The 62,497-nt window shown below is 42.3% G+C and overlaps 2 protein-coding genes, 2 long non-coding RNA genes and 1 other non-coding gene across 17 annotated transcripts; 3 read left to right on the top strand and 2 right to left on the bottom strand.

Annotated features, from left to right (window-relative positions):
* Positions 1–6,373: 6,373 nt before the first annotated feature.
* Positions 6,374–7,896, top strand: LOC145860033 (uncharacterized). Its single transcript, XR_014380025.1, has 2 exons — positions 6,374–7,420; positions 7,508–7,896. It is a non-coding gene; the product is annotated as an uncharacterized LOC145860033 (long non-coding RNA).
* LOC145860032 (uncharacterized) lies at positions 7,370–37,401 on the bottom strand. The gene is made up of 3 exons (XR_014380024.1): positions 37,174–37,401; positions 27,964–28,202; positions 7,370–7,655 (listed from the first exon to the last, which is right to left on the bottom strand). It is a non-coding gene; the product is annotated as an uncharacterized LOC145860032 (long non-coding RNA).
* trnat-ugu (transfer RNA threonine (anticodon UGU)) lies at positions 7,581–7,657 on the top strand. Its single transcript has one exon. It is a non-coding gene; the product is annotated as a tRNA-Thr (tRNA).
* LOC106566849 (cold shock domain-containing protein E1) lies at positions 23,275–56,734 on the top strand. Of its 13 annotated transcripts, none has more exons than XM_014135336.3 (22): positions 23,275–23,383; positions 38,883–39,560; positions 40,418–40,664; positions 42,532–42,690; positions 44,148–44,343; positions 44,751–44,860; positions 45,622–45,708; positions 45,799–45,896; positions 46,007–46,088; positions 46,185–46,313; positions 46,634–46,759; positions 46,882–47,097; positions 47,388–47,528; positions 48,800–48,970; positions 51,810–51,917; positions 52,066–52,241; positions 52,356–52,468; positions 52,584–52,703; positions 52,834–53,012; positions 53,220–53,383; positions 55,019–55,151; positions 55,255–56,734. In XM_014135336.3, exons 3-22 carry the CDS (start codon positions 40,539–40,541, stop codon positions 55,300–55,302), a joined length of 2,682 nt encoding a protein of 893 aa, XP_013990811.1. In that variant the 5' UTR covers positions 23,275–23,383; positions 38,883–39,560; positions 40,418–40,538; the 3' UTR covers positions 55,303–56,734. The 13 variants fall into 13 exon arrangements, with proteins under 13 accessions (XP_013990811.1, XP_082816108.1, XP_082816106.1 ...); XM_082959982.1 differs by having other exon boundaries at positions 46,882–47,121; positions 47,388–47,552; XM_082959980.1 differs by having other exon boundaries at positions 45,778–45,896; positions 46,882–47,121; positions 47,388–47,552.
* Positions 56,735–56,989: 255 nt separating this feature from the next.
* On the bottom strand, positions 56,990–59,582 carry rassf11 (Ras association domain family member 11). Its single transcript, XM_014135535.3, has 3 exons — positions 59,483–59,582; positions 58,876–58,985; positions 56,990–58,751 (listed from the first exon to the last, which is right to left on the bottom strand). Exons 2-3 carry the CDS (start codon positions 58,976–58,978, stop codon positions 57,361–57,363), a joined length of 1,494 nt encoding a protein of 497 aa, XP_013991010.2. The 5' UTR covers positions 58,979–58,985; positions 59,483–59,582; the 3' UTR covers positions 56,990–57,360.
* Positions 59,583–62,497: the final 2,915 nt, after the last annotated feature.

The raw sequence follows: 62,497 nt of genomic DNA, 5'->3' as shown, positions 1-62,497 counted from the left end.
ATGTGACGTTCAGAACTAGCATACCCACCAAAACTTCCGGTGAATTTACTAAATTACTCACGATAAACGTTCACAAAAAACATAATTATTTTAAGAATTATAGATACAGAACTGCTTTATGCAATCGTTATGTTAAAATAGCTTTTCGGTGAAAGCACATTTTGCAATATTCTGAGTAGATAGCCCAGCCATCATGGCTAGCTATTTTGACACCCACCAAGTTTGGCACTCACCAAACTCAGATTTACTATAAGAAAAATTGGATTACCTTTGCTGTTCTTCGTCAGAATGCACTCCCAGGACTTCTACAACAAATGTTGGTTTGGTTCCAAATAATCCATAGTTATATCCAAATAGATGCGCTTGTTCTTGCGTTCAAGACACTATCCGAAGGGTGATGCTCCGGCGCGTATCGTGACAAAAAATTTCAAAATATTCCATTACCGTACTTCGAAGCATGTCAAACGCTGTTTAAAACGCGATTTTTCTCGTAAAATAGCGATAATATTCCGACCGGGCGACGTTGTTTTCGTTCAAAGACTGAAAATGTAAAATGGACTCTTCATGTGCACCCGCGCGCCCGTTTCATTGTTCTCAGATCGACCACTATCCAAATGTGCTACTGTTTTTCAGCCAGGGACTGCAGAGTCATCATTCAACGTTCTGGCGCCTTCTGAGAGCCTATGGGAGTCTTAGAAAATGTCACGTTACAGCAGAGATCCTCTGTTTTCGATAAAGAGGGTATAGAAGGCCAAGAAATGGTCAGAGAGGGCACTTCCTGTACAGAATCTTCTCAGGTTTTGGCCTGCCATATGAGTTCTGTTATACTCACAGACACCATTCAAACAGTTTTAGAAACTTTAGGGTGTTTTCTATCCAAATCTACTAATTATATGCATATTCTAGTTTCTGGGCAGGAGTAATAACCAGATTTAAATCGGGTACGTTTTTTATCCGGTCGTGAAAATACTGCCCCCTATCCTAAACAGGTTAAAGGGGAGTTTACAACTAGATTTGATTTATTCTCTGGCGGCCTCATACGGTGTTGTTCGTAGTCCGATTTCAAAAAGGCTTTACAGCGAAAGCAAAACATTAGATTATGTTCAGAGAGTACAGACAAAAATAATCACAGCCATTTTCCAAGCAAGGACATGTGTCAATAAAACCCAAAACACAGCGAAATGAAGCACTAACCTTTGACGATCTTCATCAGATGACTCTCCTAGGACATTATGTTACACAATACATGTATGTTTTGTTCGATAAAGTTCATATTTATATCAAAAAACAGCATTTTACATTGGCGCGTGACGTTCAGAATATTTTGCCTCCAATACCTCCGGTGAATCAGCACAACAATTTACAAAAATACTCATCATAAACGTTGATAAAATATTAAACTGTTATTCAAAGAATTATAGAACATAGAACATCTCCTTTATGCAACCGCTGTGACAGATTTTTAAAAAAGCTTCACGGGGAAAGCACACTTTGCAATAATCTGAGTACTGCGCTCAGAAAAATACACCAGGCAATACAGATACCCGCCATTTTGGAGTCATCTAAAATCATAAATAGCATTAGAAATATTCACTTACCTTTGATGATCTTCATCAGAAGGCACTTCCAGGAATCCCAGGTCCACAATAAATGTTGTTTTGTTCGATAAAGTCCAGAATTTATGTCCAAATAACTCCTTGTAGTTTGAGCATTCAGTAAGCTACTCCAAATGTAGGAAGCGCGCCGAAAATTTCACGACAAAGTTATATTTACGTTCGTTGAAACATGTCAAACGTTGTAAAACATCAATCTTTAGGGCATTTTAAACATAAAACTTCAGTAATATTCCAACCGGACGATTCCAATGTCTTGAAAAACGTTATGAACACAGCTACCTCACGTGAACGCGCGTAATTGTGGCCTGTCATTCTCTCGGTCATTAGACTCCAGGAGGTCTCTGTTGACTGCAAAAGCCTGAAACACGTTCTAAAGACTGTTGACATCTAGTGGAAGCCTTAGGAAGTGCAAATTGAACCCTAAGACACTGTATACTGAATAGGCCCAGTCTTGAAAAACTACAATCCACTTCCTGGTTGGATTTTTTTCTCAGGTTTTTGCCTGCCATATGAGTTCTGTTATACACAGACATCATTCAAACAGTTTTAGAAACTTCAGAGTGTTTTCTATCCAAATCTACTAATAATATGAATATTCTAGTTTCTGGGCCAGAGTAGTAACCTGTTTAAATTGGGTACGTTTTTCATCCGGCCGTGAAAATACTGCCCCCTAGCCCAGACAGGTTAAGCAGTCCTCCAGGACTGTTTCCACGTATGGGCGTTTCGATTCGTGTTTAGTGGACATATTCCCCACGAAGTGGAGTGGTCGTTCACAACGACGTGATGTGTCATTTCTGTTCAAGGTGGAAGCAGATCGACTTTTCAGATTTTGAGTGGGCTTGGCTTTAACGAATCGTTTGACCTTTTTCTTCACAACCTCTGTATCAGAGTCTATAGACAAAGCCCATGGGCTTGTTTCTTGATCAAGCGGGCCTGGATAGGGTCTCGAGTGAGAGCGTGAGAGATTTCAATTTTAACGTCCTTGCTATGGGTGTTAATTCCTGCGGACCTGGTGTCCGGTAATTCCCCGTCTAGTCCTTGTGACTTATCTTTTACCCTTTTCTCAAATGTTTCTCGCTTTAGTTCTACACGTAGTGGAACTTCAGGAGAACATTGGTCTACGTTTTGATCGTCCTTCAACCCTTTTTTACCCTTGTGCTCTGACACTTTGTGTGGTTTGGGTGCAGGAACGTAGCAAACAGGTCGATTAGTCGTTAGTCGTAGTCATTTTGATGGCGACGTACTTTACAGTTATGTCGACCGCGGTGGTTATTGGATTCGTGGTTTCATGGTAGAAACCGTTGTGCGTCATCTCTCAACGCTTCATACCTGATAATGCACCCTCTAACTGGAGTGAGTGCTCCTGGTCAAACTTCAAAACAGAGTGGTCAGGGCTCTTAGCGTTGCGAGCTTTTGATGCCTCAAAAGCTGTGCTTGCAAGCTCTCTGATTTGTAAGATAGGCAAGCCAACGTGGGCTGCAGGGCCCAAGTAGGTAATGAAGGTGGGATACATGTTCGACAGAAACATTTGTTTGAATGGTAACAGCTCTTCCATTCCTGTTTCAGTGAGTAGGCCAAAGTAAGCTGAACGAAGCCTATCATAGTAAGCTTGTGGGTGTTCGTTCCGAGCTTGTTTGACGGTGTTAGCCAGTGAGCTATCGTGTTTGCGAGTCACAGAACCACTGAATTCTAATTTCAAAGCTGTGGCAAGTTTAGCGTAGTCATTTAGCACGTGTTGCTGTTGTAGACGAATGAACCTCGTCACGTGTCTATTCGACGTTCGCTTCAACAGGTAAACCCTGTCAAAACCCGGAACGTCTCAGTATCGTTTGGCTGACCTGGAACGGCGTCAAAGGTGGGGAAATTCTTGACGAGTTTGTCAAGGTATTCCGCGTTAAGCGGGCGGAGAGGGTTGGCTTCATCCTGTGGGGAAAGTGGGGCCGAAAGGCCAAGAGAAGCCAAGCTTTGGCTTTGTTGGCCAAGAGGCGCCTTATTACCTATAATAACTACAACCTAAAACTTACCTGGGAATATTGAAGACTCATGTTAAAAGGAACCACCAGCTTTCATATGTTCCCATGTTCTGAGCAAGGAACTTAAACCTTAGCTTTTTTACATGGCACATATTGCACTTTTACTTTCTTCTCCAACACTTTGTTTTGCATTATTTAAACCAAATTGAACATGTTTCATTATTTATTTGAGGCTAAATTGATTTTATTGATGTATTATATTAAGTTAAAGTAAGTGTTCATTCAGTATTGTTGTAATTATCATTATTATATAAAAATAAAAAAAAGAAATCGGCCGATTAATCGGTAGCGGCTTTTTTTTGGGTCCTCCAATAATCGGTATCGGCGTTGAAAAATCATAATCGGTCGACCTTTACTTTGGTCTGCAGAATTTGGAGTAGAACATTGTTACCTTGAGTAACGTTCAACAAAACTGCCTGCATGTTATCAAATTGCACGCTCCTATTTATAGATAACTCGACAGATTTATCTAGTTTGGAGTGGACTACATCGTATTTAGTTTTGGCTAAATCGAGTTGTTCCTGGAGACAACGATTTTGTTGAAGAGTTTGTGCTCATTCATCGTCATAAGAATTTGCAATTACTTTTAATTGTTCAGATTTCAAACGCAGTTCCTCGACTAGCAGAATGTTTTCATTTCCTGCTTTTGTCAATAGTTGCTCAGTTCTCTCCACCTGTGCCCTCATGTTAGCCATGTCTTGCACGTGCTTCAACTGTGCTGTGTGGTATTGGACCGATGCCAACCTTTGATGGCGATTTTTAAGTGCTAAAGTGGAGAGAAACGTCACAAAGCCTGTGTTTGATGGTTGATTTTGAAGAGTGTTGTTCGCAATTTCGGCTGTTTTTTCACTAATGGCATAATTAGGGTTGGTATTGCTGCTGAGGTCAGAGATCAATCCTTTTATGGGTGGAGGTTTACTAATTAGAAGAGGAGTGGTGACCACCTCCTTTGACAGCTTGCACATTATTAGAAAAATGTAGAGGAAAAATGTTCCTATTCTTTCAAAGTTTGGGTTTGGAATTCATAGTTTAATTAACCTGATAGGTTGCTTCATCCAGGTTGATATGAGAAGTTTAAAAGTGTCTCATTTGCTTGGAAAAACATGAAGGTATGTTCAACAATTTAACTTATTAAATTGAATGAGACGATAATCCATACAATCTCCATTGATTGGATATCATAAGTGTAAACAGTAGATCAAATGTTGGGGACATTCACCACTATGGTACACTTCTCCCTAAGGTCGAAGCCACATGGGATTCCCGCTGGGGCGGGACTTCTGTCAGTACTGGATTACTGAATGGGTTTTGCAAAAGCCAAATTTTATTGATTGATCAATTTAATGATAAATCACCTTTATAGGCTATTTGGAAATTAAACTTAATTAACCTGAGAAGCTGCTTCATGTAGGTTAGTGTGGAAAAGGTTTACAAAGTCTCATTTAGAAAACTCATAAATTTGGATATTCTTTAAAAATATCCATTTGAGAATGTAAGTTTGGCATTTTCACTTATTAGTTCTATTGAATAAGACATCGATATCTGTCTGGATATCATAAGTAATGGCTTGAGTGTGACCTGAATAATTCTTCTTGAAGGAATGTAATGGCACACTTCAGCGGTCACTGATTGCACACGCTGAAATCAAACGGAAGTACCCAGGCTTGATTTCCATTCCGCAAGGCGGAGGAATTACAATGTGGCACAAGACAAAATGGCTGTTTTCCCTTTGTTAGCTTAGCATCTCATGCAAGTTAATCCTACTTTATGCCTGAGAAATGCACAACATAGGATTCCCTTGGCAAGGGAAAGGTTTTACTCATAACATATTATGTTCAAACCCTTTTTGGCGTTATTTTGACGATGTTTTAACCGGAACGCGCGGCAAACAACGAAATGCACCATGGTCTACTCGAGTGGAAATGCGCGAGAGAGAGCTAATTATCACTGGTCAAGCTAATATCTCCTCAATTTCAATCGGCTGGCCCTTGGTGGCACCGCTGAGATTAATATGACCGAGCCAATCCACGTCTGAAACGCGCGAGGCAGAAATAGCCCTGCGTTTGGCCAAATGCTCCATTTCTCAGATTTCTATAATTAGCTTTATCAGCCCAAATACAGAAATGTATTCGCTTACGGTACCCACTGACTACGTCAGAGCACAACACGGAGGAATTTCTCCAGAGCACACGCGCACCAATAATTCCTGTCTCCAACTCCCATAATGTGTATAATGAACTTGGTATATTATGTAATCTGCTTTTCAATTTTATACAGGCTGAATCAAAATGAAAGCGTCATCCTATTTTAGATTCCTCGCACGGGGGTTCCAATAAATGTATATTATCAAACTGACCCAAACGTGCGTCCTAGTTTTAGAGTCCTCACAGGGGGCGTCATTAATGTTGTGTCTTTGGCTATGCCGGATTAAGGGATTTGACATGCTATTCTATAAAATCTTTTCTCTGTAATTAATATTACCTGGTTAATCTAATCATAATGTGTAGACTTTCCACGATACAGTTTATGTCATCCTATCATTAATAAGAATGTCTCAGATGACAACCGAACGTACCAATGCATATTTTCAACTGGTTGGATTACCGAAATATGGTTACTTTCCCCCCACCTTGATGTTTCCCGACTCTCTATGTTTAACAAAGGCTTTTCAAGAGTCCTTCAGTAGAGTCAAGAGAGGAAAGGGAGAAAGGTATTTATGGGGGGGTCATAAACCTTACCCACAGGCCAACGTCATGACAACGCTGTCTGTGTGGGTGGACCATTTCAGTTTGTCCGTGATGTGTACGCCGAGGAACTTAACACTTTCCACCTTCTCCACTACTGTCCCGTCGATGTGGATAGGGGGGTGCTCCCTCTGCTGTTTCCTGAAGTCCACGATCATCTCCTTTTTTTTGTTGACGTTGAGTGTGAGGTTATTTTCCTGACACCACACTCCGAGGGCCCTCAGCTCCTCCCTGTAAGCCGCGTCGTTGTTGGTAATCAAGCCTACCACTGTAGTGTCGTCTGCAAACTTTATGATTGAGTTGGAGGTGGTTGAGATAATGCCAAGCGTGTGCAAAGCTGTCATCAAGGCAAAATGTGTCTACTTTGAAGAATCTCAAATATAAAATATATTTTGATTTGTTTAACACTTTTTTTGGTTACTACATGATCCCATATGTGTTATTTTATAGTTTTGATGTCTTCACTATTATTCTACAATGTAGAAAATAGTAAAAATAAAGTAGGTGTGTCCAAACTTTTTACTGGTACTGTATGTTCTGGCCGATCACCTTACAGTGCCTTCAGAAAGTATTACAGCCTGAATTTAAAATTGATTACACCTTTTTTTAAATGTCACTGGCCTACACACAATAAAAGTGGAATTATGTTTTTCTAAATGTTTACAAATTTTATTAAAAAGGAAAAGCTGAATATCTTGAGTCAATAAGTATTCAACCCCTTTATGTCAAGCCTACTTAAGTTCAGGAGTAAAAAATTGCTTAACAAGTCACATAAGTTGCAGAGACTAACTCTGTGTCACATCTGCTCCTGCTACACCCCCTAGTGGACATCCGGTGTCTCCTTGACCTGCAGTCATTCCCCCAGTTCTCTCCCTCTCCCTCTTCTTCTCTCTCTGTGTGTGTGGTTGGAGACAGGTGTGCTGGAGTCAGAGCAGTTCCCCACCAGCTGCAACCCGTTCCATAATCAAGACCTCTACAAATACTCAGTCCTGCCACTTCCACTCTGCCAGATCGTAATCTCCGTTCAGTCAGTCATGCTTCTAGCTATTTGTTGTTATTTAAGATCCTGCTGTGCCTATTACCTTGCCTGACGCTGTTTCTCCTCTCACTGCAGTTTTGCCGCTCTGATGGTGGTTCCTGTCTCCTGTTCCACATCTCACCACCCTGCTATCCTGTTCTGGATTCAAGCCTTCCCTGTAGCTCAGTTGGTAGAGCATGGTGTTTGTAACGCCAGGGTTGTGGGTTCGATTTCCACGGGGGGGCTGTACGGGAAAGAAAGAAAAAAAGTATGAAATGTATGCATTCACTACTGTAAGTCGCTCTGGATAAGAGCGTCTGCTAAATGACGTAACTCATCACTCCCTTGGATTCCCCTCCAGACCTGTTTACCCTGTCCCAACCCAGCTCACCTCAGCCTCATCTGGTTTCCTACAACTCATCCAAGCTTCCCTGGATCTGCACTTCATCTCTCCCTGTGTTACAATAAATATCTTGGTTCATTCATCCCTGTTTCCTGGTCTGAGTCTGCTCTTGGGTTCCCCTGTGCTGTTCTGCTTAACACTGTGTGCAGTAATTGTTTTTAACATGATTTTTGAATGACTACCTCATCTCTGTACCCAACACATACAATTATCTGTAAGATCCCTCCGTCGATCAAACACACATTCAACCACAAAGATCAGGGAGGTTTTTCCAATACCTTGCAAAGAAGTGCACTTATTGGTAGATGAGGGAAAAAAGCAGACATTGAATATCACTTTGAGCTTGGTGAAGTTATCAATTACACTTTGGATGGTGTATCAATACATAGATACAGGTGTCCTTCCTAACTCAGTTGCCGGAGAGGAAGGAAACCACTCAGGGATTTCACCATGAGGCCAATGGTGACTTTAAAACAGTTAGAGTTTAATTGCTGTGATAGGAGAACAATGTTGTTGATCCGTCATCAGTTTAGTTACTTAACAATAATAACCTAATTAACAAAGTGAAAAGGAAGCCTGTATAGACAAAAGATATTCCAAAACATGCATCCTGTTTGCAACAAGGCACTAAAGTAACACTGCAAAAAATGTGACAAAGAAGTGAACTTTCTGTCCTGAATAAGTGTTATGTTTGGGGCAAATCCAATACAACATATTACTGAGTACCACTCTCCATATCTTCAAGCATAGTGGTGGATGCATTATGTTATGGGTATGGACTGGGTAATTTGTCAGGATAAAAAAGAAACAGAAGGGAGCTAGGCACAGGCAAAATCCTACTGGAAAACCTGGTTCTGTCTGCTTTCCACCAGACACTGGGAGATAAATTCACTTTTCAGCAGGACAATAACCTAAAACACAAAGCCAAATCTACATTGGAGTTGCTTACCAAGAAGACCGTGACAGCTTCCTGAGTGGCCGAGTTACAGTCTTGACTTAAATCTACTTAAACATCTATGGCAAGACCTGAAAATGATTTTCTAGCAATGATCAACAACCAATTTGACAGAGCTTTAAGAATTTTGAAAAGAATAATGGACAAATGTTGCACAATCCAGAAAGTTCTTATAGACTTACCCAGAAAGACGCACAGCTTTAATCACTGCCAAAAGGTGATTCTACAAAATATTGGCTCAGGGGTGTGAATTCATATGTAAATTTGATATTTTTGTATTTCATTTTCAATAAAGTTGTACAAAAATAAATAAATTACTTTGTCATTATGGGGTATTATGTGTAGATGGCTGATCAAAATAATATATTTAATCCATTTTTAATTCAGGCTGTAACACAACAAAATGTGGATTAAGTCAAGGGGTATGAACGCTTTGTATTACTTTTCCCAAGTGGCAATAAGTGACATCTCAATAAAGCTAACTATAGGCCTACAACACATAAATGGCTCCTATCCTCCCATCCATAGGCTACTTTCTGTCCCGAACACTAAAACTAAATAAAATAATAATTCTTTTTTTTATTTTTTATTAAACTGAAACTAAATCAAAACTAGTAAATCAAGGCTGAAAATGAACTGAAACTAAACTGAATTTCAAATAAAATATAAAAACAAATAAAAATAAATACTAATTAAATCACAAATAATATAATAACCTTGCCTCAAATCTAGCAGTAAAAATACCATGCCATAGAGTTATATAGAGGGCACACCGGTGACGAGTGCCCTCCGGCCTCACATGACCATAGAGATGGGTAGAGGGCACATCTGCCACATCACCGAGGATTGAATTCTGTACAAAGATTCTAAACCAACTGACAGTTCCTTTTGGCTTTACCAGTATGAATTAACAATCATCAGAAAACAAATAATACAGTCGTGGCCAAAAGTTTTGAGAATGACACAAATATAAATATTCACAAAGTTTGCTGCTTCAGTGTCTTTAGATATATTTGTCAGATGTTACTATAGAATACTGAAGTATAATTCCAAGCATTTCATAAGTGTCAAAGGCTTTTATTGACAATTACATGAAGTTGATGCAAAGAGTCAATATTTGCAGTGTTGACCCTTCTTTTTCAAGACCTCTGCAATCCGCCCTGGCATGCTGTCAATTAACTTCTGGGCCACATCCTGACTGATGGCAGCCCATTCTTGCATAATCAATGCTTGGAGTTTGTCAGAATTTGTGAGTTTTTGTTTGTTCACCCACCTCTTGAGGATTGACCACAAGTTCTCAATAGGATTAAAGTCTGGGGTGTTTCCTGGCCATGGACCCAAAATATCAATGTTTGTTCCCTGAGCCACTTGCCTTATGGCAAGGTGCTCCATCATGCTGGAAAAGGCATTGTTCGTCACATAACTGTTCCTGGATGGTTGAGAGAAGTTGCTCTCGGAGGATGTGTTGGTACCATTCTTTATTCATGGCTGTGTTCTTAGGCAAAATTGTGAGTGAGCCCACTCCCTTGGCTGAGAAGCAACCCCACACATGAATGGTCGCAGGATGCTTTACTGTTGGCATGACACAGGACTGATGGTAGTGCTCACCTTGTCTTCCCCGGATAAGCTTTTTTCCGGATGCCCCAAACAATCGGAAAGGGGATTCAGAGAAAATGACTTTACCCCAGTCCTCAGCAGTCCAATCCCTGTACCTTTTGCATAATATCAGTCTGGCCCTGATGTTTTTCCTGGAGAGAAGTGGCTTCTTTGCTGCCCTTCTTGACACCAGGCCATCCTCCAAAAGTCTTCGCCTCACTGTGTGTGCAGATGCACTCACACCTGCCGGCTGCCATTCCTGAGCATGCTCTGTACTGGTGGTGCCCCGATCCCGCAGCTGAATCAACTTTAGGAGACGGTCCTGGCGCTTGCTGGACTTTCTTGGGTGCCCTGAAGCCTTCTTCACAACAATTAAACCGCTCTCCTTGAAGTTCTTGATGATCTGATAAATGGTTGATTTAGGTGCAATCTCACTGGCAGCAATATCCTTGCCTGTGAAGCCCTTTTTGTGTAAAGCAATGATGACGGCACATGTTTCCTTGCAGGTAACCATGGCTGACAGAGGAAGAACAACGATTCCAAGCACCACTCTCCTTTTGAAGCTTCCAGTCTGTTATTCGAAGTCAATCAGCATGACAAGTGATCTCCAGCCTTGTCCTCGTCAACACTCACACCTGTGTTAACGAGAGAATCACTGACATGATGTCAGCTGGTCCTTTGTGGCAGGGCTGAAATGCAGTGGAAATGTGTTTTGGGGATTCAGTTCATTTGCATGGCAAAGAGGGACTTTGCAATTAATTGCAATTCATCTGATCACTCTTCATAACATTCTGGAGTATATGCAAATTGCCATCACACAAACTGAGGCAGCAGACTTTGAAAATTAATATTTGTGTCATTCAAAACGTTTGGCCACGACTGTACATACCCAGATAGTGTCTTACTCTACTCAGGCAATCATAAATATGCTAGGTATTTGAAATGATCCTGTTTGATACATGACTTGAAGTCCTACTTATTTATGATTGTCTGAGTAGTTGCTTTATAAACAAATGTGTGCTCTACCCATCTCTATGGTCACGTGAGGCCGGAGGGCACTCGTGACAAGTCTATAACTCTATAGCAATAAGTGTTTTATAATTGTTGCACTTTTAATGCATTGCCTTTTGTTATGCTAACTAGGCCTGCTTTAAGTTGATGCTTGTTACTCTTGTTAGTTTTATATTGTTTGCTTGCTTGCCATGCTATGCTATGTAGCCATTGATAAAATAGCCTGCTATAGCTTCGGCCTACCATGCCACATGCTATTGCACCCCCTTTCTGGCCATTAATGTTAACTGCTGCTATATTTATGCATAGCTTTAAACATTTATATGCTTATTTCATTTGCATATTGTCATTGATTATTGCCATCAACAGCCAACTGTATTATGCATGTTCATTGCTGTTATTGCCTGTTATTATTTGTACCTTTGTGTCTCCTATTAGATAAACCATACAAAGCAAACCACATCTCAATTCAAGAAGAGTCATGTCAACAATGTCAATCATTCCCTGCCATGTATCATCTCCATTACCTGAGTCTATAAAGACTCTTAAACTGAACTGCATCTCTGCCTCTGCCTGCTCTTTAACTGGAGACCCACAGTAGATGGGCATCCCTATGACCCTCACATAATGAATGATGGCGCCGGAGAGTAGGGCTGCCGTCTTTTCGGCTCTCAACCAATCATGCTATTTTGTTTGTTTTTTTGCGTTGTTCGTATATTGTTTTGTACATAATGTTGCTGCTACCGTCTTATGACCAAAAAGAGCTTCTGGACATTAGAACTGGGATTATTCACCTCAAATTGGACGAGGAGTTCTTCTTCAATGAGTCGGACGCGAGGGATATACTGCAGACACCCGACCAGGTACCGATCCCCGCGATTCGCTGGAGAAGGAAACTGAGATTGAGGCAAAAGATCAGGGTGCCTTTAGAGGATCAGGCGACCAGTGGCTAATCTGCCCTTGCCTTCCGTTCTGCTAGCTAACCTTCAAATGCTGGAAAATAAATGGGACGAACTGAAAGCACATATATCCTACCAACAGGACATTAATAACTGCATCTTATGTTTCACCGAGTCGTCGTGGCTGAACGATGACATTAAAAACACACAGCTGGCGGGTTATACACTCCATCGGCAAGACAGAACAGCAGCCTCTGGTAAGACAAGGGGCGGGGACCTATGCATTTATGTAAACAGCTGGTGTACAATATCTAAGGAAGTCTCAAAGTTTTGCTCGCCTGAGGTAGAGTATCTCATGATAAGTTGTAGACCACTCTATCTACCTAGAGTTCTCATCTGTATTTTTCGTAGCTATCTACATACCACTTCAGAGCGTGGTTGGCACTAAAACCTCAGTCAATGAACTGTATTCCGCCCTAAGCAAACAGGAAAACGCTCATCCAGAGGCGGCGCACCTAGTGGCCGGTGACTTTAATGCAGTGAAACTTAAATCAGTTTTCCCTAATTTCTAGACCACCTTTACTTCTCACAAAGAGATGTGTACAGAGCTCTCCCTCGCCCTCTATTTGGCAAATCTGACCATAACTCTATCCTCCTGATTACTGCTTACAAGCAAAAATTCAAGCAGGAAGCACCAGTGACTCGGTCGATAAAAAAAAAAGTGGTCAGACGAAGCAGTTGCTAAACTACAGGACTGTTTTGCTAGCACAGGCTGGAATATTTTCTGGGATTCTTCTGATGGCATTGAGGAGGACACCACATCAGTCACTGGATTTATCAATAAGTGCATTGAGGAAGTTGTCCCCACAGTGACTGTACGTACATACCCCAACCAGAAGCCATGGATTACAGGCAACATTCGCATTAAGCTAAAGGGTAGAGCTGCCGCTTTCAAGGAGCGGGACTCTAACCTGGAAGCTTATAAGAAATCCCGCTATGCCCTCCGACGAACCATCAAACAGGCAAAGCGTCAATACAGGACTAAGATCGAATTGTACTACACTGGCTCCGATGTTCGTCGGATGTGGCAGGGCTTGCAAACTATTACAGACTACAAAGGGAAGCACAGCCGAGAGCTACACATCACGAGCCTACCAGATGAGCTAAATAACTTCTATGCTCACTTCGAGGCAAGTAACACTGAAACATGCATGAGCGCATCAGCTGTTCTGGATGACTGTGTGATCACGCTCTCCATAGCCGATTAAGACTTTTAAACAGCATTCACAAGGCCGCTGGGCCAGACGGATTACCAGGACACGTACTCCGAGCATGCGCTGACCAATTGGCAGACCACCATAGTCCCTGTGCCCAAGAACACTAAGGTAACCTGCCTAAATGACTCCCGACCCGTAGCACTCACATCTGTAGCCATGAAATGCTTTGAAAGGCTGGTCATGGCTCACATCAACACCATTATCCCAGAAACCCTAGACCCACTCCAATAGATCCACAGATGATGCAATCTCTATTGCACTCCACACTGCCCTTTCCCACCATGACAAAAGGAACACCTATGTGAAAATGCTATTCATTGACTACAGCTCAGCTTTCAACACCATAGTGCCATCAAAGCTCATCACTAAGCTAAGGACTCTGGGTCTAAACATCTCCCTCTGCAACTGGATCCTAGACTTCCTGACGGGCCGCCCCCAGGTGGTAAGGGTAGGTAACAACACATCCGCCATGCCTGATCCTCAACACGGGGGCCACTCAGGGGTGCGTGCTCAGTCCCCTCCTGTACTCCCTGTTCACTCATGACTGCATGGCCAGGCATGACTCCAACACCATCATTAAGTTTGCTGATGATAGGCCTGATCACCGACTATGATGAGACAGCCTATAGGGAGGAGTTCAGAGACCTGACCGTGTGGTGCAAGGACAACAACCTGTCCCTCAACGTGATCAAGACTAAGGAGATGATTGTAGACTACAGGAAAAGGAGGACCGAGCACGCATTCTCATCGACAGGGCTGTAGTGGAGCAGGTTGAGATCTTCAAGTTCCTTGGTGTCCACATCACCAACAAACTAACATGGTCCAAGCACACCAGGACAGTCGTGAAGAGGGCACGATAAAACCTATTCCCCCTCAGGAGACTGAAAAGATTTGGCATGGGTCCTCAGATCCTCAAAAGGTTCTACAGCTGCTCCATCGAGAGCGTCCTGGCGGGTTGCATCACTGCCTGGTATGGCAACTCCTCGGCCTCCGAGGGTAGTGCGTACGGCCCAGTACCGGGGCTAAGCTTCCTGCCATCCAGGACCTCTATACCAGGTGGTGTCAGAGGAAGGCCCTAAAAATTGTCAAAGACTCCAACCTCCCTAGTCAAGCGGTACCGGAGCGCCAAGTTTAGGTCCAAGAGGCTTCTAAACAGCTTCTACCCCCAAGCCATAAGACTCCTGAACAGCAAATCAAATGGCTACCCAGACTATTTGCACCCCACCGCCCCTCCTCCCACGCTGCTGCTACTCTCTGTTATCATCTATGCATAGCCACTTTAATAGCCCTCCCTGCATGTACATAATTACCTTGACACCGGTGCCCCCACACATTGACTCTTTCACGTCCTGACCAGTGAAAGAGGTAATTTGCCATAGTAGAGTGGTCAGGGCGTGGCAGGGGGGTTTGTTTTGTAGATATTTTGGGTTTTCTGTTTCTATGTGGGTTTGTTCTAGTTATCATTTTCTATGTGTTGGTTTTCATGTTCAGCCGGGTATGGTTTCCAATCAGAGGCAGGTGTCTTTCGTTGTCTCTGATTGGAAGCCATACTTAGGCAGCCTGTTTTTCCTTTGGGGTTGTGGGCAGTTGTTTTCCGTTCTAGTCTAGTGTACCTGACGGGACTGTGTTGGTTGTTTGTTATTTTGTCAAGTGTGTTCATTAAAGAGTTTGAAAATGAGCACTATCCTCGCTGCGTCTTCGTCTCCATTTTACGACCCGTGTGACAGACTCGGCACCTGTACCCGCTGTATATAGCCCCGCTATTGTTATTTACTGCTGCTCTTTAATTATTTGTTTTTCTTATCTCTTACTTTTTAGGTATTTTCTTAACTGCATTGTTGGTTAAGAGCTTGTTGGTTAAGAGCATTTCACTAAGGTTGTATTCTGTTGTATTCGGCACATGTGACAAATAAAATTTGATTTGATAAAACCTTCTTCATGAGGTTTAACGGCGGTTGCCATCCACTAAATGTTGCATTACCGCCACCAACTAGACTGGAGAATAGCTCCCTTATACTTTGCTTGAATAAAGGACAATAAATCAACAAATACCCTACCATCTAACCCTACACTCATTAAAAACCTCCCGAGTGGCACAGCAGTCTAAGGCACTGCATCGCAGTGCTAGAAGCGTCACTACAGACCCGGGTTCAATCCCAGACTGTGTCGCAGTCAGCTGCCACAGGGAGACCCATGAGGGCACCGCACAATTGGCCCAGCGTCGCCAGGGTTAGAGGAGGGTTTGGCCGGCCGGGATGTTCTTGTCGCCTCGCGTTCTAGCAACTCCTTCCGGGTTAAGCGAGCAGTGTGTCAAGAAGCAGAGCGGCTTGACAGGGTTGTGTTTCGGGGGAAACATGGCTCTCGACCTTCGCCTCCCGTACGGGAGTTGCAGCGATGGGACGAGAAAAAGGAGTAAAAAGTACAAAAAAAGGAATAAATAAAAACACCACCCTACTCCACTATTTAAACCTATCTATTCTTACCTCAGGTCAACAGCCTGAAAAGACAGGACTCACTCAACACACCTTGTAACTCAAACACTTCTTTGCAGGTCCAGGCAATTTATTGGCAGTGCCCTCCAATAAGGTGACTGTCTAAGTAAAGTAATTTGTATTTCTAAAATGGCAATTGTTTATGTAAATGCTGTGCTTAACTGTTATTTTCTACCATCAGAAGTACAGTATTGTTTCACTGTTTTTGGTCATCTTGTGAACTTGGTCAGCTGAATCCCTGTGAAAGCACTGTTGTATTTCAGAAAGCTATCTAGTGGAAGTAACAGCTCTAAGAATTCATTTTGGTGTACTCTTGATAAGTAATGTGTGTTTATCTGTCAAACAAGCAAACTTAATCCTCTAAGCTTTAATAAACATTGCTTGTTCTTTATACTGTATCTGCTTCCTTTTAATAGGCCTAGAACCTTTTAATTAAAAATAGTATATTTTTGTTAAGGTGTTGTCGGGTCCACTGCATTGCTCAGAACTGTTGACCCAACTCAATAGATGACCTGTCACGAACCTGTGTCTTTTGTTCTGGTTGACGTGTTCCCCTCATTAAACAGTAACTGGCATAATCTGATAGTTGTGCCATTTTTGCTAACCCTAATCGGCAGATGTTTTTGCAATATGCTACAGTCATTTCATCAAAAACACTACAGCATATTACAGCCATGTACACGTAAACACTACAGTAAATACTACAGTATACTACAGTCATGTCTGCAAAAACACTAGTGACTCTTATAGTTCATAAGTATGGTAATACTACAGTATTTGGACCATGGTTTACTACTGTATTTTTTTCATGTGGGTTCGCTGTAAATATCTAATATGTTTGAACAACAATGGAAATGTAACTTTTTTTGTTATTCTGGATACATTTCTAAATGCATTGTATCCACATTTTGATAGAATTTTTAAATAGTCAAATACAAATCAAGGGATACTACAGCGTGGAGTATAGTATTCTCTAGCAGGTATTCCCAAACTGGGGTACGCGCAATGTTGTCGGGGGTATGACAAATATATATATAAGAAATGTAATTCACATTTTCAAACAACCATTTACATTTTCCAACAGGGCTATACATTTGGGTGAGTTTTTTCTCTCGCCTGAGTAGCCTCGTTTCACTGCCAAAAATAAAATTAAACCATCTAGTGTTCAGTGAAATAACAACACAATGTAAAATACAGGTAGCTTAGTCAAATAATTAACATCGAATCACATTAAGCGTTACTCTCTCATGGAAATTCCCCTAACGGTCAGTATGTAGCCAAATGTAGCTGCTGCTCATGTTGGCATCTGTACTGAGGGTGCAAAAACCATGACAGGGAGACATAGTGGAGTAGTAACGCGCGTGGAAAGCAGTTGCTCCTGACGCCACTAGGGTACACTGCAGCATCCACCGAGAGGCTCTTGCTGCCAAGGGAATGCCTGACAGCTTGATAGACGTTTTGGACACTACAGTGAAAATGGTTAACTTTGTTAAAGCAAGGCCCCTGAACTCTCGTGTATATTTTGCACTATGCAATGATATGGGCAGTGACCATGTAACGCTTTTACAACATACAGAAGTGCGCTGGTTATCAATTGAGAGATGAGCAGTTCTCTTTACTGACCATAATTTTCACTTGTCTGACCGCTTGCATGATGACGAGTTTCTCACATGACTGGCCTATCTGGGTGATGTTTTTTCCTCGCCTGAATGATCTGAATCTAGGATTACAGGGACTCTCCGCAACTATATTCAATGTGTGGGACAAAATTGAGGCTATGATTAAGAAGTTGGAGCTCTTCTCTGTCTTCATTAACAAGAACAACACACAGGTCTTTCCATCATTGTATGATTTTATGTGTGCAAATTAACTCAAGCTTAAGGACAATGTCAAATGTGATATAACGAAGCACCGGAGTGAGTTGGGTGCGCAATTACGCAGGTACTTTCCCAAAACGGATGAGACAAACAACTGGATTCATTATCCCTTTCATGCCCTGCCTCCAGTCCACTTATCGATATCTGAACAAGAGAGCCTCATTGAAATTTCAACAAGCGGTTCTGTGAAAATGTAATTTAATCAGAAGCTACTGCCAGATTTTGGGATTGGGCAACGCTCAGAGTATCCTGCCTTGGCAAATTGCGCTGTTAAGACACTGATGCCCTTCGCAACCACTTACCTATGTGAGAGTGGATTCTCGGCCCTCACTAGCATGAAAACTAAATACAGGCACAGACTGTGTGGGAAATGATTTAAGACTGAGACTCTCTCCAATACAACCCAACATTGCAGAGTTACAGTATGTGCATCCTTTCAAGCACATCCTTCTCATTAACCTGTGGTGAGTTATTCACAATTTTCGATTAACAAATAAGGTTTAATATGTAAGATGGTTAAATAAAGAGCAAAATTATAGATTTTTATTATATTATTATTTGTGCCCTGGTCCTATAAGAGCTCTTTGTCACTTCCCACGAGCCGGGTTGTGACAAAAACTCACACTCATTCTTATGGTTAATAAATGTATCATATAGTGTGTGTGTGTGTGGCAGGCTTACAATGATGGCAAAAACAATATTTGAGAGTGCGCTGACCCTGGTGCTAGAGGGGGTAGACAGCTGGAGGTTGAATGTTTGAAGGGGACTATACAAAGTTTGGGAACCACGGCTCTACAGTATACTACAAAATTGTATAGTAAGCAATACACAATCGAGGGGGGACCTCGATTGTGTATTGGGGGGCTTTACCTAGAAAAGACTTATAGATGACCTGGAGCCAGTGGGTTTGGCGACGAATATGTAGCGAGGGCCAGCCAACGAGAGCATACAGGTCGCAGTGGTGGGTAGTATATGGGGCTTTGGTGACAAAACGGATGGCACTGTGATAGACTGCATCCAATTTGCTGAGTAGTGTTGGAGGCTATTTTGTAAATGACATTGCCGAAGTCAAGGATCTGTCACGACTTCTGCCGAAGTCGGCTCCTCTCCTTGTTCGGGCGGAGTTCGGCGGTCAACGTCACCAGCTTTCTAGCCATCGCCGCTCCATTTTCATGTATCCATTTGTTTTGTCTTGTTCCCTGCACACCTGGTTTTCATTCCCCAATCACACTACATGTATTTATTCCTCTGTTCCCCCTCATGTCTTTGTGTAAGATTGTGTGTTACACGTGTTTTTGTATGCACTAGGCTTGCGTGCGTTTTTCCCGTGTCATTTCACGAAGCCTGTTTTTATACATTTGATGTGTTGTGACTGTTTTGCACGTTTTACACTTTGCCTTGTTGGCTGGAGGTTTTTGGACGCAGCTGCGTCCGTCTGTATATCTCTCCTGCCGAAATAAAGTGTGCGCCTGTTCACAATTCTCTGTTCTCCTGCACCTAACTTCAGCACAAGTACGCACACGCCTGACAGGATCGGTAGGATAGTCAGTTTTACGAGGGTATGTTTGGCAGCATGAGTGAAGGAGGCTTCGTTGCGAAATAAGAAGCCGATTCTAGATTTAATTTTGGATTGGAGATGCTTAATGTGAGTCTGATCATGATCAAGGAATACTAGTGTGTAGTATAGTATTCTACAGTATGCTACAACATTCTATAGTAAGCACTTCACGGTCGAGGAGGATACTAGTTTGCAGTATAGTATTCTACCATACACTACATAATTCTAAAGTAAGCACTACATCAGGAGCACTCAACTGTTAACCTACATTGCCCAGTGATGCAACCCTCCCAGATGAGCTGTATGCCTTCTATGCTTGCTTCAAGGCAAACACTGAGCCAGGCATGACAGCCCTCACTGTCCCAGACTATCTCGCTCTGTCGATGTGAGTAAGACTTTTAAACAGGTTAATGCTGGCAAGGCTGCTGGGCCAGACGGACTACCAGGGCGTGTTCTCAGAGCATGTGCAGACCCACTGGCAAGTCTTCACAGACATTTTCAACATCTTCTTGTCCCAGTCTGTAATCCCAACATGTTTCAAGCAGACCACCATTGTCCCTGTACCAAAGATTTCAAAGGTAACCTGCCTAAATGACTATCGTCCCATAGCACTCACATCTGTAACCATGAAATGCTTTAAGGCTGGTCATGGCATACATCAACACCATCATCCCAGACACTCTAGACCAGAGGAGGCTGTTGGGGGGAGCTATAGGAGGACAGGCTCATTGTAATGGCTGGAATGGCTGGAATGGAATAGAGTCAAACATTGTTTACATATGTTTGATACCATTCCATTCCAGCCATTACAATGAGCCCATCCTCCTATAGCTCCTCCCACCAGCCTCCTCTACCCTAGATCCACTCCAATTCTCAAACCGCCCCAACAGATCCACAGATGACGCAATCTCTATTGCACTCCACACTGAACTCTCCCACCTGGACAAGAGGAATACCAATGTGAGAATTCTGTTCATTGACAACAGCTCAGCGTTCAACACAATAGTTTCTTTCATGCTCATCACCAAGCTCGGGACCCTGGGACTGAATACCTCCCTCTTCAACTGGATCCTGGACTTTCTGACGGGTCATCCCCAGGTGGTGAAGATGGGTAACAATAAATCTGCCACGCTGACCCTCAACATGGGGGCCCCTCAGGGGTGTGTGCTTAGTCCCCTCCTGTACTCCCTGTTCGCTCACGACTGTAATGTTTACCCATTGGTAATCTTATTAAATTATACTATACAGGCAAAACAACAGCGTACATTGCTTGACTAGAGATATGCCCTAGCTATAGTGAGTCAGTGGTTGCACATCTAGAAAAAAGAAACGCACACCTATAAAGGCGAGGTGCTGGCTAGCGGAGTAGAACACTAGAAAATAAAGGAAAGCCGCACACTAAGAGCTCAGATGCAAAAATGTAATAACCAACGTTTCGACAGCGAAGCTGTCTTCATCAGGGTATCCTGATGAAGACACCCTGATGAAGACAGCCTCGCTGTCAAAACGTTGGTTATTAAATGTTTGCATCTGAGCTCTTAGAGTGTGCGGCTTTCCTTTATTTTCTAGTGGTTGCACATCTAACTAGACTTCCGAAGCAACGGTGTGAATAGTAGGCATGCAAATATATAATTTCAATGTTTACAGCAGGTCTCCAGCTACCCAGACCTGTCTGATCAGCCTGATAGGGTGCCATGGGTGTGTCCAGCTTACACCTGTGCAAATCTGTGTGTGTATAGCAATGGAATTAACATTTTACTGCAGTGGGCTAAATCGGGGTAACAGAGTATTTCTTGGTAGTCTTAAACAAATCTACTTTGAAACAAAAGTATACACATCACACACATGGTTATGGGCTTAAAGAAATAAGACATGTACCATGTCAGATATATGTACTCAATTTTGAGTTTGCATCCCAATATTACACACACACACACACACATATACATATACATACATACATATACATATATATATCACAGAAGACTGAAATATAACAAAACTGTTAGACAAAAGAAATCCAAAATGTTCAGCGTTGTTAAATAAAATATATGTTTATTAATTATGAAATTATGACATTCAACATTCCACCCATGAGGCCACTAGGTCAGTTGACTGCAGTAATGGGCTACACATCCAACCAATGCCTCAAGTGTTGTGCTGTAGATTCACCACACACCCCTAGACACTTGTGGAGATCTGAGGGAATTGGACAGGTGTAAGCAGGCTGTATCACAACCGGCCGTGATTGGGAATTCCAGAGGGCGGCGCACAATTGGCCCAGCGTCGTCCGGTTTGGCCGGTGTAGGCCGTCATTGTAAATAAGAATTTGTTCTTAACTGACTTGCCTAGTTAAATAAAGGTTGAATAAATAAATAAATAAATAAATGCAATACCGCCAAAATTTCACCAAGCCTATAAGAGGGTAAGGTGGAGCTCTCACCATCAATCCCTCTCAGCTCTCCACAAGTGTCTAGACTCTGGGCAGTAAGGGTTAGGGGTTGGACAGGCCATGGGTATTATGGTAGCTCAGTCATTCAGTCAGTCTGGCACTCAAAATATTTGAATAGCTGTCAAATACTTGCTTCCTCTGTCCTTATTAGAATCTAAATGGTATTTCCTTGATTCACTGCATCCTCTCTTTTCGTCTCGTTCTCAAAACCATTGGATGAGAATGTCAGAGGTCCCTCCCCTCTCAACTTCTTATCAAATGGGTTTTGAGAAGGAGGCGAAGAGAGAGGACATGAGGAATGAAGGAAATGCAATTGAGATTTCCCCTTGTTTCCTCCATTCCTCACCTCACTCTCAAAGCACATTGAGGGAGAGCAGGGAAGGTTCCTCGACTCAGGCGCCAATGCACTTTCAAGGAGAGGCAAGGAGTGAAGGAAACAAGGACAGAGGAAGCAAGAATGTGATGTCTAGTTTTCACACACTGCTTGAAGACTTTACTGATTATAAAGATTTCCTTATTGGTTATTGTTATTAATAATTATCAATGATTTTGTTGACAGAACCCATTGTATTATATTCTTGTACTAAATGACAAGATAAACTATTACAAAATATAGAAATGCTGTTGCTTGTCTTTTACATTCTTGTGGAATGTTTAGCATGGCTATACATGATAGATAAGATGACTAAAGCACAAACAGACCTGGCTACTAGGCATGACAAAGAAACATGCATGGTCCATGTTTCATGCGACATTTTGAATGACATGTAAATGTTTTGTTGTTGCTAGGAGTTATGGTCTCATTGTGCCTATCTAGACTCTTATTCCTTTTACTACACATGTGGAGCTGCAAGAAAAATCACATTTAAATGTATATCAAACCATTTTGAAATGTTGACCCTGATGTCACATATTGGCCCCATTTACCCTTTTTTGCACTGACTCTATGCACACTCACTGGACTCTAGTCTACCCATACACTCACAGATACTTAGACTGACACTCCAACACACACACGCTGCTGCTACTCTGTTTATTATCTATCCGGATTGCCGAGTCACTTTTACCCTTACCTACATGTGTACATTGACTCAGTACCGGTAGTCCTAGTATATAACCTCGGTATTGTTATTTATTGTGTTACTATTGTTTATTTTTATTAGCTAATTTTCTTACTTGTTAACTCTGCATTGTTGGGAATGGGTTCGTAAGTAAGAATTTCACGGTAAAGTCTGTTGTATTCGGCGCATGTGACAAAAAAAAGTTTGATTTGATCCATTCAACTTGGGCTCTGGTGTTTGGCTCTTGAACAAACCCCCAAAAACATGATTTCCAACGTTTTCTCCTGTACCGCTGTCATATGAAATCTCGCGGTAGGACTCCACTTAGATCACTACGTAATGTGCCGTGCTGCTTCTAGCGGCGCTGGTGACAGTGCTGAAAGCTGTTGGGGTGAGTTTTGTTTTATTAACAAATTGAAAATTACGGTTGAGAACCCCTTAATATAAGTGTGGGAGATGATGTTCCTCGTATTCAAGTTATATCTGTAAAAATAATCTGTAACCAATGTTCTTACCCTTCAAATCTTAGGCCTGGGCGGGGGCAGTGTTCTCCGGGCGCCGGTGTTTTTGCTCGTCATAAATCATACCGACACTATCTAGCTGGGGAGTTACCTATCTTATTTTAACAAATGTTTCGGCGTATTAATAAGATGCCAACGTACTGTCTAAACATTTTAATTATTTAATGCCTACCGGTATACCAACTATGTTTGGCGTTAAACTAATTTGCTGAAGTGGCAAACTAGCTGACCCGACGACTGCATTTGTTAGTTAACGTTACCTACTATCTGGACTGGCACGAGTTTACCAAGTGTTGGTTAGTTAGCCACGAACTAGCGGGTTTAGCCTCATCAGTCGCAGTTCCTTTGTTGTCAGGTGAAACACTCAGTTACGGCGCCTGCCAGCACTTAACATGTTTTAGACATGGTTGTTGGAATTGACATGTTCGTTTTGACAAGTTCCTGAATTAAGAAACAATGTATGATTAGCTAAGTGATCATAATAGGTAGCGAAGTAAAGCTAATGTTGTTGACTAACATTAGCTAGACATTGCTGCATTTGACGATTTGATAATACCCCTGTTTGTATAGCTAACGTAGCTAGCTAATTTGTAGCTGGCTAAAGTGCTTGTTAGCAAACCACTGCATGTTACTTATGCAAACGAATGATGCGTTCGTTGGCTAGTACGCCACGTTACTGCATTGCAAAGCATGGTCGCTTGACAGCAAATCACATGCCATGGCTGTGCATAGCTGGTAACTAATGGTATTGTTTGTGCCATTAACTTGTAAAACAATGTTTTAACCATCAGGGACAGTTGGTTATCTACGTTACTTCGGTAATATAATGAACGACCTAGATAGCTAACTATTTTGCAGTTATTAATGAACGTCGCAGTTATAGTCAGCTAGCGGAAGGCCGATACAATACCTAGCTGGCTGGCTAGCTACCACCAGCTTGAAGGCCGCGAGAGACTAGGCCGTATATACGTGTGCATGTTGCATACTTCAGCATGCATCACTGAAATTAATTATTTGGTTAAACATAAAACACTTGCTAGGTAACGTTAGTAAGTAAACTAGGTAAGGGCTTCTGAACTCGACAATGTGTTCGACCACTTGTTTTGGAAATCTGTGCTAAAGAGCCAATCACAGCCAGTAATTTTAGTGGGTGGGCACGGGTCGGCAAATGTTTTTATCACTGCGTCATAATCAGCTGAAAAGCAGACGCTCCCGAGTCCTATTTTGTTTATCATGTTGATGCTCTTCAAATCACATTCTATTCGTCACATGCACCTAATACAACAGTGTAGACTTTTCGTGAAATGCTTACTTTCCCCACAATGCAGAGTTAAAAAAATAAAGGAAATAGTTACACAAACGGTGCTGAGTCAATGTGCAAGAGGTACGATCTAATTGTGGTAATGTGTACCTCAGGGTTTCTGTTAGAAGGAAACACCCTGCTTTTGGTGTATACAAAGCCAGTTTTACATTTTTAAATAAAAATGGCACTGGACATTTACAATGGAGGGGAAATCCCATTGAATATGCTTAAAAGAATAATTTCGCATTGACGAAATACTAATCAATGTAAATATATTTGGCCTTATCAGTCTGTACATTTGCATAATTTAGTGGAATTCAATTGGTGCATGTGTATATTTGTTATGCATCTTATTTATTACACGTGCACAGCAGACAGTCTTTGAGCAGAAAATCTGTCAGACAGTATGTTAAAAATAGTTCAAATGGCCAAGATTAAAAAGGGCTATTTTTATTTCAACCGGTAATTGAAACACACTTTCCATTCAAATGCATAGGCAACAGAAGGCAGGCTTCATCAGCTCGTCACACACCACTTTGCAATGAGCTGGAGGCAGTATGCCTTTTAAAAACGTATAGCTACTTAACCATAAAGTGGTATATTTACTGTGTAGTCTGTGCTGCATAACAAAGGAAACAGAATAACGTGTATCCAATCAAATCCATCATCACAAAGATCTAATCATAACAATCATTCGTTAACATCATTTAGGGAATTCAACAATCCAGTTCATTAAGTCAATAGGAATCGTCGGTGAGCAATTTAGGCTCGTAACTATTTATCATAAATCATGAAATACAAACAGTGATCGGTTATTCAATCTATAATCGCCATTAGTTGGATCAGAGCCGATCAGTTCAACAAACAATGACTTTCTTATTTCACCCCTTCAAGTGTCTTCATGCGTACATGTAATTTCATTACATATTAACCATACCAATTGCATAATTGGCCTATTATGATCCGTAGGGCCGGGATCATTGACCATTCACATTACACAAAATGTTTAAAGCGTGCGCTCCAAGCCGTGCTCCGCGATAATAACTCCAACAACTGATGGCCCACTCTCCCGATCGCAACAGATAGTTCAGATGAAAGGTAAGAGTCGGTGGACTTACGTGGACTCATGGACGCACAGAACTTCTGGATTTGACAGAGTGAAGGAAGAGAAAGCAGCGCGATCAGGCGATGGTGATTTCCTCCTTTTATGGACTGGAGATCTGTCGGACATTTCCACCTGACCTAATTAAAGCGCCCCTGGCCCAGCTGAGTAAGTGGCAATGAATTAAAGGATTATTCCACAAACTCCATGGGCTTTTTCTACAGAAGGGGTAAGATTAACTAGAAGGGATGCAAATTTCGGTCAATTGTGCTGCAGACTAACTGACCCTAATTAACCGGTAAACAAACGGTAAAACATTTTCCCAACAGTAAAATGACATGACCAACAGAATGTGAATCAGGCCTTCATGGTCGAATTGCTGCAAAGCAACCACTACTAAAGGACACCAATAAGAAGAAGAGACTTGCTTGGGCCAAGAAACACGAGCAATGGACATTAGACCGGTGGAAATCTGTCCTTTGGTCTGATGAGAAGGTGAACGGATGATCTCCGTATGTGTGGTTCCCACCGTGAAGCATGTAGGAGGAGGTGTGATGGTGTGGGTTGCTTTTCTGGTGACACTGTCAGTGATTTATTTAGAATTCAAGGCATACTTAACCAGCATGGCTAGCACAGCATTCTACAGCGATGTGCCATCTGATCTGGTTTGCGCTTAGTGGGACGATCATTTGTTTTTCAACAGGACAAAGACCCAAAACACGCCTCCGGGAGAGTGACGGAGTGCTGCATCAGATGACCTGGCCTCCACAATCACCCAACTTTAAAAAAATTATTATTATGATTTTTTTCCCTCACTTTTATATAACCGGGTAGGCCAGTTTGAGAACAAGACCTCAAACCAATTGAGATGGTTTGGGATGAGTTGGACAGTAGAGTGAAGGAAAAGCAGCCAACAAGTGCTCAGCATATGTGGGAACTCCTTCAAGACTGTTGGAAAAGCAGTCCAGGTGAAGATGTTTGAGAGAATGCCAAGAGTATGCAAAGCTGTCATCAAGGCAAAGTGTGGCTACTTTGAAGAATCTAAAATATATTTTGATTTGTTTAACACTTTTTTGGGGGATACTACATGTTTCCATATGTGCTATTTATTAGTTTTGATGTCTTCACTATTATTCTACAATGTAGAAAATAGTAAAAAATAATGAAAAACCATTGAATGAGTAGGTGTCAACTTTTGACTGGTACTGTATATAATGACGAGATGCTTATGTTTCCACTCTAACAATGGGAGTCGTCCCAAGGCGGGAGGGCAGGCGACAAGCTTAGGCCCAAAATAATCCCCTGGAAATGCATTGGACCTATTTTGGCAAGATTTTGGAGCGAGCAAAACCTCTCGCCTTACTATGCATGCATACAAGGACCAGACATTTGTCATTAAAAGCTTAATGGAAACAAGCTTGCTGTTGTTGCATATCGTCTTACAGCCAAAAGGCTATAGCCTATTATTGATCATGCAACTCCTGTAATGAAGCAGCTAATAAAACGTCATTTTTCAATTTGCCAAAATACAATTTGTGGAAACCAGTTCTAAATAGCGCACCTAATGCCAGAAATTCCATGAGTGACAAAAATGAAAATCTCTATTAGAAACTTAGAAAGATGATGAACTTAATAGAAAATACTATAAATAAAATTATTGGTCACATACACGTGTTTATGTGTGGGTGTATGTGTGGGTGTATCGAAATGCTTGTGTTTCTAGCTCCAACAGTGCAGTAATATCTAATAATTTCACAACAGTGCACACAAATCCAAAGTAAAGGAATGGAATTAAGAATATAAGTATTTGGACAAGCAATATTGGAGCGGCATAGACTAAGATACAGTAGAATAGAGTACAGTATATACATATGAGATGAGTAATGCAAAATATCGAAACGTTATTAAAGTGGCCAGTGATTTCAAGTCCGTATAGGGCAGCAGCCTCTAAGGTGCTACTGATGGCTATTTAAAAGTCTGATGACCTTGAGATTGAAGCTGTTTTTTCAGTCTCTCAGTCCCAGCTTTGATGCACCTGTACTGACCTCGCCTTCTGGATGATAACGGGGTGAACAGGCAGTGGCTCAGGTGGTTGTTGTCCTTGATGATCTTTTTGGCCTTCCTGTGATTTCGGGTGCTGTAGGTGTCCTGGAGGGCAGGTAGTTTGTCCCCGGTGATGCGTTGTGCAGACCGCACCACCCTCTGGAGAGCCCTGCGGTTCTGGGCGGTGCAATTGCCGTACCAGGCTGTGATACAGCCCGACAGGATGCTCTCAATTGTGCATCTGTAAAAGTTTGAGGGTTTTAGGTAGGGATGCACCGATATACAATTTTTGAAGTTTACATACACTCAGGTTGGAGTCATTAAAACTCGTTTTTCCACCACTCCACAAATTTCTTGTTAACAAACTATAGTTTTGGCAAGTCGGTTAGGACATCTACTTTGTGCATGACACGTCATTTTACAAACAATTGTTTACAGGCAGATTATTTCACTTATAATTCATTGTATCACAATTCCGGTGGGTGAGAAGTTTACATACACTAAGATGACTGTGCCTTTAAACAGCTTAGAAAATTCCAGAAAATGATGTCATGGCTTTTTGAAGCTTCTGATAGACTAATTGACATCATTGAGTCAATTGGAAGTTTACCTGTTGATGTATTTCACGGACTACCTTCAAACTCAGTGCCTCTTTGCTTGACATCATGGGAAAATCAAAAGAAATCAGCCAAGACCTCAAACATTTGCAGACCTCCACAAGTCTGGTTCATCCTTGGGAGCAATTTCCAAACGCCTGAAGGTACCACGTTCATCTGTACAAACGATAGTACGCAAGTATAAACACCATGGGACCACGCAGCCATCATACCGCTCAGGAAGGAGACACATTCTGTCTCCTAGAGATGAACGTACTTTCATGCAAAAAGTGCAAATCAATCCCAGAACAACAGCAAAGGACCTTGTGAAGATGCTGGAGGACACCGGTACAAATGTATCTATATCCACAGTAAAACGAGGAGGGTATGGTGCACTTCACAAAATAGATGGCATCATGAGGGAGGAAAATTATGTGGATATATTGAAGCAACATCTCAAGATATCAGTCATTGAAGTTGAAGCTTGATTGCAAATGGGTCTTCCAAATGGACAATGACCCCAAGCATACTTCCAAAGTTGTGGCAAAATGGCTTAAGGACAACAAAGTCCAAGGTATTGGAGTGGCCATCACAAAGCCCTGACCTCAATCCCATAGACAATTTGTTGGCAGAACGGAAAAAGCATGTGCAAGCAAGGAGGCCTACAAACCTGACTCCGTTACACCAGCTCTGTCAGGAGGAATGGGCCAAAATTCACCCAACCTATTGTGCGAAGTTTGTGGAAGGCTACCCAAAACATTGACCCAAGTTAAACAATTTAAAGGCAATGCTACCAAATACGAGTTGAGTGTTTGTAAACTTCTGACCCACTGGGAATGTGATGAAAGAAATAAAAGCTGGAATAAATCATTCTGTACTATTTTTCTGACATTTCACATTCTTAAAATATAGTGGTGATCCTAACTGACCTAAGACAGGGAATTTTTACTAGATTTAATATCAGGAATTGTGAAACTGAGTTTCAATGTATTTGGCTAAGGTGTATGTAAACTTCTGACTTCAACTGTATGTCCCCATTACCAGTAAAACATAATCAAAATGTATTTTGCATACTTTCTGTGTTGGTCATTTTGTTCAGTCGTTTCATTCTCAACCAGGATTTCATCATACATGTCAAGCAGTGAAGTTTCAGCTCTGTCTGTCCGTGGCCTCTTCCTCGGTGCGTACTGTCATTGTCTCCGTTTCCATCTTGTCCAGCTGTGTCTTTAACATTTCTCGTAAACCCGGTTTCTTGTCTGCATCAAAGTAGCGGTCCTTGTACCTAGCATCGAGCATGGTGGCGACACCGTAAAGAGGCTCAAAGAGAATGCCACCTAATTGCTTGTTCACATCCTCTAGTAAAGTACTCCAAGTTAACCCGACGGTCTGTATTGTCATTTTTGTTGAGCAGGCGTTTCAATGCCATGCCCGAGGGTATCTGCAGATGCGGTTGATGAGCTTATTTCTCGAGTCAGTAGTTCGAATGGCGCTAGGAGTGTGTTCATGTTCTCAAATGCCATTGAAATGGCAGCAGTGGTATGAGAACCAGCACATTCTTGAGAATGCAATATGGATTTCTTCAGTATGAAATCCTCGTCGACCCACTGTGCTGTCAGACTCGGCATGCTCATGGGGCTGACGTCGCTCATCCAAATGTCAGACGTGAAGCTAATAGCAGTGATGACCATAGCAAGTAGCTCATGGATGTACTGTGTAACTCCGGTAGGGCAACATCTGAAAAATAGTACCTACTTGGTAGAGTGTACCGGGGCTTGAGGTGGTCGTCCAGTCGGCAATAGCCAACATCATCCACGGCAATAGCCAACATCATCCACAACAGAGAACGGTTGATTGTCAAGGGCAAAATTCCATTATCTTGGCGTTAATGGATTTTGCCTTGGGTTGTCTCGCTGAACTGATTTAATGAGCCATTCGCAGTTTCACTGTACCGGCCGTGTGTACTTAGACTTGCATGGCTTAATCTTTGAGACAAGCTTATGCTACTGGCAGGATCAACCAGGTAGCCACTCACAACATAGAGGTTGTACCCGAGCACACTAAGCAGTTGTTGGAAGTGTGCACCTAGTTTTTTCCTGCGTTTGTTCTATGTAGTCGTTGAACCTCTGGGGGTGATGCACTTTCAAATGAGTAATTAGGTTTGTGATATTGAAAGATTTCACTTTCTCCCCTCTGGAAATAATAGCAGCACAAATGTTGCATATGGCCTTTTTTATCTTCCTTTGAATCTTCAAAATAGATCCACCACACAGCAGACATTGTGGGCTAGGTTAGGAATGCTGTGTTGCACGTGTAGTGCAGTATTTTTCGTGGTGTCATTTACCTACGTTATATAGGTATGCAGCTTTAACGTCGGTTTTTCACATCGGCGTTAACCTCTTACATCTAGATGTGCCGCTAGCGGAACACCTCGCCAATATCCAATGATAGAGCGTGGCGCGAATTACAAACACCTCAGAAATCCAAAAACTTCCATTTTTCAAACATGACTATTTTACACCATTTTAAAGACAAGACTCTCCTTTATCTAACCACATTGTCCGATTTCAAAAAGGCTTTACAACGAAAGCAAAACATTAGATTATGTCAGGAGAGTACCCAGCCAGAAATAATCACACACCCATTTTTCAAGCTAGCATATAATGTCACAAAAACCAAAACCACAGCTAAATGCAGCACTAACCTTTGATCTTCATCATATGACACTCCTAGGACATTGTTATACAATACATGCATGTTTTGTTCAATCAAGTTCATATTTATATCAAAAACCAGCTTTTTACATTAGCATGTTTTGTTCAGAACTAGCATTCCCACCGAAAACTTCCGGTGAATTTACTAAATTACTCACGATAAACGTTCACAAAAAACATGACAATTATTTTAAGAATTATAGATACAGAACTCCTTTATGCAATCGCGGTGTCCGATTTTTAAAATAGCTTTTCGGTGAAAGCACATTTTGCAATATTCTGAGTAAATAGCCCGGCCATCATGGCTAGCTATTTTGACACCCACCAAGTTTGGCACTCACCAAACTCAGATTTACTATTAGAAAAATTGGATTACCTTTGCTGTTCTTCGTCAGAATGCACTCCCAGGACTTCTACTTCAACACCCAATGTTGTTTTTGTTCCAAATAATCCATAGTTGTATCCAAATAGCTGCGTTTTGTTCTTGCGTTCAAGACACTATCTGAAGGGTGACGCGCCGGCGCGTATCGTGACAAAAAAATTCTAAATATTCCATTACCGTACTTCGAAGCATGTCAAACGCTGTTTAAAATACATTTTTATGCGATTTTTCTCGTAAAATAGCGATAATATTCCGACCGGGAGACCTTGTTTTTGTTCAAACACTGAAAATAGAAAATGTAGTCGTCATATGCACGCGTGCGCCCGTGTCATTGTTCTCAGAACGACCACTTTCCAAAAGCCCTACTGTTTTTCGCCCAGGGACTGCAGAGTCATCATTCCCCATTCTGGAGCCTATGGGAGCCTTAAAAAATGTCACGTTACAGCAGAGATCCTCTATTTTCGATAAAGAGGCTATAGAAGGACAAGAAATGGTCAGACAGGGCACTTCCTGTATGGAATCTTCTCAGGTTTTGGCCTGCCATATGAGTTCTGTTTTACTCAGACACCATTCAAACAGTTTTAGAAACTTTAGGGTGTTTTCTATCCAAATCAAATAATTATATGCATATTCTAGTTTCTAGGCAGGAGTAATAACCAGATTAAATCGGGTACGTTTTTTATCCGGCCGTGAAAATACTGCCCCCTATCCTAAACAGGTTAAACTAGACATTGCGCCGATGTTGGCATTTTTAGCTAATATTGGCCGATTCTGATATGCTTACCTAATTTATTTTTTATATATCGTGCATGCCTAGTTTTAAGTGCCAAGCCACATTTCTTCAGCCTCCTTCACCACACTGTCTGTGGGTGGACTATTTCAATTTGTCAGTGATGTGTACGCTAAGGAACTTGAAGCGTTCCACCTCATTACATTACATTTACATTTAAGTCATTTAGCAGATGCTCTTATCCAGAGCGACTTACAAAATGGTGCATTCACCTTATGATATCCAGTGGAACAACCACTTTACAATAGTGCATCTAAATCTTTTAAGGGGGGGGGGGGGTTAGAAGGATTACTTTATCCTATCCTAGGTATTCCTTAAAGAGGTGGGGTTTCAGGTGTCTCCGGAAGGTGGTGATTGACTCCGCTGTCATGGCGTCGTGAGGGAGCTTGTTCCACCATTGGGGTGCCAGAGCAGCGAACAGTTTTGACTGGGCTGAGCGGGAACTGTGCTTCCTCAGAGGTAGGGGGGCCAGCAGGCCAGTGGTGGATGAACGCAGTGCCCTTGTTTGGGTGTAGGGCCTGATCAGAGCCTGAAGGTATGGAGGTGCCGTTCCCTTCACAGCTCCGTAGGCAATCACCCTGGTCTTGTAGCGGATGCGAGCTTCAACTGGAAGCCAGTGGAGAGAGCGGAGGAGCGGGGTGACGTGAGAAAACTTGGGAAGGTTGAACACCAGACGGGCTGCGGCATTCTGGATGAGTTGTAGGGGTTTAATGTTTTAAATTGAATTTAAATTTTAAATTTAAATTAAATAATGGGGTTTAAATTCACCTCCACTGCGGTCCTGTCAATGTCGATAGGGGGGTGCTCCCTCTGCTGTTTCCTGAAGTCCACCATCAGCTCCTTTGTTTTGTTGAGCGAGAGGATATTTTCCTGGCACCACACTCCCAGGGCCCTCACCTCCTCCCTGTAGGCTGTCTCGTCATTGTTGGTAATGGGGCCTACTACTGTTGTTGTCTGCAAACTTGATGGTTGAGTTGGAGCTGTGTGTGGCCAGGCAGTCATGGGTGAGCAGGGAGTACAGGAGGGGGCTGAGCACACCCTTGTGTTGAGGATCAGCGAAGTGGTGTTGTTTCCTACCTTCACCACCTCGGGGTGGCCTGTCAGGAAGTCCAGGGCCCAGTTTCACAGGGCGGGGTTCAGACCCAGGGCCCCAGGCTTAATGATGAGCTTGGAGGGTACTATGGTGTTGAATGCTGAGCTATAGTCAATGAACATAGGTATTCCTCTTGTCCAGATGGGATAGGGCAGTGTGATGGCGATTGCATCGTCTGTGGATCTATAGGAATGTGCGGAGAAGTGACAATATGCATGTGGATAGGTATACGCCCACTAAAAACCACTTAGCACCTCAAGTGATGGAGTAGCCACTATTAACCACACAAAATTAGTGATGTAGGTGAAAACAGTGGCAGTGATAGCCATGGAGAAGGAGCAGCTTCCAACAAAGAAATTACTGATAAAAAGGGTTCAACTGTTTGTTATTTGGAAGTGGTTTGACAAAGAGCAGAGCAATGTTCGGTGCAAATTGTGCCGTAGACGGGTGGCTACCAAGTCTGGTAATAGGACAAACCTTTTTCACCGTCTGAAGCAAAATCACTCTTTGGAACATGCAGAAAGTTTGTGTTTGCGCCACGGTATTGATAAAGCACCAACCAATCTAGGGATGTTCACCCGAAGCAGTCAACACTGACAGCGTTTATGCCCTACGAGCAAACATCGAAAAGACACAAATACATCACACATGCTATTATGCATTGCTAAGGACATGCTACCATTTAGCACAGTCGATAAGGAAGGTTTCAAGAGGCTTATCAATTGACCCCAGGTCCCTGGCTCCCTGGCTACAAACATTTTTCTCACACCGCACTGCCTAAACTCTACGTCGAGTTTAGGGAAAAGGTTGAGGAACAGCTTAAGACAGATTTGACATATTTTGCTGCTACTACCGATCTGTGGTCTAGTCGCACGTCAGAGCCTTATTAGCCTCACTATCCACTATATTGACAGAGTGGGATCTTCGAAATAAATGCCTTCAAACAACATACTTTCCCGACGACCACACGGGTGAAGCTATAGCAGAGTGGCTCATTGACGCTCTCGCCTCCTGGGGACTCAGTCAAGACAGACAGGTCTGCATTACAATAGATAGTGGTGCGAACGCGGTGAAGGCTGCTCAAATCAACAAATGGACCCGACTGCAATGTTTTGGACATTGTCTGCACTTGGCCATTGGTAAGTAACCTTGTCAATTGTGTATATTGAAGTGACTGGTTGGATGAAACTAAATGTGCGTTTTATATTCAACTGAGTAAGTTAAATATTACATTTGTACATACTAAAGGGATTATTGTGATTAACATTTTATTAAAATCTATTTTCTCTTAGAGAGTGGGTAGAGACAAATGGGTTTATCGAGCAATTGGCGTGTGTAAGAAAGTGGTAGGTGCCTTTTCCTATTCGTGGAAAAAGAAGAGACCTGGCAGTTGCTCAAAAAGAGCACAACCTACCCCAGCACAAGTTGGTGACAGTCGCCTAACAGGTGGGGATCACGTCAAAAGATGTTGCAAAGACTACTGCCGCAGGAGAAGGCCATTTCACAGGTCTTGTCCAATGACAAGAAGACCTGGCACTTTGCTCCCACCTATATAGATGTTCAAGTCCATCAACCAGGCAGTGACCCCACTCCTAGAATTCAGATGCTCTGTCTGGTGAGTCTTATGTCAGTGTGTCTTACCTGAAGCCAGTACTATACCTGTTCAATACAGAGGTTATGAAACCTGATGATGGTGAAACCGAGCTCACCCAAACCATCAAAATGATATTCATGGACTATCTGAATGAGAAATATGATGACCTAGCCACAGATGACCTGGACATAGCCTCGTTGGCCGACCCTCGGTTTAAAACACAATACATCAAAGAGAAGGTGGGCCGCAAGAGCTGTCTCAGAGATGGTCAATGAGGAACATGAAAACCCAAGCCCAGCACAGGGAGACGTTGATGCTGCTTCACCAAAACTGACAGCTAAAAAGAAAGTCCCTGGGCAGTTTTTAAAAAGCCATGCTCCACCACCGGTCTAACTGAAATCCAGCTGGTAGAAAAGGAACTCTGCTGCTACCTTCAGTCTCCTGATGCTGACAGTGAAACCAATCCACTGGACTGGTGAAGATCAACCAAAAAACGTTCCCAAAGTCAGCCACCTGTCAAAAGCGCAACCTGTGCATTCCTGCAACCAGCTCCCCGTCAGAGCGTGTTTTTAGCACAGGTGGCAACATAGTGACCTGCCATAGGGCAGCTTTAAAGCCAGAGACCGTAGACAGACTTGTCTTTTCTTGCTTGTAAGACAACAACTACCCCAACTTCAACTGTGATGTGCCATTAGGCTAACAGTTATAATGCATATTGACTTGCACAATTTTTGTATTTCTTTTTTCTCCAAAACTTGTCAGGGTTTTTAGCTTTAAAAAAAGTGGAGTTAATGTTATTTGTGAGTTCTTCTACTTCTGACAATAAATAAGAAACATTAAAGCCTTTGGTTTGTTCAGGCAGGCTTTAGTCTGAAGCAGAAATGACCCTTTTAAACATTATTTGGTTAAAATTGTGATAATTATCGTATGTATGTATTTGCCATATTGCCCAGCCCTACTGCAAAGTTGCCTAAGAGCTAGAAGCACAGCTGCCCTATCTGACTAGCATTGTGATTTTGGCTTCTGGACAACGAAAGAAAGTTGATATGAAAACCAATAGAACAGGAGAGAAATGCTGGTCAATGGCTTGAGGAAGTATTCATTAAATAATTGCCTTCATATTTCTATGGATGGATTTTCACAAGGCTACTTTGAAGCAAGGTAAGACATGCCTCATTATTTGAAGTAAAGTAAAATGTTCAGGTTTTAAACAATTATCCTACCTCAAGCTCAAATGGAAAAGTGGGAGTGACGTGCTGATAGTCAACGGTAGGCAGGCTATAGCCTATGCATACGAATGGGAGGCACGCTTTACGAGTTAAAATAAAAAAAATAGCTCCTTTTTATTCATGGCCAGCAAAGTTAACATACGATTGCATTTAGAATTGTTGTTGCGCAATGACTGGGCTTACAAAAGCAAGTTTCACTCCAGTACCCTATAGGCTTTGAGGAGCTACTCTTGTGCTGTCTGACAGGTGGTAGGTTATTCAGCTCCTCAAACTAGGCTCTGTATGCTGTGCGCATGTGATAAATAAAATGCATGACAACTAACGAAAATACATGCGCCAATATAATTCCACAAAATTTGGAAAATTAATCTAAAGCCCGGTAAGCATGAGTGGTCAAATGTATTTTTGGTGGCTAGTCGGTGAACCGTTAACGTCTTTAGTGACTAGGCAATCAGGATAGATAATAAACTGTGTGTGCGTGTCATCAATATGTATGTGGGTTGGGGTAGAGTCCAGTGAATGAACATGGAGCCAGTGCAAGAGTCTGTGCAAATAAAAAGGGGGTAAATGCAAATAGGGTAGCCATTTAATTAACTGTTCAGCAGTCTTGTGGCTTGGGACTAGAAGCTGTTCAGGAGCCTTTTGGCCCCAGGCATGGCGCTGAGGTACCGCTTCATTGGTTTCAGTAAGGATTGTTGTCGGAGTGAACATACGTTTCCTCCACTCCTTTCAATCAACGTGACCATATTACCAAGGGTGATGAAATTGCAGACCATTCTCAGTTTAACATTTACATCGGTGTAATGTGTCAACGTACCTTGAAAAATGGTAGTCGAGTTGTGCCAATCCCATCATGACAGCCTGACCACACAATGACATGCTGTAACCAAACAGTTAGTTATTAAAGAGTGTTATCAAACCACATGTTAATGCAGATGTCAATTGGCATCTGAATGGCAAGGCATCATGTTTAAGCAATAAGGCCGGGAGGGTGTGGTATATGGCCAATATATCAAGGCTAAGGGCTGTTGTTAACCTCTACAGGGTGTGTGTCTTCCCCCCGCAGGACGGTTGAGCTAACGTGCACTAATGTGACTAGCATGACGTTTTAAGTAACAAGAACATTTCCCAGGACATAGACATATCGCAATGCGGTGTGCCTGCATACTGCCTTTAGCCTTGTTATTTTGGCCATATACCACAAACCCCTGAGGTGCCTTATTGCTATTATAAACTGGTTGTGAACGTAATTAGAGCAGTACATTTTTTTTCTTTTTCTTCTTCCATAAGTATGGGATACGGTCTGATATACCACAGCTGTCAGCCAATCAGCATTCAGGGCTCGAACCACCCAGTTTATAATTTTATGTAGATAAACAAAAGGCGCCCGCTTGCTTCAGATTGGTATTTCTCAATGAAAAAAATGTGCAAGAAAACAAGTACTCTCGTTGAATGTCAAGACTTAATTGAAAATCCCTACTGTCGACCAATCACCAACGAAGGGGCGTAGAGTTTGGCTACCTGCTTGCCTTGGACTTTTTTTTGTGTGTGTCTGAACAGCTGAAAAAACTCTTACTATAGTTCAAAACGAACAAAGATTATGTTTGCTCAAACTCTTCCGAAGAGTTTCGGCTGGTAAGCGTGCGAACGCCTTAAGCCATAGATTGCATAATTTCACTGAAACTTTGACTTCAAAGAGGTTCAACTGAGCGCTGCTGTCAATAAACAACTCTAGCCTGATTGCCAAGTAGGACCTATAAAGACCTATCCACTCCTTGGAATGAAATTTGACCCCTTTCACAACATTATTTTTGAACACTCTGGAAACCAGGTGGGATGGCACACATTGCGACACTGCCATGTCAGATTAGTTTTCACGTGGCCCTGTTCAGCCAATTGCAATTAGGTCAATAATGCCAGCAATGCCCAGCCAAGGGCGTTGTCCCAAAAGCCAAACTTGGTGTGTCTCTGCTTCTTGTTACTGTGTATACAGTTAGCTTGAATGTTAGGATCAGTGTCTGAGACTGTGGATTATGACATAGTTCATATGATTACACACACCTCCCTGGTCAGAAACTGTGCCATCAATATGATCAAAGATATGCACAGGGACTTGTTTATCCACAGGACTTGCACGTAGTCGGGCAGCTGAAGATGGTCTATCTTTAGGCCTTTTAGCCTGGGTGCAAAGAATCTGGAGTTTAATTCGCATGAAAAGGAAATGACCCAGGGCACTAGTCCACAGGCGGCTTTAACTTTCTCATGTGACGATAAAAACATTAAAGGTCCAATGCAGCTGTCTTTATTTATATATCAAATCATTTCTGGGTAACAATTACTGTGACTTGTGTACAATTTTTAAAATGGTAAAAAAAAAAAAAAGAAACTAAGACCAATTCTTTTCAAGCAAGAATTTTGCGTTTCAGGCTTCACCCAGTTTTTCTAGTTGTATATTCACACCAGTAGGAAATATGTAGGCTACATTGATCTATTGTCAACTAATAGTGTATTTCTTTTTCTCAACAGTATGAAGTGAAACGGAACTGAATTTTTTTTGTACTATCCGCAACTGCTTCTTCAAGTTCAGATCACAACGAAGAAACAAATTCAAGAGAAACATCCCAAAATGAACAAAGTCGCAACAACTCAATAAAAGGAAAGGCTCACTTCAAAGGAAAATATAGAAGCAAACAAAACGAAGAAACAACCAAAGACAAGATACACAGCTGCCCAATCGAAACGCGCTCAAGAGAAACAATCCTTTGCCAAAATTGCAAACCCGAGAACATAACTGATCTGAGACCAGAAGTTTGTGCCTACTCAACAGCTTTGACAAAGCACACGTCCCAACGCTGCTCCCAGCCCTCCTCACCTCACCGCACCACCAACTCACCCCGGGGTGCTTAGAGGGCTGCTGTCTGCTAGTTTTTTTTCCTTCTCATCCCTTTAGCTGTCTCCCCATCTCCTTTCTCTATCTCCTTGTGCTCTGTTCATTTTGTTGATTTCAAGCAGTGTTATTGCACCTGCGTTTGCCTCCTATTTTTATTTTATTTTTTTCTATATGCAACTCGTATGCAGAACTTGTGCCAGAAACCTGCAACAAATACGTGTGGGTGTGTGTGTGTGTGTGTTTGAAGAGAAGATCTGCAACATCTGCACAGTCGTTAACGTTCAAGACCACACCTTTTAAGACGCCAAATCAAGGTAGGTCTTTTTATTTATTTTTTTACACACTTATTCCATAAATGTTGGGGCAGCTGAATTTCTATTACAAAGCTTAGTAGGATTTTTTTTTAAACTCTCATTTAAAAAATAATAATAATAATTATGGCGCATGTTTGAATGTGTCAGGTCTGTAAAGGCATCCTTTATATGCCCAGCCATCTTGTCCATCTCCAAAGAAATTTGCACAAACTGAAAAATATCCTTTACCCTGCATGAGGCTTTTACTTATCTACACATATCAAGGACTGAAAGGACTCAATTGATACACTATTACAGCAGTTCACAAAATGCATGTATCAAATTACATTTGATATAGATGTCATTTGAAATTAAATCTAAGAAGGGGAAAGCACATGCTCCCAATTTCTACTCTGGTTCAGTGCTGGGCTGTCATAGAGCAGCAATGTAGATATTTATTTGACTATGAAAACATAATCCACTAAATGTCCCAGAAATCCTTCTTGACTAAACAATATGCTGCTCTTTGTACATGTGCACATGTGCTACAATTTTAACAATGGTATTATTCTGTAACTTGCTTTGGGTCAATTGGTAACAAGCCAGATTAATTGCACCAACACTTGCAGAGAAATTTAGCGCAGTTGTGAAGTATTCATTTTTTAAATATTTTTTGTTGTTGTAGCCATAGGCGTACTTCATTATGGAAGTTGTTTTTAGCAGGCTTTCCTCTGCCTCTTTATCCTACCTGTCCATCTAGCCTTATGTTCCTTTGTCTACTCACACCCACAGACCCTTTCCCATGATTGACACTTTGCTCACTGGCTGACCTTTTTTGCCTACTTTTTACTTTATTTTTGTCCCTTTTACCCTTGCAGACGTCCACTGGGTGGTTAAAAAAAAAAAGAGGAAAAATAACTAGAAAAATCAAGGCGTTCAAGCAAACCAGTAATCAAGTACAACAAAGGGGTGGAGTTTGACTCAAGTTTATGGAAAAATATGGGCAGCCCCTGGAAAGGCTTTGTCGAGTTTACCTTGCCCGCGTCGCCGCCTGCCGCGTTCGTTAGCGCTGACCTGAGCAGCACCTCGCCTGTCGGACTCAGCCTGTCACCGTACGGCCGATCCGTAAGTTCCATCATCCCCACCACTTCCTCCCTCCGTCTTCTCCCCCCATCGAACACCCATTCACCCACCTTGCCCTGCCTCTGCTCTGACTGGCTTAACCTTTCCATTGCTCTGGACTCAGAGACTAGCCTTTGCTCAGGTGCTGTGTAGCAAGTACAGGGTGGTCTAAAGGTTACTGGGAATTTGGGTTTGTTTCAAATTCTGTTTTACCCACCACAATTTATGTAAATGAGGCCGTAAATGCTTTGTGCCATGCCCCACCACCTCTTAGATTAAAGGTGTGGGATATGGTTAGTGTTGTAATTGCCATCTTATGTAGACAATATAAACAAACTGTTTGATCAGTAACTTCTGTGCAGTGAAGACAGTACAGAAGACACTTTCGACGAGACTTGGGACAAAATCTGTCATTCTTCCTCAAGTAATACTAGACTGAAATTAAGCAAATTTATAACCGAGAGAGGTTAGTTTGTAAGACTAGTTTATTTGGAACTGCGTGGAAACAAGGTTGCTTAATCTGAAATCTTAGGTATCAAAACCGCAAATCAAAACTATTGAGGACGGATCACTAACTAACTACTAGTAAGTTCAACTCTGTTAGCATCGATGCTTTGCTAGGAAGGGTGTTTTTACAAACATTTTTGAGCTGTAGTTAGAATCAGTTCGATTATTTGTTACATTGTATTTTTATTTTTTTCATTTTGGTCCGGTTGTTTTGAAATGTAACAAATATTCTTGAACAAAACCACATGTCCATGCAAGTCATTTGTTTACCGGACAAAATGCTTCCGTTAAATCCATCTATCATTATCATGAAGCATCACTTTTGTGTCCCAATTGTCATCGCTTTTTGGGGGAACCACAGTGTGTTGTTTTTTGCGCCCCCAAGTGTGGATGGTGTTCACACCAGGCCAAACGAACTGAACTAAGTGAGTAAGCGCACCAGAGTTCGGGGAAAGACTACTCCAAACCCATTTGGTGTGAAAGCCCCCTAAGGTGACAAGGCTGCACTGGAACTGTTCATGTAACCAACTATTACTTTACTGTGTAGATGCGCTTCATAAAAATTATTAATGCAAGTAGACCGCTGATTAGCCAGCTCAGCCAATGAGCCAACAAATAAAATGACATTTTATTTGTCACATGCGCTGAATACAGGTGTAGACCTTACCGTGAATTGCTTACTTACAAGCCCGTAACACTTTTTTTCTTAACTGCATTGTTGACTAAGTAAAAAAATAGATAAGTAAATTCAAATAACAAATAATTAAAGAGCAGCAGTAATAAAATAATGACGTTCTGAGGAAATGGCAAGCATTTTTTTTAAACTGTTTGAGATACACATTTGAGGATGTTTTTTTCCCGCCAAATAATACTTTGACCACATGAGTATAGGACGAGTCAACAACATTATTTGGGCAGAATATTAACTTTAAAAAGTGAGATTAACTGGACAGTTTAACTTTATTTCAGGCAATAATAATGATATAACATTGAGTTTCATGAGTTTCATTCCACTTCAGCAATTAAAATGTTACATGACCTCCTTCCTCTACCTTTTGTTCCATTCCATCAAATATGCTGAATGGCAAGTGTTTTTGTATTCTTTTAGTTTGTGATGGGGATGCTAGGTCTCTGCTAATTACATTTATTATGGGTTTTTCTTATGGAATTATGATTCTCAGGGTCAGTATCGATCAGTGTTTTTACTTGCCTCACTTTTACAGTTAAAGAAAGCTTAAGAATATACCTTAGAACTAGAACACTGAGGTGTAATGGAATTAAATCTGAGCTCATGGTTAAAACCACAGCTCCAAGTATCTCTGAATTCCAAAAATCTTTTGACTCCTCTCCTCCATCCAACCAGTGTGACCCAGTCCTGACCCCACTGTCAGATATGGAGAGAGTGCACTCTGAACCCCCTTTGGCACGTAATACTGCCTCTGCCACCTCTGTGGTGGCTATCCCCCGCTCGTTCTCGGTTTCCCACAAAAAACACAAGCGGACACCCCTGTATCAGAGATCAGTAAGTGGGCATGTTGTGTGGGCATCGCATCGGTTGCACCCTCAGTGATGGACTGCCCTGTCTGCTCCTGTGGTCTCCTTTGGTGACGTTTGCTAACCGCACGGTTTGATTGTTTTGCAGTGGTTCTTGATGACTGATTATTGTGCTAGTCAATGGAAGAAGGCAATGGTTTCTATAACCAACTGATTTTGCATGTATAATGTTCCTAACTTTGTCAATTTAGGGGTGCTTGTGGATTCAGTTGCGATAGTGATTGTAAAAAATGGAGTGAATAGAAGTGCATGCTTCTCGAGCCAACTAGAAATGACTACAGTGTGGCCTTTATTTGTAGTGAATTAGGGTTGGATGGTATCCAGCTTTCCATACCTTCATACCGTGCCTGTGCCATCCCGGCACATATGGTTTTACCGCAAGGGGCTTAAAAAAAAAAATCTAATGTCACTTAGCATTATGTTAGCATTCTGGTTACAAGTACTAAAGAATCCCCATAGAGAATGCTAACGAGAGCATTGCAAACATTTTGTACAGTTTCTGACCTAAATTATACAAGTAACTCCAATGCTGCACAGTTTGTTGCAGGCACAAAACGAATATTAGCCAGCAAGACTCTTGGTTTTGGAAGAAGCTAACCGCTTAGCTAGATAGCTAACTAGCTGACATTACTACATTAGCAAACCAAATGCACAACTGCAGAGCATTTAGCACATTTTAGACAAGTTATAAGATATCTAGCTGGTAAACATTTAGTTATGAATTTCAATATGTAATTGGATCACCTGGCGCATGCTACACGACAGTGAGTGACTATAGGCGCTGGTCTCTCGTCGTGGGCTTGTAAACAAACCCCTCGTGACTGGGGACTACCGTAAGTTACATAATGTGACCGGTGAAATGAAGAAAGCAATGTTATTTTATCTCCTAACGTATTGCACAAGTGGACTGCAGGTATTTACTTAAAAGTAACTACAAATATTCAAATGTTTTATGTATTAAAAAAAAGTTGAAACAGTATTGAAAACCATCCCAGAGCTTTTTCCAAATACTGCGGTATATACAGTATACTGCCCAAGCTTATAGTGAATGGTCTGAATCGACATGAAAACCAATCTGGGGTTGGCCAAATGTGCTCCCCCTGGAATTCACAAGAGAGGGAAATTGTCAGGTAACACCAGAAAGCTCTTTGGGTTAGTCTCTCCAAACTTTGGTTCAACCACCTGTCGGGAAGCACATTTTGGGTAGGGATTGGTCTTTGTAGATGTGTGTTCACTAAATGCATGTTTGGGTAAAATAGATCCATTCTGTGTGTGTGGGAGTTTCATTTGTCAATTAATTGTTCTATCATACATTTACACAATCCCACTCATAAACTCACATCCGCTCTCAATTTTAAGAGCTGTGTTTTGACTGACCTTTTGATTTGTTCAATGAGTAACATTCTCCGTTCTTGTTCTGTTCAGATGAGTTTTGACCCTGGCATGCTCCACAATGGGCACACCGCGTTTGCCAACGGCACGGCGGTGGGCATCAGGGAGACTGGCGTGGTGGAGAAGCTGCTCACCTCCTATGGGTTCATCCAGTGCTCGGAGCGGCAGGCACGCCTCTTCTTTCACTGCTCCCAGTACAACGGCAACCTGCAGGAGCTCAAGATAGGAGGTGAGAGGCCAGGGCTTCTTCTAGTCATTTAGTAGTCTCATCCACCAGCCTTCTACTAAACAACACAACCTTTTAGGGGTGGTTTCCCCAGACACAGATTAAGCCTAATCCTGGACTAAAGCATTTAAATGAAATTCTCCTTTTGAGTTTATTTTTTAGTAAAGGACTATGCTTAATCTGTGTTTGGGAAACTGCCCCTTAATGTTTATCTGGTCAAAAAATAAAAAATCCCCCAAAGATATCCTGGGAGCTTAGTGGTGACAATTGATTTCTGCCTCGGTCTCTTCACAAGATACTGTGGGTAGCCTTTAAGTCAATGGAACTCCATGAATGTCCGGTCAGTATTTGGTGTGGAACACACATTTTCTCAAAACCCGTTTTTCTTACATCTCTCTCTGCCTCTCCAGATGATGTGGAGTTTGAAGTGTCCTCAGACAGGCGTACTGGCAAGCCCATAGCAGTGAAGCTGCTTAAGATCAAACCAGAGGTGCTTCCAGAGGAGCGCATCTCGGGCCAGGTGGGGCCAGACTCGCACGCCTCTCCATTTACTGTGCTGCATGGTTATATTCATCCAGTTAAGGAACACCATTTTACTTTTGGTTCTGTTCTTGTCCGTGTCACCTCAATGTTGGTGTTTGTCGGTTGGGTGTATGTTCAAGCTCATTGTAAATCTTTTCACTAATTTTTGTTCATTAATAGTTTCATAGATGCGTACATTCTTTATACTAAACCTTTCTCCCCAAGGATTTGAATCTGATTCTAAATCCACATTTGTCTTTCCATTATTTATGTTATCGTTAGTGTCTCCGTTTTGTCTGAAACACTAGGGATACCATCTGTTTCCATGGAGATTTACAATGGGCTTAACTTTCCTCGACATACAATTTGTGTGGTGTTCAGGGGTGGAGGTGGGATTTAATGTTTAAACAAAATAGAAAATAAAGAATTGTACAGAGCATAAATCTTTATCCAGAAAGTCATTCAATCGAATAAGCTTGATTGGATGTAATTTTTTGATGTCCATTGAAGTCTTTTCTATTAGCCTTCTCTTCAATTTGGCATTTCACATCTCATGCAGTAGTATCTACAGTACGTAGCCCTTTGCTTTCTTGATATACTTTTGAAAATCAACCAGTTTGTCTTTTCACTTACCTGATTATTGTAATTTATGCAATCTAATTAATTACAATGATTGTAGTTAGGTAATCGTGTTTGTCTGACTCACCCAAATGCCATTCTTAACCATCTCCTCCCCATGTGGTTCTTCCTGTCCGTTAGGTCGTCTCAGCGATTCCTACTCACCTGGATGGCAAGTCTGCTCCAGGGCAGGTGCCCACTGGCAGTGTGTGCTACGAGAGAAATGGGGTAAGACTGTCAAATGGCCTAAAGAAAGAGACTTGTCATGTCAAGGCTGGTAGTCAATGTAATGTAAAGTATGGATTCCTTCCCACGCAGGAGGTGTTTTACTTGACCTACACCCCAGACGACATAGAGGGCAACATGCACCTGGACACGGGAGACAAAGTCAGCTTCTACATGGAAACCAACAAGCAGTGAGTTGTTTTTCTTTGTGTCTTATTGTTTCCCAAACAAATTATCTTTTTACAATGTTTGATTGCACAATACCTTAGCCCTTTCCTCATGCCTATCTTGTGTGTTTCAGCACCGGTGCAGTCAGTGCACACAACATTGTCCTGGTAAAGAAGAAACAGATGAGGTGCCAGGGGGTTGTCTGTGCCACCAAGGTAAAGCCACACTACACTGTTGTGGATCCCTGGCTGGACATTCGCTAGTCTACGTGCCTGATTATGTTCTATAACCCTTTGTGTTGTGTCTGCCAGGAGGCCTTTGGGTTCATTGAGAGAGCTGACGTGGTGAAGGAGATCTTCTTCCACTACAGCGAGTTCAAGGGCGACCTGGAGGCCCTGCAGGCCGGCGACGACGTGGAGTTTACCATCAAAGAGAGAAACGTAGGTGGCATCACATGGAACTGTTCTGGCCAGCCAACTCAAGTTGTTGCAAAAGTATAGAATACGAGGCCAGTATTGGATCATTGGAATCAAGTTGTTGTTCTTAAGATGTTGGGGACTTGTCAAAGCAGGCTTAGGTTTAATGGCAGTCAATATGTCTCAATAGGAAAAGCCATTCAACAGAAATGATTCCTGCTCATGTATATGTTCTGAACATATATTGATGCCATAAGCCTGTAAAGATGCAACATAATATCCTAATAGAGGGGGGGGGAAAGCAACATTGAAGTAACTAAAGCATCTTGTTTTCTCTCCTTTAGGGGAAAGAGGTGGCTACTGACGTGAGGTTGCTCGCCCAGGGGACAGTCATATTTGAGGACATCAGCATCGAGCAGTTTGAAGGCACTGTTATCAAGGTCATCCCTAAAGTAACAACCAAGAACCAGGTCAGAAACTTAAACCATGCCTTTATGCTCACAAGTAACCTGAGTTTTTGTTTTTTACTGAATCATATAGATTATTTTGATGATAATGATAAATCTTTTTACATTGTTCCTCCCCATTTCAGAATGATCCACTACCAGGCCGCATCTGTGCCAGGATCAGTTACACGGACAAGGAGCTCCTGTTTGGTGAGAAGGACACCAAGTCCAAGGTGACCCTGCTGGAAGGTGACCATGTGCAGTTCAACATTTCCACGGACCGAAGGGACAAGCTGGAGCGGGCCACCAACATCGACATCCTGCCCGATACCTTCCACTTCACCAAGGAGTCCCGTGAGATGGTAAGGACCCTGAGGAGATCCATGGTACGCCCTCTAGTTCATTTGAGGAAGTTTGTTTGTGGGGTTTTAATAAATTAATATGGCAACCTAGTTAAATTCTCTGTTAGTCCATATTCCATAATGTTGTGTAAATCCTACAAAATGCATGATCAGAAACCTTCAGGCCTGAATGAAAGGGAAAGATTGGGACTTTTCAGCATTGTATCTGCAGTACACTGTCCTTTAGATGTTATAGAGTCGACGGCATCTCTGCTGTGGTAACGGCTCTCCCTCTCCTCTCTGTCCTATAGGGTGTGATCGCTGCCATGCGCGACGGCTTTGGCTTCATCAAGTGTGTGGACCGGGACGCCAGGATGTTCTTTCACTTTAGCGAGGTCCTGGAGGAGAGCCAGCTGCACATCTCTGACGAAGTAGAGTTCACCGTTGTGCCCGTGAGTCCAGGGAAAAAGTCCATGGTCCGTTTTTCAACATACAAATGCTGTCTTTTAATTCCTTTACTCTTGCCTGCCCTCTTTCTGTCCATCTTCAGGTGTTATGTTAGCGTTCCGAAATCTACATTTTCGAAATGGAAACCATCCAAAAAATCTGCATTTTAAATAATTTCATCTTCGTTTTTATATTGAAAGTAGTGGATTTTTTCTTCTCTTCAATAGTGATCAGGGATGGGCAACTATAGTTTTCCTTCACAGAAAATTTGTGCAACACATTTGGCAGAAAAAGCTTAATTTTCATCAGATGACAACAGAAGTGCAGCGCTATTTGGCTAGCAGCCACACAAGTAAATGTAACTTACAATGAATAAGCTAAGTCTTTTATTCAAAACATTTTTTACAATGCATGCCTGTTGATCATAGGATATATAGCTGGCTACATTCTTTCTAATGTTTTGGTTGAAGTTAATCTTTCATTTTACCAGAGACAAGTAGACTACAATGAGAAAAGTACGGGAGAAAAGTAGCTACACATCTGTAAGTCTTCTGATATAATGCCCGTTTGTGAATTCTCATCCAAGTGGAGAAGTGCAACTGAAGCACAAACGGAAGGGTCTGTCAGAGTACCAAACGTGTACATATACGCACAGCAGTGTTTTTAGAATATTGGACCGTTGGCGTTCATGTTTTTTGAATTCTCAACGCAGCTCCAAAAATGTCTAACTGTCAAAACATTCCAATGACTAGAGGGCGCGGCGCGTTGGTTGGGAATTGTGGGGAGTTGCGCATTCGGGCTCTATGTCCCTGCGGCTGGTGGTCTTGGAGCCATGTATCTATGTCACAATGGGATGCTGAACTATCGTTTCCTAGTGTCTGTGGACTATGATTTACGCTTAAGTCTGTCAAGCAGAAATTACAATAAGAAGCATTTTAGATCTGCATTTACAAAACGCAGCAAGATATTTCTTCTATGCGTTATCTTTTTGTTGTTGTGAAAAACACCGAATTCTGCGTTAACGCAACCCCAATCTTCCAAGGGTGTTATTTTAGTAGGGAAATCTTGCTTTAGGAATGAACATGCAGTCAATTGTTTTAAATATTAAGAATTCTCACTCTTTGAACCCATTCAAATCGCCTAGGCACATTGTGTTTAAAATATATTTTGGTCTCTGGCTACCTCCCCAATATAATCCAGACAATCTCAATGAGAGCATTATCGAACACCATCACTAATTGAAAGGGATGTTTTCTCCCTCCACTCTCCTGTGCAGGACATGCTGTCTGCCCAGAGGAACCATGCGGTGCGCATCAAGAAGCTGCCCAAAGGCACCGTATCCTTCCATACCCAGTCTGAGCAGCGCTTTGTGGGCGTGGTAGAGAAGGAGACCACGGCAGCCATCACCAACAACAAGAGCGCAAGCCCCAGCAAGGCCAAAGAGAAGGTACAAGAGCACCCAGGGCAACACTAGAAAGCCCACAGCAACATTGTCAACTTTTGTCCCTTTTTTGTTTTTTGTCTTTATTCCCTGCCTGATCTTTTTTTTACATTTATTTCCCCGTTTCCCTCGCCTCCTAGTCTGAACAGTATTGAAATTGAAAACCGCTCCGAGACACACACACACACTTCCCATTGTGTTCATGCATTTTTCAGACCACAGATTTGATGACCCCTCTTTAGTTCTAATTCTCCTCTTTGCTTTCTCCTTTCCCCCTCATGCTCCTTCTTTCCATTAGAAAAAAGACAAGGTAGGCATTCTGTCTTTGCATGATGCCATCACCCTGATCAATGCTTTATTTATGCCAATACGCCCATTCTATTGAATTGTTTTCCTACAGGGTTGACACAAACTGAGGCACAGTACTAACCACTGGTTTTGGGATAAGTCTCCTCAAATTGACTAGATATAACATTGATTTGCCAGAGTTTTTACATGGCTACTGCGAGAATTTTTACATGGCTACCCCTAGTTACCTTAAATTCACAATGTTTCGTTTTTTACTTGCGCTTTTTCATATTTCGGCAGACAAGCATAGTTGACATGTACGCTCAAATAGATAGTCTGAATGTGTATATTTATCTTATTTCTCAAGGATAAAGTAGTAGACCACACCACTAACCTTTTCTATGTCCTGCTAAATGTGCTCCTTGCCCAAGAGTTGGCAGCATGGTTTCAGTCCACTAATTAACCTCTAAATCAATTCCTCTGTAAAAACACTTCACTTATAAAGTCATGATATTTGTTTCACTAATTCCTAAGGAGATAGGACATTTAACACTGTTTGTACAAAGGTGTTGATTTCAAACAGATAAGGCTAATGCTAACCAAATACTACCAAGGGTGCTATGGCATGTTTGCCAGTCATCTGCACAATTAGCTTTTTAAGGACATTTAACACTGTTTGTACAAAGGTGTTGATTTCAAACAGATAAGGCTAATGCTAACTGGGTGCTTTGGCATGTGTGCCAGTCATCTGCACAATTAGCTTTTTAAGGACTTGGTACTACCGTTCATCTGATATACTCCAAAGCTTATATCAAAGATGCATTCCTCCCTTCCTCTGAAGTGATCACTGATCTGCACTAGCTTGGATGAATTATTATAATATTTTTTTCCCCCCTAAACATTGTCAAGACGTTTCCCGTCTTTGGGTACAGCGAGCACAGTTAAACCCTCCCCCCTCGGCACCAGGCCTTTTCTATGCACCATCCCCCTACCTACCTCCCCCTACCCAGGCTGCTGTGGTCAGAAGGTGGTCGTAAATTCCAAAGGGAATGTCCTGCCTCACAGGCCACAGTTTTGAGACAGAATGGTTTCATAGAGAGACAAAGGAATTCTTTCACCTCACCGGATGGAGGAACCGAACGATATTTATGTTCTGGAGAAGGTATAAAATATTGGTGAAGAATCCAGCTACGAACTGGTCTGCTTGGTACAATTTTGTGAAACTCATTAGAGACAATATGGCCATATTACCATACTAAGTTTTATATACTAGCCTCAGCGATGAGACTTACATCTAATGGTTGTATAAAATGTAGGAATAAGGATAAAGCTATTTGGAGTATGTTGAGATGCTATGTACTTATGTTAATGTGAGAGAATTGTATGTCTGTTCAAAGCTTATCTAAGTCATCGGCACGCCCCCAGGGACACAGACAGGACAAGGCGTCATGTGACAGCCTTTTCTACGTTCAGTATATAAGCTCCACCTAGGGTTTCTTTCTTTAGACCAGGCCTCCACTCCATTACGAGTTGGCCAATAGGTTTGACCATGCATCCCTCTACTGAACTTTAACCATACCACGTGGTTAAACAAGTCTTTGATATTAATTACTAGTCTGCAGCTAGAAATTTGGTATCATTGAACGCGAAGACCGACGAAACATCCATTCTATAACGACGTTAATGAATGTCGCTTTGAAAGATCCATTCTAACCGAGAGAGAGGACGAAACTCTCCAACAAAGATCACGATGACACACTGAGCGTAAATATATATATTGATTGCAATTGTTTCCGAATGAGTGAGCGTTCATGTGCAAAGGATTAGCATATCAATTGTTAATATTTATCAACTCTGTTGTGCCTCCTCAGCTCCCCTTTATCACCCTTTGTTTAACAAGCCGCCATGCCGGTTTAGCCCACTAGGGCACATTCCCCTACCATTGCTTTGTAACGATACCTACTGTTTTGTATGCTTTCTGTGAATTACTTAGTTTAGTAAATAAATGATTTTAAGACAATTGATGTAGGGATGACTTAGTGAAGACTGGGTACGTGCAGATAAAACAATTTACGACATTTGGAATGAGACTGACGCGAGGTAAAAATAAGTAATTAAATCAGAAGACTTATAGGTCAGATATTATGATATCTGGAAAGTTATATTAGGAAAATTATAACTTTAATCTGAATATTTTCCTTGGTGCCCTGACCTAGTTAATTACAGTTACACAATTAATCAGTTAATCGCGTAATAATAATTAGAGTTATTTGATCAAAATAAGTCTTCGGTTTTAATGATGCCCAAAGACACGACACCATTTACTTTCACCTATCCAGACTGTTCAGATCAGTAATACAAAAAATTGCCAGGAAGGGTGCCTTTTCCTCTCTGGAAGTATTTTAACATTTCCCAATGCTCAGAACCACAGTAGGGTCCTCCAAGTTACATCAAGGTGCTACAGTTCAATGCCTGAGTTTTGGAGAGAAGAGCATTTCCCAACCTTTGACTGGAACTGCCAGTCTAATCAGTTTGCTGGTGTGTCCTCCTCCTGTAGGAAGCAGAAGAGGGAGTGATTTCTTATGAGGACTGTGGAGTGAAGCTGACTGTGTCGTACCATGTCAAAGACCTGGAGGGAGCTGCCCAGCCACAGGCAGGAGACAAGGTACTAAAAACCAGTTTACAAGTTAAACTAGTAAAACAAATCAACACTGGCTCAAATGTGTTTTGTCGAAATGGCAACGTACCAACCCCAAAAATACATCCTGCAGTTAGGTGTTTCTATTTGGTGTAAATCCAACTTTGTCTTCAAGGTGGAGTTCTCCATCAATGAGGTAAAGAGGACGGGCCAGCAGAGTGCGGTCACGATTAAGATCCTCAACCGCACAGTCAACACCAAAAGGCTGCTGGGATACATCGCCACCCTGAAAGACAACTTTGGGTTCATTGAGACGGCCAATCACGATCAAGAGATCTTCTTTCACTACAGGTACAACTATTCAACACAGGCAAGCTACAGTGTAAAATATGTTGGTTGTTGGCACATTAGATGTGTCTAAAAAAGGAGGTCAAGTTTTTCATAGTGCCTGTATCTCTCTACCAGTGAGCTGTGTGGAGACATGGAGAACCTGGAGCTGGGTGACACTGTGGAATACACCCTGTCCAAGGGCAAAGGAAACAAAGTCAGCGCTGAGAAGGTTACGAAGGTAGCAGCAGGTAGGCAAGACGATGCTCTAATAATTTGTTTGATTTTGCGCTACAGTCCGCTCTATGGTGAAGCATTTATATATTAGTCATCAGTGTCTATGCTAATGGTGTGCTGTTATTGCAGTGAATAGTGTGGGGCAGGATGTTGGTGAGGCGGTGATGCTGGGGAAGGTGGTGCGCCCTCTGCGTAGTGTGGACCCGTCGCAGACAGAGTACCAGGGGCTCATCGAGCACTCAGAGGAAGGCGAGTCACCACTGGCATTGGAGGGTTATGTCCATCAATTCAATGTTTTTACTCCTGCACATACTCTACAATAACCAAATGGCTAAATTTACCATTCATGTTCTCCCACCTTGTCCCTCTAACTATTCAGAGGGCACGAAGGGCCAGAATTACCCCTTTGGCATCATGGGCATGACAAACAAGGCAGACTGTCTGCAGAAAGGAGAGCTGGTGAAGTTCCAGCTGTGCACAGTGGCCCAGACAGGACAGAAGATGGCTTGCAACGTTGTCCCCCAACGCAAAGCCTTAGTGGAGTGCGTCAAGGACCAGGTATCTGATCATGCTTGTTGAAAAGGGTGCAGGCAGACATGATTTAATTGCCTTTCAAAATAATACTTTATAGATGTATTTTTCAAGTTTGCTAAGGAAACCTAACATGAAGAAATAAGGACATATACTTTGTTTTTGGACTTTCTTGGTGTGGCTACCCATGTTGAGTGCTATGCCTATTTAGTCTGTAATATCTTGTCTCCCCAGTTTGGTTTCATCACATATGAAGTTGGTGAGAGTAAGAAGCTGTTTTTCCATGTCAAAGAGGTGCAGGATGGCTTGGAGCTCCAGACTGGGGATGAGGTGGAGTTCTCAGTCATTCTCAACCAACGCACAGGGAAATGTAGTGCCTGCAATGTGCGCAGAGTCAGGTAAAGACTGCAGGGGGGTATACAAGTACCCATGAAGTGGGCTAAAATGTTTTGATTCATCTGTTTTTTTCCCCCCTCAATCGATACCCGATAATGACAAAGCAAAAACAGGGTTTGAAATAAGTATTCAGACCCTTTACTCAGTACTTTGTTGAAGCACTTTTGGCAGAGATTACAGCCTTGAATCTTCTTGTGTATGACATTACAAGCTTGGCAGACCTGTATTTGGGTAGTTTCTCCCATTTATTCTCTGCAGAACTTCTCAAGCTCTGTCAGGCTGTATGGGGAGCGTTGCTGCACAGCTATTTTCAGGTCTCTCCAGAGATGTTTGATCGGGTTCAAGTCCGGGCTCAGGCTGTGCCACTCAAGGACATTGAGACTTGTCCGAAGCCTCTCCTGCGTTGTCTTGGCTGTGTGCTTAGGGTCATTGTTCTGTTGGAAGGTGAATCTTCGCCCCAATCTGAGGTCCTGAGCAGGTTTTCATCAAGGATCTCTGTGCTTTCCTCCGTTCGTCTTTGCCTCGATCCTGACTAGTCCTACTCCCTGCTGCTGAAAAACATCCCCACAGAATGATGCAGCTAACACATGCTTCACCGTAAGCATGGTGCCAGGTTTCCTCTAGACGTGACGATTGTCATTCAGGCCAAAGAGTTAAATCTTGGTTTCATCAGAACAGAGAATCTTGTTTCTCATGTTCTGAGAGTCTTTAGGTGCCTTTTGGCAAACTCCAAGAGTGCTGTCATGTGCCTTTTACTGAGGAGTGGCTTCCATCTGGCCACTACCATAAAAGGCTGATTGGTGGAGTGCTGCAGAGATGGTTGTTCTTCTGGAAGGTTCTCCCATCTCCACAGAGGAACTCTAGAGCTCGGTCAGTGACCATCGGGTTCTTGGTGTCCCCCCTTACCAAGGCTCTTCTCCCCCGATTGCTCAGTTTGACCTGGCAGCCTGCTAGGAAGAGTCTTGGTGGTTCCTAACTTCCATTTAAGAATAATGGAGGCCACTGTGTTCTTGGGTACCTTCAGTGTTGCAGAAATGTTTTGGTACCCTTCCCCAGATCTGTGCCTCGACACAATCCTGTATCAGAGCTCTACGGACAATTCCTTCAACCTCATGCCTTAGTTTTTGCTCTGACATGCACTGTCAATTGTGGGACCTTATATAGACTGGTGTGTGCCTTCCCAAATCATGTCCAATCAATTACATTTACCACAGGTGGACTTCAATCAAGTTGTAGAAACAGCTCAAGGATGATCAATGGAAACAGGAGGCACCTGAGCTTAATTTCGAGTCTCATAGCAAAGTGTCCGGATACTTATGTAAATAAGATATTTCTGTTTTAAATTTTTTTATAAATTTGCAAACATTTCTAAAAAACTGTTTTCGCTTTGTCATTATGGGCTATTGTGTGTGTATACTTAGGGGGAAAAAACTATTTAATCAATTTTAGAATAAGGCTTGTAAGGTAAGTGTGGAAAAAGTTAAGTTGTCTTAATACTTTCCGAAGGCACTGTAAATAAGTTAAATTTAATCTCTAGCCACCAGATTTACTAGTCATGTCTCATTTATGACCCAGTTATCCTAAACCTAGACGGTATATTGTTGGTTAAAAGGCATCTTGTTTCTCTACCCCTACAGTGAAGGGCCTAAACCGGTGGCAACCCCCCGTCCCGATCGTTTGGTCAACCGGCTCAAGAGCATCACCCTGGATGACGCTAGCGCCCCCCGCCTAGTCATTGTGAGACAGCCCCGTGGCCCTGACAACTCAAAGGTACACACATTTGGTAGCAAAATGCTGTATAATAGGTTCTGATTTATATTTAAGGTGTGTTAAGCGTGTTGCTTATAATGACCGGTCTTTGTTTTGTACCTAGGGCTTCAACGTGGAGCGGAAGACTCGTCAACCGGGTGTAATTGACTGAACAGTGTATACCCCACCCCATCTGTAATAGGTGGGCCCGGATTTAGAAATGCAATCCCAGAATGGAGGACAACAATGGAAAGGGAATTTTGCTGTCTTGCAGAAACATGCTCTTACACACATACATACTCTTGACAGGCACACAGAAATAAGCATGTGTAACACCTCTCCCTGTTCCATCACCTGCAATGGAACCCTCTCATTCCATTTGTTCCCTGCCACCCACATATGATGTACTTGATACGGTTTCATACTGCAGTAAACATTGCAGGTTTCTCTTCTGAGTGTGTGTGATTGTTGTGCATAAGGTGTTTTAGAAATGGTAGAGGTTACAGAGGATTTGTTTTAAAGGGTTTCTGCTCCCCTTAAAATCAGAGTGCTGGTTGTGTGGCATTGTCTTGTCCTCATCTTTGCTGAATCTGCTTAAATGTCTGGAATTCTGCACCTGCAACATGTTGTGTATGTGGATATGTGTGAGTGTGGGCATGTATTAGAGCTCACCTGCTTCTTCCATTTGTTCTCCCTCATTTAAGGAAACTAAATGATTCTCATTTGCCAATGGTTTCCACTATGCTTTCCTACAAAATGCATAAAGCAAAGTTCCCTTCATAAGGAGGATCCTGTTTTTCGTGTGTGTGGGGGCTAAAACATGGAGGCTATTTCTCTGCTCGGTTTTTTGAGCAGTTTTGAAACACTTTATCCAAGAGCTGGAGTGAAAGCATGGTGTTGTGATGTATGTGAATATTTAAGTGACTATGATTAGGATTTACATTGACAAATCTGGAGCATTTCGATACCTTTTCAGTATTCACACGCTCCATAAGCAATTTCCCCAGGTGCAGAATTCCTAATGGCATCTTATATCCAGCAGTTATTTTATACAATGTATTCTTTTTTTGCACATTTTCTCTTTTTTTGTTCCATTGAATCTCAATATCTGCTAATGAATAAAATGAAGTAAAAATAAGGTGCCTAAAAACTACAAAGAAAACAAAAAAATTAGATGTATCCTCTGTCCCCAGCCAACCGCCAAAATATTAAGAACAATCTTGGGATGGCTTTTTTTTCTAGTAGAAATAATACTGGTCTGCATCCCAAATACCTGTGGGTGGAAATATACTGTATGTAATGTGTGCTTTTTTTCTTAGTGAAAGATTAAAACATCACAATATAACAAAAATACATTTTACTTAAGTAAAAGATGGGGGAAAAGTTAAAGTATTAGAATAAATCTTAAGGATCAGGATATCGATTATTGTGCTTTAGTGGCATTGGTGGGTGATCTGTTGTGCCTGAATGCACATATGGGAGTTAGTCTAAATGAATTTAAACTGGCGATCACTGGCTTCCTCCTGAACTGCACAGAGGCTCTCCTATGTACTTTTGTTAATGGTCTTGAATGAAACAATTGAATTAAAGTTTTATGAAAATTACATCTGGCGTTTGTCTTTATTTAAAAGAAAATCAAGGCAGTTTCATCTTTATTTCTTAATATATAGTTTGTAGAATGTATTTTACTCAATGGCAGTAAGATACTTATTTAAAATGTTTTCTTTGTATAGGCTTGACAATGTCATTTTCTTTTGACAGTGCAGCAAAAAGGAAATGCTGTCCTAACCTCTTCAAACCAAGGTGCCTGAAAAGTGGAACAAACTGAATATTTAAAAGATATCAAGCAACTCGTGGTAGGACAAATATTTAGCCTTTTTATTTTTACAGCCACAGAACAGTTGGTACAGAAATGTGAAACTGCAAACAAATCATGTATTTATTATGGATCCCCATGGCAGCAGCTACTCCTGGGGTCCAGCAAAACCAAGGCAGTTTATACAATTGTAAAAACATTACAATACATTCACAGATTTCACAACACACTGTGTGCCCTCAGGCCCCAACTCCACTAACACATCTACAGTACAAAATCCATGTGTATGTGTGTATTTTATTGTGTGTATGCATGTCTGTGCCTATGTTTGTTGCTTCACAGTCCTCGCTGAACACTAAGCCTAAATTGTGTTTGGTTTTCACAGATAAGTTTCTGTTTTTCCTCTACCTCTTTTCAAACTCTGGTGCTGTCCAGATGTATCATTATTTCAGAGAGATGCACAACCCTTGGTTGTGTTTCTGGATTTGGACTCTGAGCTTCAGACAAGCATGTCCACCTGTCCCTAAACTGACTTGGCCCTGGGGGCCGCAATTCCTTGATCTGGTTTGGAAGAACTACAGCATGACGATGACTGGAGTCCACTCTGGGCGCAAACTTCCTGTCAGTATTTACCACACTGACTGTAAGAGATCTTGATTGATTCAGGGCCTCATTGAGCCTTGTCCACCCTGCAGCAGCAGGAGATGTGGCATCTTGGCTTGGAACATTCACTTGCTCCTCTTGAACAGTCCTCCTGTCCCTTGAAGAATCAAGACCTTGCATTTTGCGTTTGTACTCTTCCAACTTGGCCTTACACTCCACAGCTTTCACCTTCATCTCCAGGAACTGTTCCTGCAAGTCTTTCTCATATCCCTCTTCAGCCTTCAGCTCATTCTTCCAAAATTCCAGGTGCTCTGCCTCCTCCACTATTTTTTGCTGGGCTTCTTGGTAAGCTTGCCTGGGCTTTCGTTGCTCCTCCAGCTCATGAATTTGGCTATCCGTGCAGGTTATTTGGACCTGCAGCTCTTTCAGACTAGCCTGTTGGATAGCAACTAGTGCTCTTAACTTCCTTTTCTCATCAACCATCTTAAGGGCACTGGTTAGATTCTGCTGGCCCTCAGTTTTTATCTTTGCCATGCTAACCTCTGGGTGTTTCTTAACATGTTGGATATCATTACCTTCATCAGAATTGCGAATGTTTCTTTTCTCTCTGTCCCTGCCCTGGTCTCGCATGCAGCAGGAGATTTGCTGGTGCTCAGTGGACTTAGCACTCTTTTCTCTAAATTTGCTCTGCAAAACCCCAGGAGTGGAGGGATCCTTGGCAACAGTGACCGAAACGTTCAGGGAACAACCATCCCTTTTAACAGTGTCCATCCTGCTACCCTTTTCGCGGCCTGATTGGTTCACTGCACCCCTTCCTATGCTCTCCAGCCATCCCCAAGCCTCCTCCATTAGGGTCAGGGACTTTCTTTTGGGTCTTTTTGGTTCTTCCGGTCGCTGTTCGGCTTGTTGCCGCAAGCACGATAAGGGAGGTAGGCTTTGACGGTGTAAACTAAGCCCACCGCTAACCCTTTGTACTTTGCCCCCAGCTTCTGCTCTCCTAAGCTGAGGGCCAGCCTCGCATCTGCCGCCTTTCCCTCTGCTAGGCCCTTCCCAGAGGGATGGCCCATTGTGCAGCAGGGTGAGCTGGATCTCCCTGGCCTGCTGGCCGTACTTCTCAAGAGACTCCAGAAGCCGTTCATTAGGCGTCACATTCCGCTCAAACTCTTTGAATTTCTCCTGAAGTGTGTAGCGCCCAGGACGACCTAAGCAGAGGAAGATAATTGGGATGAATTTATTACCTGAAAAGATTGATTTGTATTAGAAATCAAGTAAAGTATACAGTGAAATAAGACCCTACAATGTAAATGCCGCCAGATGTGTACTCACCAAGGGATTGAGCCAAAGCTATGACTACTTCCTGGCATGTGGTTTTCTCAGTAACTCCACAGACAACACGTGGGACTCCCTCCACTGATACCTTAACCTCCATTCTTATTCTGTATTCAGAAAATTAAGGCATGAGAACAAAATGAAGCGTTAGTGTAGGTGCTGATATCTCTAGGAAAGAGCCTCCGTTACTGTACACACAGGGGAAGTGGTGGAGACAGACTAATGACGGTCATTACCATTCTCTGTAAATAGTTTCTCTGCTCACTGTCTTGGCCAGTTTGTGTCTTGAGGGCAGTCAAAATTACATATTTGTAAGTTGAATGCAATCATCGAGTTGGAATTTATAGTATTTTCAAATAATGCCTAATGATACTCAAGGAGGTAAACAAACAATTCATATATTGAGGGTAAAACTTAATAGTTGTATAAAATGTTATCAAAGGCATTAATGAACAAAGCATCCAGTTGCCAGCAAAATTCACCTATTTGGCGTCAAAAGTAGATGGTTTGAAGTTGGACATTTGCTCAAGATAATTGTAATAATCGGTTAGTTCCGATGCCAGAATATCACATGCATAGACTGTGAATAAAGTTCGCTACCTACCTCTTAGATCCGATGCTGGGAGCCGTCCACTATGCTGAAGGCACAATGCTCTGAAAGAGATGGAAACGGTCTTGTGAGGAGCATCGTGGAGTGGGTAAGACCAATTTGAAGTCCCTTGGGTAAGTACTACTGCAGGGAAGTTTATTATCCCACTCCTCTCAAAAAAAGATTGAGGGCTGATCTGTGTGAAAATTGCACAGATTAGACTCGGAAGGTTTATCAGTAGGTTTGCTATAATTATGCTTAAAATGGCATTTTGTTTGTCTCTTACGATACTTGAATATAATGGATAAATTGACAACTTTGTATGCATTGTATTATTTATTTTCAAAATGGCATTGTTGCGTCAAGAAAAATAAATAATCTTATTTGGGTATAAATTAATATCCAAGCTGACAAACTCTTAGCTACTTAGTTTGTTTGAGCTAACCAAATACTATCAACATTGGTTCACTTGCATCAGTAAACTGTCAGATATTTTTGGCTCTGGGTGTTTTTGTGTATCTTTCTGACAGGAAGGGGATCCCTATCGGAACGGAATATATAAACATTCTGGTAAACTGTCCAAAGCTCCAGTACGCCAAGTTCTAGAGCATTCCACAACTGTTAAATGATTTGCCTTCGATTGGCCAAATACTTTCGGGTTTTAAGTCGAACAGTACAGTAATCCCTCATTAGCTACTGACCCTTGTTCATCATGAATCGACAGCAAAATGCTTGTAAATGTACTTACACATCACCCCTGACAAGTTATCCAAACTAGTGCTCTGATTAGATGTTGTAGGGAATGGATATTCTTAAATAAATGTTGTTACTGCCAATAACACCTTCAACTGAATAGGATGCTCATACCATAGAAATAGAATCAATAGAACAGGCTTGGAACCTCTAACCCTGGCAATTTTACTGGTAAACTCATGGGGTACACTCGCAATGGCTGTCTGGAATTGTGATGCAATCATTTCTCCAAAACTCTTGAACGTGCCGTCCTTGGCCAGCTCTCCTGCTATCTCTCTCAGAATGACCTTCTTGATCCTAATCAGTCAGGTTTCAAGACTGGGCATTCAACTGAGACTGCTCTTCTCTGTGTCACGGAGGCTCTCCGCACTGCTAAAGCTAACTCTCTCTCCTCTGCTCTCATCCTTCTAGACCTATCTGCTGCCTTTGATACTGTGAACCATCAGATCCTCCTCTCCACCCTCTCCGAGTTGGGCATCTCCGGCGCGGCCTACGCTTGGATTGCGTCCTACCTGACAGGTCGCTCCTACCAGGTGGCGTGGCGAGAATCTGTCTCCGCACCATGCGCTCTCACCACTGGTGTCCCCCAGGGCTCTGTTCTAGGCCCTCTCCTATTCTCGCTATACACCAAGTCACTTGGCTCTGTCATATCCTCACATGGTCTCTCCTATCATTGCTATGCAGACGACACACAATTAATCTTCTCCTTTCCCCCTTCTGATAACCAGGCGGCGAATCGCATCTCTGCATGTCTGTCAGACATATCAGTGTGGATGACGGATCACCAGCTCAAGCTGAATCTCGGCAAGACGGAGCTGCTCTTCCTCCCGGGGAAGGACTGCCCGTTCCATGATCTCGCCATCACGGTTGACAACTCCCTTCTGTCCTCCTCCCAGAGTGCTAAGAACCTTGGCGTGATCCTGGACAACACCCTGTCGTTCTCCACTAACATCAAGGCGGTGACCCGATCCTGTAGGTTCATGCTCTACAACATTCGCAGAGTACGACCCTGCCTCACACAGGAAGCGGCGCAGGTCCTAATCCAGGCACTTGTCATCTCCCGTCTGGATTACTGCAACTCGCTGTTGGCTGGGCTCCCTGCCTGTGCCATTAAACCCCTACAACTCATCCAGAACGCCGCAGCCCGTCTGGTGTTCAACCTTCCCAAGTTCTCTCACGTCACCCCGCTCCTCCGCTCTCTCCACTGGCTTCCAGTTGAAGCTCGCATCCGCTACAAGACCAGGGTGATTGCCTACGGAGCTGTGAAGGGAACGGCACCTACATACCTTCAGGCTCTGATCAGGCCCTACACCCAAACAAGGGCACTGCATTCATCCACCACTGGCCTGCTGGCCCCCCTACCTCTGAGGAAGCACAGTTCCCGCTCAGCCCAGTCAAAACTGTTCGCTGCTCTGGCACCCCAATGGTGGAACAAGCTCCCTCACGACGCCAGGACAGCAGAGTCAATCACCACCTTCCGGAGACACCTGAAACCCCACCTCTTTAAGGAATACCTAGGATAGGATAAAGTAATCCTTCTAACCCCCCCCCCCCCCCCCCTCCCCTTAAAAGATTTAGATGCACTATTGTAAAGTGGTTGTTCCACTGGATATCATAAGGTGAATGCACCAATTTGTAAGTCGCTCTGGATAAGAGCGTCTGCTAAATGACTTAAATGTAATGTAATATTTCCATGGTAATGTAGATTGTTCATTGAAATGATGCTAAGAAATGTGGCTCATGCAATGGAATGTATTTTTTTGTAATGTTGAGTTGATTCAACAAATCACAGCACAGATTGATGGGTACAATTCCTGCTTTTACTTCCTGCTTTGCTCTTATGTGTACACTCCCAATGGCCGCCAGTCCACCTATTATGTCATATTTGACTTGAATGGGGACACTCACTCTATCCATTCTATTTCTATGGCTCACACTGTACAAATGAAGCTTGAACTGAAAATATGGTGTTGGATATCTAAGCTCGGTCACCCCACAAGGGGGAGCAAAGGTTTTGTCATTTTTCCACTCAAATTCTTAGTCTCAATAGCTAACAGATAAGTCGTTTGTATACCAAATAAAAATGGGTAATTTACATTGTGTCTAGCGCACATTCTAATTCACTCCTGTGCCAAAACTATTCAGACTGAGGTTGTATATTATTTTAAGTAGGCGACATGTGCTTTTGTTTTGGATAGTTTTGGGACAGGAGTGAATTAGGCTAGAATGTGCACTAGACTAGATACATCATGTAAACTGCTGGAGTAAAAGAAGTGG

This window comes from Salmo salar, chromosome 13 (genome assembly GCF_965601325.2).
Source record: "Salmo salar chromosome 13, fSalSal1, whole genome shotgun sequence".
In the NCBI taxonomy this organism is placed as follows: Eukaryota; Metazoa; Chordata; class Actinopteri; order Salmoniformes; family Salmonidae; genus Salmo; species Salmo salar.
Note: the sequence above shows the minus strand (reverse complement) of the source record. Positions and strands in the feature narration are given on the sequence as shown.

Excerpts from the sequence above, each read along its gene's own strand:
- LOC106566849 (XM_014135325.3), top strand. The coding sequence starts at position 40,539 with ATGGGCAGCCCCTGGAAAGGCTTTGTCGAGTTTACCTTGCCCGCGTCG. Across the intron at positions 46,760-46,881 it reads AAGTAACAACCAAGAACCAG|AATGATCCACTACCAGGCCG; the intron begins GTCAGAAACTTA and ends TCCCCATTTCAG. Across the intron at positions 53,013-53,219 it reads TGGAGTGCGTCAAGGACCAG|TTTGGTTTCATCACATATGA; the intron begins GTATCTGATCAT and ends TTGTCTCCCCAG.
- rassf11 (XM_014135535.3), bottom strand. The coding sequence starts at position 58,978 with ATGGAGGTTAAGGTATCAGTGGAGGGAGTCCCACGTGTTGTCTGTGGA. Across the intron at positions 58,752-58,875 it reads AGCTTTGGCTCAATCCCTTG|GTCGTCCTGGGCGCTACACA; the intron begins GTGAGTACACAT and ends TCCTCTGCTTAG.